Below are 60,948 nucleotides of genomic sequence, written 5' to 3'. Positions count from 1 at the left end.
CAGGCAGGGAAGGCCGGTCCCGCCTTGCCGGGGGCTGCCGGCTGCCGCGGTGCCCGCCGTGCTGGGGGAGGCGGGGAGGAATGCAGGATCGGGCCCGCCGTGATGAGTTCCTGCCCCTCGGCGCCCTGCGCTCCTGGAGACGCTTCGCAGCTTTGTTTCTGCTGCTCTTGGCGCTTAAATAATCAAACTCTGATCAGCTCCCTGAGTGAAAGGAGACAGATCTCCCTGCGCGCTGTGAGCGGCTTGAGCAGGATTGGGAGGGCTGGGAATTTATCTCTGTTTAAATCAGTCTCCCCCACCTCCGAGCCGCGAGGAGATCGTTTATGGAGTTTAGTAAAGTGTAGTAAGAATTACCGGCCCATTAATTGGTTAGCATGGCAGGGGAGAAAGCGGAACGGGGAAACGCCGGCTGGGGAGGTGCTTCTGCACTGCTCAGGTCGGAGCAGGTTCCCGAGCCCGTTTTGCCCGGGATCGAGTGGGACTCTCAGTAGAATAATCCTCGTCCAGGAAATATCTGTTGTTTGATCTTGTAGAGTATGCCTTCGAGCACAATCGAAGATCGAGCATTATCAGGAATTACCATAGCTACGGAATAGCGGGCAAAACAATAAAGCCTGATTGCTGCCTGGCAGAGATTTGGAACGGGCCGTGTTTGGAAGGCAGAGGGCAAAATGTTCCGGATCGTCTGGGTCTGGACACCGGCAAAGGAGATGCTGTCTCTGAACTGCCATCTCTCCGGCCATTGCTTTCAGCTGGGCAGCGAGGCCCAGACACGGGCGCCCGGTTTGCGGGGCATGGGGTGGTTTACGCCAGAGTGCGACTGGAATCGTGGTCGGGATGCCGGGGAAGAGGCGAGCAACCGTCCCCTATACGGGGGGAGCAGCTCGTCTCGGCATGCCGGGGCTTTCCTGAGGGGAGCTGTTGCCAGCGCTCCCGGCCCCGACTGGAAAAGTGCGGGGCGGGAGATTTTTATGTCTCCCTGGTGCTGGCTGTAGGGGAACGGCTGCGGAAAGTGGCGTTGACCGTTTCCAAAAAGTCCCCAGCCCGTCCGTGGGTAGAAGGGTCCGGGCTTCCCTCGTCCTCCTCGTCGGGCTGCACTGCTGAGGGTTTCTCCCGGGACATCCCCGCCCTTTTTGCGCCGGGTCCCGCACGGGTTGAGGCGGCCCGGGGGGGCGCAGGTGCCGGTGCAGGGCGCTGCGCGGGGCTGAGCCGGCGGCCCCGGAGCCCCCCCGGCCGAGCACGGCTTTCCCAGCCCCGCCGCAGGCGCTGACGGCAGCCGCGGGGAGGGAGGATGCGGTGATGGCCAAGGGATCTTCTTGTTTCACCGCGGGCAAGAGCGCGAGAGAGGCGAAGAGCTGGACGGGCTTCGGCAGTCCTTCCTTCCAGGTGGAATAACGCAGACCTAGGGGATCAAGAAAACATCTTTCCCTTTCAAGAAGATTTATCAAGCCATGTTATTTCACGAAAAGAATAAAGCAAAACTAAACCCGCACTAGTTCGAAAAGTAGTCCGCTGCGGAAAGGCTTTTTCTGTTTGTACCAAGAGAGGTCTAGTTTTAACAGGAAATAAAATACCCCGCTTAGGCTGGCCGAAGACTTCTATTTCTGTATGTACGTTGCCGATTTTAGAGCCGGAGGTGAAAGGGACCAACCTCAGGTGTCGGTCCACCACAGAAGTGAGCAAACCCAGCAGCAGCCCCGCTCCCGAATCCGCATCTCCCCACAAGGCCCCTGCGGGTAGAGGGGCGGGGGGCGACTGGTGTGTGCGGAGAGCCCCGGTGCGGTCGGAGCCGGGGAGCACGCCTCGGAGACGGGAGGTGTCAGAAGGGGCAGCGCACTCTCTCCCTCACGGGCATGGGCTGCGTTCACAAATGCCGTCTGAGAGTGGTTTTGTGTGTGCTCATCAGAAACGGCAGATCCTGTGAACCTAGGCGATCTTTAATATCGGCAAAGATAATAAACAAATCTTTCGCTCTTACGTTACACGTAGATTTCCGTAATAAATAGATTTAAGCATCAAAAGAGGGATTTAAAAAGGGTATTCTCTAAAGATAGCTTGTGAAAATTAAAGTAATTTCACTAATAATAAAACCCGATGGGTTTGGTTAAAGAATTTAGAAAGAAAATTAAATTATACTTGGTTACTGTAATAACGAGCTGTTTTAATTTATTTTGTTGTAGCATTTACTCTTTGAATTGTAAAACAGCGTTTCAAGATTGGCGACGCTTGCCGTAACCTTTAGTGCCGCAGGGGAAAGGAAATACCCACGTGTAAATTGTCACCGGGAAGGCAACGGGCTGGCTCTTTCCAGCGGCAGGTAACCGTTCATGGCGTTTTCTTTATCATTTTAGCCGCGGAGGGAGGGTGAGGCGGCCGGGGAGGGTGCGGGTTCGTGCGGTGCGGGGTGTGCGCAGAGCGATGGCCACAGAGGCCGTGTCGGTGCCGCCGTTTTAACAGCGGCCGGGGAAGATGCGCAAGGTCCCGCGGGTCGCGGTGCTTCCCCCGCGTACTCTGCGCCGGGGCGCAGCTCCCAGGAGCCGTCCCACGCGTGCTCGTAGAAGCAACCCACCCCCACTCCCCCCCACCCCCGGTGGTTGTTAATTAGTAGTTTTGAAGGAAGACGGCAGGATCCTTCTTCTTGCGTTTGGTGAGAGCGTCTCCCGCGGGGGATGCGGCGGGGGTCGCCTTTGCCCCGGGTCCCGCCACGTCCCGCGGTGCTCTGCCGCCCGCCACGGGGCTTCCTGCCGGTCCCGCACCGCAGAAATCGTGGCATCCCTCGCTGCCAGGGCCGACCCGCAACCCTCCGTGTCGCCTGGAAGGACCGTCCGGGGATAACGTATGAAATGCCATGGGGGGCTCTCCCGCGGGATGCGCGCTGAGGAGCTGCTGTCCAGAAGGCTGGGGAGGGAAGAGAGAGCCCGGCGCTCCCCAGGTGCAGTGCCAGGTGAATCTCCCAAAAGCAGGTGACTCATAGCGCTGCGATCCTCCCCCGCCCGCCCAGCCGCTTCCTTCCCTCTCACACACGGGCAGGTCGCAGGGACGGGGCTGGGACCGGTCCCACGCCGGCCCCGGTCCCGTTGCAAAGGGTGGCCTCCCCTCCCCTCGCCGGCGGAGCCCTCTGTACCCTGGCACGGCCGGTTCCCTGAGGACAGGGAGCGCCCGCTGCGCGGGGGCGGGGGCCCGGGCAGGCGGCCCGGACCCCGCAGGAGCTCAGGGAGACGCGGGTTCCTCCCTTAGCGGGAGAGGCACCTGGAAAGACGCTTTCCCCTCGCAGGGACGGGGTCCGCCCGCCCCGGGCTGGGTCACTTCCCCCGGCTCCTGCAAGGGCGGAGGCTTCTCCGCGCCGTCCCCAGGGCCCGCGACCCCGCCGCCCTCGGGAGTGCCCACGGACACGCAGGGAGCTGGCGGGGGAAGTCATCCAGCACGTACTTACTGGCCACCTGGATCCCTCTAACAGTCTCGCAAGTCTCTCCTAAAAGCGAAGGGACGTTAGGGTGAGATTTAGTGGCACTTGCACCAGAAGAAGGGTGGGAGTGATGTGTAGGGGAGATATATTCTCCCACAGTAACCTCTCCCCCTCCATCCCCGGCTCCCCTCGCCCCCCCCCCCCCCCCTTCCCCCGCGTGTCTGGTCCGGCTGGGTTCAGCCGAGCGGGCTGTGGGCAGCCCCTCGGCGGAGGTTGTGTGAATGGAGGATCGGCGTGGCTGACTCCTCCTCCCCTGCAAGCGCCTCTATTTGAGCTTTGCAAAGTTGAGGGTGAGCAGGCATCCGAGGTGAGGCGTGCGAGGCGGCCGTGCCCCCCGAGCACGGACAGAGGGACACACGCACCGCCGAGACAGACGCCCAGCCACACGCTCCCCCCACCCCAGCCCTGCCCCTGCGCTGCGAGCGGGTGCGAGCCCGGAGGCGATCCTGGAGAACAACCTTTCCCTGTCGCTGTTGCCGGCTCCCGCAGGGCTGGACCCCGGGAGCTGCGTGGCGGAGCAAACTTCCCCCAAAGGGCTGAGCTCGCCGGCCTGGTGCCTGCAGCCGGAGCCGGCCTCCGGCTTGGCGGGCAGGGGCCAGGTGTCTTGGAACAAGTGCGGCCCGGGGGGAGACTGGCTGCCCGGCGGCAGGCAGAAGGTCTGCGAGCAGATGGGCTCCGATGTCCGAGACCTCAACGCGCTGCTTCCCTCCGTGCCCTCCCTGCCGGGCAACAGCAACTGCACCATGCCGGTGAGCAGCGCGGCGCAGTGGGCTCCCGTCCTGGACTTCCCTCCGGGGGCCTCCTACGGCTCGCTGGGGCCCCACTCCTTCATCAAGCAGGAGCCGAGCTGGAACGGGTCGGACCCCCACGAGGAGCAATACCTGAGCGCCTTCACCGTCCACTTCTCCGGCCAGTTCACCGGCACGGCCGGCGCTTGCCGCTACGGGCCCTTCGGCGCCCCGCCGCCCAGCCAGCCGCCCTCCGGCCAGGCTAGGATGTTCCCCAATGGGCCCTACCTGCCCAACTGCTTGGAGAGCCAGCAAGCGATTCGCAACCAGGGTAAGGGCAGCGCTGCCGGGCGCCCCGGGCTCGGGGTGGGGGGCCGGCCCCCGCAGGGCGCCCGCTGAGCCTCGCCGGGCCGCGCTTGATGTAAACACCGAGCCCAGCCTTTCTCGGCGCAGCAGCCGCGCAGGGTTCGGCGAGCCAGCCCTTCCCTGACTCCTTTCCCTCCCTGTGCGGCAGCCACGGCCCTCCGCGGATTTTTAGGAGCCACGAGTTGCTTGCCCTCCAGCCCCCCTGGGGGCAGCGGGCTGCGGCGGGCGGCTCTGCCACGGGGGATGGAGCCCCCCCCCCCCACCTCCTCCCGCCCACACACCCCGGGCTGGAGCAGCCCCTCGCCTCGCAAAGGTTTGTTCGGGCCGGGGACGGCGCAAATGCTGGAATGGAGATGGGGCCGGTGCCCCGAGACAAATTCCCTCTACAAATCTTGGGGGTAAGGGGGAAACGTACCTCCAGACCTCCTCCTGAACCCGAACCTTAGTCCGCACCTTAGTGTTTTCAAGCCCCTTGTCGAATTAACGTGGGGAGCGCTGAATGCCCCCCAGGCCGGGGTATGCAAACGGGAGCGCCTCGTAGTTTCTTTTCAGCGTCTGCGTGGCCGGGGCCGGCTGCGCTGTATCTCGCTGCGGCCCCCGGTGTTTGCACCGCCCTGAGAAATTCCCGTGGGCTGCTGCACGGCCGGGCGACGGGGCAGCCCCTGCGTGCGCCACCGGGATCATCGTCTAATCGTTTTTCTTCCAGTGGCTGCAGTGTAAACATCTGCTGGTGCAAACGCGAGGAAGAAAGGAGAGGGGGCGAGCGTGCAGAGAGCTTGCCCGAGCCCTTTCGGGTCTTGTTCCCCCCTCCTTCAGCTGGCCCCGTGTTGTTGAGCGCTTACCCCGCACACCCGGCGCCGCGGGAGTCTGGCCGAGGGGGAGCTCGGGCCGTCGCGGCCCCGAGACTCGAGGGAGGGAGGACCGGGAGCGGCGGAGGGTGCGCGGCCCGGCCGGAGCGGGGCCGACTCGCCGGGGTCCCGCCGCTTTTGGCTCGGGTTCGCCCGCACCCAGCCCGCAGCTGGGGCTAGCTGTGCGCCAGGGGGGCAACCACGTACCCGCAGGGAGGGGCTGGGGGCGACCGCCCCGGGAGGAGCCGGGGTGTCCCCGGCTTTCTGGAGGCTGGCGAAGGGAGGCAGGGCGGGAGGCCAGAGCGGAGGCCGAGGCCGGGCGGGCGCTCTCTGTGCTGGCCGCCGAGGGGTGGCCCAAGGCCGGCGAGGTGGCCCAGGGCGACCTTTGCATTGAGGAGAGGCGATGGCGGCGGCGGGGAGGCCGCCGGGCAGTGCCGGCTCGCGGTCCCGGTGCCACCGCTCCGCTGCCTCCGGCCCCCGGCCCCCGCTGTCCGCCCAGAGCCGGGCTCTAACGTCGGAAACCGAGCCCGGCTGGGAAAGACGGGCAGCATCCCTGGAGCTCGGGGGGAGGCTCGGCCGCGCCGGGCCAGCGGCGAGGCCCCGGGGCCACTGCGTGCCCCGCGGGGGCCTCGGGCTCCGACCGGCGGCGAGCGGCCTGCATAAAGCACGCCGGGCAGGGGATTTTTTTTTTTTTTTAAGACATCTGTAAGGATTTTAGACATCGGAGAGGTTTTGTAATCGCTGGGCAGAAATACAGAGGAGAAGGTGGAGGGGAGGGCGAGTGAAATAAACTCGGCCCTAGGTGGGCGAGGGACAAAATAGCTGCGACCCTGCGCCGTCCTGTCGTCTGAGTTTAACCGCCCCGAAGAGAAACGGAGCCTTTAACGCACCAAAACACGGGGGCCTGCACCGGGCTTTGCTCGGTCTGCGGCACCCCAAGCCCTACACACACACACGCACCTGTGGGCACCGGGGGAACCGGCGCATCTCTGCGCCGCCCCGGCCCCGCTGGGGTGGATCGAGGCCCTGCGAGAGCCTGGAGGAAGGCTCCGTCCCCGGGAGCAGGGGCCGTGTCCCGGCTCCCTCCCGTGCTCCGCAGGCCGAGCGGCCTCGCCGCGGGGACGGTCCCTCCGCCCGCGGGGGTGTCCCTTCAGCTCGGGGCTGTATCCTCGCGCGGGCAGCACTGGGGCTTTGCCACGACTATTTTTGGCGACATGCAGAGAGCTCCTTCGGCAAGGAGGAATTCGGCAAAGGGTGTTTTCTTTCTTTTTTTTTATTTTTTTTTTATTGGTGGGTGGATAAAATGTTCTTGCTTTGGCTCTCCTCAAGGTTGAACTCTTTTTTTTTTTTTTAGCTGGTTCCTCCGACCGTGGGAAAGATGCTACCTTGGCTCTGCGGTGACATTACTGCCAAGTCTGGGATGGGGTGGGGGTTAGGGAACTAAGGCTTTGAAACCTCTGCCCAGTTTTCCTCTTCTCCTTCTCCTCTTTCATCCAGCTGGGCTCCTCCAACAACTGGATGCCTCCAGCAGGCCCCGTTATGCAGCAGATGTACAACTTTCAATTATTTTCAGCACATTTTAATCAGGCTTGGCTCTGATAACGCCCTAATTAAAGAGACCTCACTATCGGCAGCTCGGTTCAGAACTCAACTTTCTTATCACATTCCTGAAGCTTTGGGTCAGGCAACACCGGAAAATGTGGCCAAAACCTCGTTCTGCTCCGAGCGGAGTTTTGAAGGTCACCGAAAGTCTGCGCCGGGCCAAAAGTAACGTAGAAAGTGTCAGTGTTTTCTGAAAGTTAAAAAAGAGGCAGAGGGAAATGGGGAAAAGGGAGTTGAAGGTTGAGCCTCTACCCCGAGGGCTAAGGGAGGAGATAAGGAGCGAGAAACAGCTGTGGGATGGGAGCCCGTAAGGTACCGGCCTGTCAACGCTGCTCGCATCGCTGCGAAAGGAGCTTTGCTCCGAGGGCGAGGGGGACGTGAGAGAGATTTGGCAGGGGACAAGCCAGTCCCACTTCCATCCCAGCCCTGCAGTCTCAGGGCCGGCTTAAAATCATCGCAAAGGCGGAGGTTTCAAAGTTCTGGATTTTTTCCCCTCCCCATTGCTCCATTTCTCCCGCGCAACCCCACAGGTTAATTAAGTCCTGTCATGTCGCTGGATCCAGGCTGCCTGCAGAGAAAATAAAATGGAGAAGCATCAACCGGATCTCTTGTTGCCTCTGCATTTTATTCTCTCTGAAACCCCCTGTGATCATCGATCGGCGGTGGTGAAGAGGAGACCTGCACAGCGCCGAGCACCCGGCACCGAAAGAAACTTAGATAGGAGCCTGAAAACAGTCGCGCAGTCCCGAGTGCTCTCTCTCGAGTAACAAAATCACCCTCCGGCCACATGCCACATCCAGACGGGGCCGTGGAGGATGCCCGTGCTGAATAAGCGGGTTCAGAGAGAGATTTGGTTTCTTTTCCCAGCCCGCCTCGGACTTTTTGTTTTGTTTTGGTTTGGTTTTTTGGAAGAGTGACTCTCGGAGGAGCTTGGTTCTCGGGGTAAATGCTGATGAGCCGAGAAGCCTCTGAGATAATATTACTTTGTAATTACTTTTTTAGCTGAAGTTGTTTAGCCAGCTCCAAGTCATTAATGAAAGTTGGTGTCCAAGCACCTGATTTACGATTTCGTGTCGGCCCGGGGTCAGCAGAGGTGGTCTCTTTCCATCTGAATCTGCTCGGTGTAGGAAACAAAATAGGCTGTTTATTATTTTGGAGAGCAATTTTCGCTGAAAGGAGGAGTTTTATTTTTGCATGAAACATTCTGCCTCTTTATTGCAGACTCTTCAGAAAGCTGTTCTTAAAAAAAAAAAAAGAAAAGAAAAAAACGAAAGATTAAAGGGTAACTTCTAAATTGGAAACGGCAGAGGAGTACACTGAGCAGATGGGAATCTTCCTCTTTAATATGAGCAACAATTAATGAAAACATCCTTTTTATTGCCGAAGCCGATCTGTTCTCTTTAAACACGAACGAGACTTCCGACTTTCCGCCCCTCGGAGCGGGCTGCCCGGCTCGCCTCTGCCCGGGCGGGGGGGGTCCCGCGGGGGTCCCACCGCACCGCCCTGCGCCCGCAGCCTCGCCAAGAGCGTGTGATGGGGGGGGCGGGGGGGCAAGGTGGGACGGGGAACGAAGGGGCACAGCCTTGCCGTGTCTTTTTCCCCACCGTGGGCATCAGCACCGGGTTGGTGGGGGGGAATCTATAACAGCGAAGCGTTTCGGCAGCGGGCGGCGGTGCCCTGGGTGCGGGGCGATGGGAGCCGGCGTCCGTGGGCTCCTCTCGCTCGACGCCCGCCCAGGGGGGGCTTCGCGGGGAGCTGGTGGCCGAGGGGGTTCGAGGCTCCTCTTAACCCCGCTGCGGTCTCTTCGGCAGGTTACAGCACCGTGGCCTTCGACGGGACCCCGAGCTACGGCCACACGCCGTCTCACCACGCCGCCCAGTTTACAAACCACTCCTTCAAACACGAGGACCCCATCAGCCAGCAGCCCTCGCTAGGTAATTTCAGCCTCCCGGCCGCGGGGACCCCTCTCAAAGGCCGCTGGCAACCCGGTGTCGCGCCGCTGTGCCCCCCCACTCCCAGGCACAGAGCTAGAGCTGCCCAGACGCTGGAGGAAGGGGCAGCCCCCGCTGCAGCCCAGGGCGGGGGACACACACGGACGGTCGCCGCAGGGCGTAACTCTTTGTGGTTTTCTCCGCAGGAGACCAGCAGTACTCGGTGCCTCCCCCGGTGTACGGCTGTCACACCCCCACCGACAGCTGCACGGGCAGCCAGGCCCTGCTCCTCCGGAACCCCTACAACAGGTACCTCCGCCGGCAGGCGGCTTTGCGCGGGTTGTTGCTCGGACCTGGCCTCTCCCCCGCACGCCGTTCCAACAGCGTTTTCTTTTCTGCGGGGAAACCGATTTTTTTTTTTCCTTTCTCTAAAGAAAAACAAGATTCACACGTTAAACAAACAAACAAACAAAACCCAAAACACAAAAACCAACCAACCAAGCAAAAAACCCAACCCAAAACAAACACAAAAAAACAAAACCAAAAACCCCAACAAAACCAAAAAAGCCGCCGCGTCCTCCGCCCCGGGCCCCGCCGTGTCTCGGAGCTTTCCCGGCCTCCTCGGGGGTGGCGGGGGGTGGCGGGGCTGCTCGGCGCTGGCCGAGTCCCCCCGGCGGGGCTCTGTCGCTGCGCTGCCGGCTGGGGGGAGCCGCGCTCCGGCGGCAGGTGCGGGCCGCCTCCAGGAAGCGGGCTGCCGGGCCTCCTTGGGACCCGCCTGTCCCGGACGGAGCCCGCTGGTGCGAAGGGTTTGGGATTTGCCCAGGTGCGCTCATCCGCTGGCGAGCACGGTTACGGGGAGCGGGCAGGCAATTAAAACTCAGCTCCGGCCAGGGGCTTCGTCGTGCAGCCCAAGAGCCCTTCCCGTGGCTCCCAGGAGCGACGGGGACTGGCCTGCAGGGAGGTTATGAAAACGGGGCAATAAACCTATCGGATTTCCTTGCTGGGAGAAAGGTGCTCCTGGAGCTTTGCTGCAAGCACGAACTCCCTTTGCCAACGGACGGGTCCGTTGCGAGCGCGGCTTCCCGTTTTCGTCGGTCTGGCATTGGGGCTGGGCGTGTCTCTCCCGGTTTTACAACGTGTTTAGCGAGCAAAGAAGTTCCCCAAAATTTATTCTTCAACTTTTTGTGAACTTGGAGCCAGTCCCGTATCTTGGAGTTGCTAAGTAACTCTCGCACACAAAACAATATGCCTCGGCGAAGGAAGCCGCGAGCGGCTCCTCTTGTAGGCCGGTTATATCATCTCTGATTAATCAACACTGGACGTGGGACAACAAAATTCTGTCACTTCCAGAAGCCACTTCGCTAATGAACGTGAGCTGACGTCAAGGGAAGGAGGGAATGAGGTAATGAAGGAAGGAAAGAAGCCTATCCAGAGAGATTAGCTTGCAGAATAATTGGCGGGGCGAACTCCTGCGCTCAAGTGACAGAGATTGCTCGCCTCGCAGGGAAATCTATAAATACGGTCGTAGGGAGGCTTGGACAGGGCAGCCCCGAGACGCCGCGGGGCAGCCGCCGCTCTCCCCGCCCACCCCCCACCCCGGGCCTCCGGGTTCGCCCTCGCCGTCCCCTGCCCGGCTCCGGTGTCGGGGCTCCCGGCGGCGGCGGCGGCACTAGCACCGCGGGCGCTCCCCCCCTGTTTGTACGTTTAGTGGAGCGAGGCCGGTCCTGGGAGGTGTGATCCCGATAGGAAACCCGCTGCTTGTGCGGGAGCTCTCTCCTCCATGTGCCGCTCCCGAGGAAGCGTCGGGAAGGGGGTGGGCGCAGCCTGGCATCGCCCTAACGCCGCCACCTCCCGCCCAGCGCTCCGGGACACGGACCTGGGCAGCTACGGGGCCGATTCCTTCCCAATCTTAGCCTTGATCCTACTCTACCCCCCCGGGAATTTTACTGCTTACTTCGGTAGGATAAGGATTTAAGCCCTTAAACCTCACACAAGCCAATACTGGTGTGTGTGTGTGGGGTGAGTCAGGGCAGAGCTTGTGGAGGGCAGCTCCAGTTGCGCAAAGCCTGCGCCAGCATCCAAGCCCCAGCAGGTGGGTGAGCTCGGTACGGCCTCCCCTCGTCCCTCCTGCACGTGTTCAAAAGCATCTGGAAAAAAAAACCAAAACAAACCACACGGTTTTCCTGCGACACAACTGTTCTTCCTAGAAAGTGTTGTCAAGAAAGTGGGTGACTAGTTACCGTGCAAAAACGGGCGTGACTCATTAGCCACATTTCCAACGGCCTGAAAACCGACAGCACTGCCTTAGCCAATATTCATACTGATCTCGCAGAACCTTTATTATTATATTAAGGTGTTTTTTTTTAAGACCACGTTTATTCCGTACCTCCTTCGCGAAGATTTACTTTGCTTTTCGCAGTTCGGGTCAAGTTTGCCAGCTCTTTTTTGACAACTGGAGCGCCGGGACGGGCAGGGATGGGGCGATGAGGCTGCCCGCGGCCGTGCCCCTGCGTGCTGCGCGCCTCCCTGCGCGCCCAGTGAGCGCTGCGCGCAGCGAGCGCGCAGGGGACGGTGCTCACCCCCGGCCTGGCGGGGTTCGTGGTGTCTGTCGCTCCTCACACCGGCAAAAGCGGTTGGGAAGGCAGCAGCTTGAAAGAAATGGTTAAAAGATCGTAATTCTTATAGTGGAAGCAAAAGTATCTCTAAAATCTCTCGCCTCGGTAACTACTTACTCTCTGTTTATAGCGCAGCCCGCTCCCCTGCCAAGGAGCGCTGCGCCTGTTGTTGATGGCTGGACATGGATGACAAACCCGCACAGATTGCAAGTGTGCATTAGATGACTAGCATTTGTGGGTCCATTAAAATGGTGATGTGAACTTTTCTACCTCGCGCTGTTTAATGTAGTAAACATGCTCGATGTTGAAAATTTACTGTGAGTCACACTTACAAAGACTTTAAAAGTGGAGGAGTCTCGGTTCAGATTATAGCTCTTTCTGTGCAGAGGTCAAGAACTCGGTAATACTGCAATGCAGGCCAAAACAAACTCTATATGATCTACTACTGGTTTCCTTTTAAGTTCCCTTTTTGCTCAGCGTTGACTTCCTTTTATTCCACTCCAACTTACATTAATCCCCGTTGTAGAAATGTTCCCCCCCCTCTTTCCTCTCCTTTCTCTTTAAAAGTACCTCCGTAATGAAAATAAGTTATTTTTAGTGTCTTCTTCGTGGCCGTTCGGAGGGCCAAGGATTCAGATTGGAATCAGTGCAAGCATATCCCCGGAGACCCCGCTTTCCTTCTATCATTCAGACCTCGTCCAATGCCGAGATTTTGAGAGGAGCTGTTAATTCCATGAGATCACCTCACGGTACTCTCAATAATAAACCATGGCGAGGCGAAAATGGAGTTAGGGATGTCCTGTTCTCTGTCACACGTCAGATGCGAGGTGTTTAACCCTGCATCGATGCCCGGTGGCCCCCGGGCAAACGGCGACCGGCGCGGCCGTTCCTGCCTCCGGGCTTGCCGGGGCTCGGAGCCCGCGGTGCCCGCCCGCCTCCCGCCCCGGGGCCGCTTTCACACGATTTAGCCAAAGTTTGGGCAATCCCGGGTTTTTCGAGGTGTAAACCTCGCAGCGTCGTGGGCTCAGCGTCGCCAGAGAAAAGAAATTTCTCCCCTTGGCCACTGCCGGCAGCAGAGATCACACAGCCCCCCCTCTGCAGCCTTGCGCGGGGTCGGAGCCGGGATGGCGTGGGGCCGGAGCCCGGGCTGGAGCCGGGAGCCGAGCCGGGCTGGCGTCGGGGGCCGACCCGGCCGCCTGCTCCCCTCGTCACTCGTTACCCCGGCTCCTGCCCCACCGCAACCGCAGCGGGAGGGCGGGGGGGGGGGGGGCGAAGGCTGCGGGTCTCTGCTGGGGCCGCCCCGAGCCAGAGGGACCGGCTGCGGCAGAGCGGTGTCCGGCAGAAAGAGCGGAGTTTCTGTCGCCCTCTTCCTCCGAGGGCTTCACAGGCCGGCCAGCCTGCCCGAGAGCCACCCCGGGCTCCCTCCAAAGGCTGGAGCCAGCTCGGGCTCCGCCGTTAAGCTGCTGTCGGAGCCGCAAAGGCGGGAGCGAAGGGCGGCGGTATATCGGGGAGGGCGGGAGGGAGCTTTAGACGGGGAGGCGAAGACCTCGCCGCCGGACACCGGGCTGGTTTCGGAGCGGTTTGTTGTGGACACTGTCACCCAAAGGCGGCAGGCAATACAGTGGCTGCGAGCTAGTGACAAGATGAATAAGTGTATTGCTTTATGAAAAAGCAAAGGAGGGGGAAAAGTGGATATTGTGGGGGAGGCTCTTATAAATGAACTGTCAAGCGAAAGAAAGTTAAAGGGAAATCTCCTGCTGTAAATGCATCGGGCGGGCACTTCTAATAAAAATCAGGGTCCTGGAGGAATTAATTACAGCAGCATTACAGGAAGAATTCGTGGAATTGCAAAACGTAGTTGGCACAGACCAGCACGGACTGCTATTGCAAATGGGGAAACTGCAGGAGAGTTTAACAATTCCTGAGCTGATATGCAGGACATTGTAGTAGCATAATAGCACTTCAGACACACTAATGAATAATAGTGTCCAGTGATACTGACAAATGATATTACACATACTTCGAGATTGAAGTCACTTAATTTGTTTTTATATGCAAAAGCTTCCCACTGGAATCTGACTTTTTTAGGTCGCTTCTACCTGCGACGAAGGAGAAAAAAAAAAAAAAAAAAAAAGGAAAAAAACCCGACCTCTCTTCTAATAAGAGGATGATATAAATTCGCCGCGTAAGTCCAGCGAATTTAGGTGTAATTAATCAACAGGGAGCCTTGCGTTTATTGTGAGCGACATCAATCACAGAGTTCGTCTGAAAGGCCTGGGGGCTCCCGCTTCGTTTCCCCCCCCGGGGCGAGTTCCTTTCGCTGGCGGGGGGGGGCGGCGGGGCGAGTCGCTCCGCGGGGCTTAAAGCCCCGCGGAGCGACTCGCCCCGCCGCCCCCCCCCCCGGCAACTCCGCCCGCCGCCGTTTACCGGCGGCCGCCCTCGCTCCCCGCGTTTCCCACTTTAAACTGGAAAGAGATGGTCGGGAAACTTCGTCCGTGCTGGTTTGGGCGGTGCAGCGTCGGGGAAAGAGCGTATTCCGGCGGCGGAGCTTCGTTTATCGCTCAGCCACTCCATTTTTCTCCCGCTTGTCAAGCCCCCTCTATGCAGCAACATCCATCACGAGTCGCGATAGCCGCTTCGCTCCATTAGCCACGTGGTCTCTCACACTCCCGCTTAAAACAGTTAACAGATTTGCCTTTTTTTTTTCTTTTTTTTTTTTTTTTTCCAAACAAATAACCCCCTTCTTTAGCCCGCCAGGCTGCCGATATTCGTTTCATTCGTTTCAAAGCGTCAATATCGGATATTACTTTTCTGTAAGGAAAAAAGTTTCACGTCTCCGCTTCCAGCTATTTGCAAATTGACAGGCTTGCAGATTAAAAGAGGCTTTTCAACCCACACCCGTTCTTTTCATTTATTTCCTTTTCCCTCTGTTTTTTTTTTAATCATAATACATCGATAAAATGGATTATATAAAATAAATTCACTTTCTACTGTTATATATTTAAAAACAATAACAAAGAAAATGTTGCTGTCTTGACGTATCGATTTTAATTTGATCGCAGTAATTTTAGCTCTAATTTTATGTATTTTCACAACAGCGACAATTTATACCAAATGACCTCACAGCTTGAATGCATGACATGGAATCAAATGAACTTGGGATCCACGCTGAAGGGGTAAGGCGCTTTATTCTTTTCCAATCTTTTGCCCTCGCGTAGCCGTGTTACCGAAGTACCTTTCCGTTGGGTTTGACAACTCGAATCCGGTCACTACCACGAAAAACAACTGCTTTGGTCCGACAGTGGCTCATCGTCCGGTTAAAGCTTACCGTGTTTATAAAAATACTTTTAATAAGGTAAATTAAGTGTGAGGGTGCTGGCTGGTTCAGGTTTATTAAGTTAAGCAGCAGGGATTTAAAAGGCGAAGCTCGCCGGGGGCGGGCTGCAGCCGCCCCGCTCTGCCCCGTCCCGGTCCCCGTCCCGGTCCCCGTCCCGGTCCCCGTCCCGGTGCCGGGGGGGCAGCTGCGTCCCCTCCGCACTCTCCTCCTCGAGCTGTCGCCCCTTCCTACCATCCCTCTTCCCTTTCCCTCCCTTCGCCAGGCCCTACGTCCTGTGTCCCGGCCCTGCCGCCTCCCGGCTTCCTTCCTCCCGGCCATTGTCGCCCTCCCACCTGCCGGGAAGAGGCTCCGGCCCGCCTCCCCCGCGGGGCTTCCTGCCGCTGGGCGGGCAGGAAGGCCCCGAGGCGCCGCGGGGCCCCGCCGGGGTGGCGACCGCGGCGGGGGGGGGACACTACAGCGGTCCCGGCCCCCGGTCCGGGCGAGCATCTCCTCCGCCGGGCCTACCCCTGCCGGCGGCCGGGCTCCCGCCCTGCCGGGGCCGGCCCGGGGGTGAGGGCGGGATGGCGGGGGAGGAAGAGGAGAAGGAGCGAGCGAGGCGGTGCGAAGCTCTGGGTGCCGGTGCCCGCTGCCTCCGGTGGTCCTGCTGCGGGTGGGTTGTCCTCTGAGGCACCCAGGGGGGCATGAGGTAGGAGCAAGACCCGCTGGGTTGGTGGACCGCCACAACTTCACCTTGCTTCATCTACGATCACTACCATGAGCAAAAGAGCCACCTTTTGGTCTTAGCCAAGCCAAAGCCAAAGATTGCCTGCTCTGCTCTTGAGTAGATGATTGGCCATGAAAACTACATATCACAACTACCTTGGTAGGTATCGTCAACTTGCTTTGAGATGTCCTCACTGTCCAAGCGTGTGCGAACAGCCTCAAGTGAACAACAGGGGAAATCTAGAAAAGCCTGCATAGGACTATGCTTTCGTGTGGTTGTCCTAAAATGTGAAAACCTTGTTCAAGATGGACTTTGTGTACAGTGCTGTAGTGTGATAAAGGAAAAAAAATACTATGGGTCTGCTCCTAGCTCATTCACAAATGGTGTTTGAAGATTAGAGGGAGAAGATAGTAGCGTAGTAAACTATCTAATCAGAATGAACTAGAGAATTGAGCCTAGAGAGATCTGTGAAGGAACTCTCTTGTGGTTGAGAAGATCCCCAAATCCTACAACTGTGTACAGTTCAGTGTCTTCGCTGCCAATCTTCTCTTTTTAAAGGTTATTTCCTACTTTTTTTCCAAAAGTGTTTTTGATTTCCTCTTTAAGCTGTACCCTTTAAAGATCAGTCATTGCAATATTAGACACTGTTTTGTCTCTTCTGAAGAAAATATCCTGCAAAATGGAGAAACACATCAACCTTGACTGAGGTCCAAGTTATTAAAGCAAGGAAGAGGTTATTCTTTGGGGAATTCAGCGAAGAAAAAAAAAAAAAAGACACAATAGAAATATTAAAGGAGTACTGAACAAAATAAATGGCTTCTTACTTGTCCAGGAGTCAGACTGTTAGCAGTGTAAAGTATGTGACCTAGGATGCATGAAAGGGGGGGAAAAAAAGAAATCAAGATGAATGATCTATGGTAAAACAAAGCTGAAAGTTTTGGTATAGGCCAAGATTGTAGAATCTGTGGAAAATCAGTGCTAGACATAGCCTCATCACTGGTAATATGAGCCAAAATAGTTATCTGTCTTTTCTGGCTGAGAGTTACAATACACAGTACCTCCAATCTCAGTTGCCACGAACATAAGGTATTCTTCCCAAGATTTACATCTTTAAAATATATGAACTGTTCATAAGTGATTCCCAGGCGTTTAGTATTTCAGATGCTTTTCTCAATCTTGTAGTTGTAATTTAAGAATTTTTGGAATCGGTCTTCCTGTTGAAATATGGAGCTTCTAGATTCTGTCCAACGATGACAGTCCTTGTTTAGCTCCTTGCCCTGAGTTCTCCCCAGCACTTCTTCCTGGCTTCGGTAAGACTTTTGCATATTATAAGAAGGAAGAAAACATTGCCAGTAAGTTCTGCAAATAGTTAGAGAACTCTACAATTATGTAAAACTTATGGGTCATACACTTTACACTTGACAGTAGACCAGTTCAGTAGCTTGTTTTCTGGGGTTCATGTTCAGCATAAGTTTAATGGAATGAAATGAAGCTGTTGCCGTGCATTTCAGGTAGAGTTAGTGAGCAGCTTCTATGCTTAAGTTATCTAGAGGTCCATCTGAGAGCATTCTAGTTTTAGCTGTTTACATTCTTGCCAGTATTTGACCGATCAGCTCCAGAATCCCTCACTCCAGATTAAAAGTTTGAAATTTGGCAAGGAATACTGTCAGGTGGCCAAAGCCGTGTCCTTTTCAGTCGTCGTGAAAATCATTCCCGTTGAGTTGCAGGCTTATGAACAGTCCTGTTCGTCTGCGATCAGAGGCAAGAGCCAGGCATCTGAACCATCGAATGATTTTATCTGCTCAGAGCCTGCTTCAGCCTATGGCTTTCAAGCCTCAGAAGACTTTTTTTTCCTGGATGTTTTTTCCTCCCTGGATAATTTAATGCTGGTTATTGGAACTGAGGGCAAGAAGTCTCTTTGTGTGTTTTAGTCTTTGAGTGCTTTCAGTAGGTGTAAGCGTTAGGAAACTGCAGAAGGGATGGCCTGAGTGTCAAGCAGAGGGGGGCAGTAGAAGGTGTGGAATAGAGTTCCTGACCAGCCATTGCTAAGTTGTGGAGAGAGACACAGGTGGTGAACAGGGCGTTGTCTTCTGGCAGAGGACAAGAACGTGATAGACTGGCAGGGGAAGGGGAGAGAGGTGTAAACGGGGAAGCAGACAGAAAAGACTGCAGCCAGGCTACTCCAGAACATGGAGCAGGTCCTAAAAGTTGAGTTCTAGATGTTTCTATCTGCTGGCAAACCAAAAGGAAGTCTGACAGCCCCAAATAAGCTTCTCTCTGCAAGTTGTTGTCCCTGGAGAAGATGACAACCCACTACTGCTACCACATAGTCCAAGTGGCTTGAATCTGTGTTGTAGATTCTCACTTAGGTTCTGTGTGACAAAGACTTAGCTCAAGTTGTGCTTGTAACTCGGGAAGAACAGTCCACATTTGGAGTCTCGCGAGCTAGTGCATTGCTTATGTGTTGCCTGTTTGTCCGGGGACTTGTCTGTCACCTTCTGAACTTTGGGTAGACAAGAGGGAGGGCTGGCTTCTCTGTGAGAGCTGTCACACAGAACAGCAGCTTCCAGCATCTGAAAGGAAAACTTCATGGTTAAGGCAGTGAACATCACCGTGGGACTGGATTTTATCTCTTCAGACTGTTTGCTGGTGGTTTGTTGCTCTTTTGTGGTATTTTGTTTAGAGCAGCTGAGATCAGATTTACACTGTTGCGGGAAAGTCAGCGGGTGCTTTGCTTATCGCCCTGAGAACTCAGGTCCCGGATGTCTTAAAATGGATGTCCCACATTAGTGGACACCTTTCCCTTCAGTTTCTGCCCTTAATATTGTTGTGTTGCTTTCTTATTTGTCCAGTGTGGAAAATGCTGCTTCCCTTCGTAGTGTCGTAGAGGTAGACCTCATGACTGTAAACTCCTCCTTGATATTTTGATGAATTCTGAATAAGAGAGATGTGGAAATAACTTACACCAAGCAGGAAATGATATGGTACGGTGGGCAAGAAGCGTAGCCACATACCCAACAGCAAGACTTAACAGAAATATTGCGTAGTTGTCTCTTCACCTGCTTGAGTAAAAAGTTTGGATCCTTATTTCCAACAGTCATCTGAGCATATAACCAGACAAAATTTGGGTTTTTTTTCCCTTTTAGTTTTGCTTGGGTGCTAAATAGTCATCATGTTCCATAGAAATTTGTATTTATTGCTGTTTGCTCAGGCTCACTGGAAGGAAAATTAGGTATGATCTCTGTAGAACACTGATAAAACTGCATCCAAAACAAGACAGTGGAAATTTATTTTGTCTAGGAGTGAATTGTAAAGGTTTTTCTGTTTAGCTTTGGTGGTATTGCTAGCAAAATTTGGAGGTTCAAAGCTCCCTCCTTGGGTTCAGTTCTGCAATCAACATGAATTGGAAATGGCCAATGACCCGTTGTCTCTAATACTGCATTTCCCCTTTCCCACTGATAGCTGAGGGTCTCCTTTTGAAGGGCAGTCTTGGGTGAAATCCTGATTCCACTCAGGTCAATGGTAAAAAAACCCAAACCAAAGACGCTTGAAGTCAGAGAGAGTAGGGTCCCCCGAAAATCCAGGGCCTTCCTTTCATCAACCAGCTGGTTTTCTCATTGAAGGTGGCAGAAGGGCTGTAAGCTGTGAAGTCACATTTTTTTAATATTCCTTTGCCTTGGAAACCACAGATAAAAATGCAGCTTTATACTCCACCCTCCGTAATAGTATTAGACAAAAAACAGGCCGAAACATGATCTTCTATATAACTAATCAGAATCCTTTCGCTGTCTCCATACATATTTTTCCCAGGGTGCTAGGATGGTAAATATTTTAGCAGAGGGAATTAACTCTACTTCTCTTCCTTTATGTTCTGTTATCAACGGGACTAGCCCACACCCTCACTTTGCCTCATTTTTGGCTCCGTTTCTAAACCCTAAAATTCCTGTTCCTGCATTGAAACACAATTAAATTGAGGCTTAATGTGGTGCCTGTTTTATGTAATCTTGCTTTCTGGCTTTTTTTATTCTTCCAAGTCTGAATCTCATGAATCAATGTGTATTCACGTTTCATCTGAAATTTTCTAACTCTCCTCTGTATGCCCTAAAGCTTCCCTTTTTTGGTTTATGAAATAATAATAAAAAGCTTAACTCTTCAGATTAAGATGTAACTGCTTTATACATTAGACAGACAATTTCAGTTTAACAAAGTAAAAATGGTGTGTGAGAGAAATTGCAGCTTGATTATTTTTTAAAATATTCAGATTAGAATGTCATCTTTTATGAGGTTTTTTATAACCACTTAGATTGATACAACTCTCTAAAGCTGCTCTGTTTTTCATCACACATTCTCATCTGTAAAACCTTCATTTTTAGTAATCTTTGTACAATCTGTACAACTTCGAGATTAATCATTTTAAAAGAGCTACTCTCCGAGTGTTAAGGATTTGCTGGGCTAATGGTAAATGCAAGCGCTTCTAAATGCTCCACGACACATAGCGCTTGCTTAGTGTTTTACGTTGCGTCAGTATCAGCCTTTGTTTCCCAGTTATCTGGAGTTACATTTTATGGCTGTGTTGCCAGGTCTGTTTCTGGCTGCCTAGAACCAGAGAACAAAATATACGGAGTCCTTTTTTTCACCAACTAACTCGAATTCTAAGTATTTACAGTCCATTTCTGCCTTTGTGCAGTTCCCATTGTAGTTAAAGGGAGCTGTATATTTACGAGTAAAGGCAGAACTAGGCTGCGAGGCCAAATCCTTCAGTCCTTGCTCGAACAAAAATTTCTGCTGGATCCTGGCGGGCCAGTTGGTCTGCGTCTTGCTTAGTTTTGACTCCTTTTAGGACTTCTGGAGGGACCAGATCTAGGCGGGATCCTAACTAGAGCTCTTGGCCTTACTGGGGATTTTTTCCCCCCCTTCTTTGCTTAATTCAGCCCTTCACCCCCTGTTTTATCCCCCCTGACCTTAGCTGAATTTCTCCCGGGGGCTGCTCAGCCCTTGGAGCGGGGCAGGCAGAGCTGTGGAGCTGTGTCCGTGCTCTCGGTCGTGCTCCGCGTGTGCTCGCAGCAGGGCGGCCGGCGGCTCCGTTGGCAGTTCTCCAGCTTGCGGTGGTGTTGCCTGAGCAGCCTGTCCTGCTGGGAGTGAACAGGGGGGGCCTGGTCCCAGAAGCCTGGCTCTCCCGAAGTATCAGTGTTCATCTACCCTGGATTATCACTGTTCATCTGAACAGAGCACTGTAATCTCTAATGAGTCTAATAATAACATATTATTAGTGGATCTGGGGTGTAGAGTGTACACGTTGCAAGGCTTTGGTGGAGATCTAGGCTGCTATCTAGTCACAGAATCACAGAATCTTCATGGTTGGAAAGGACCCTTAAGATCATCGAGTCCAACCAAACAACCTTCAATCTCTGCCCTTCAGAGCATGCCCTGAAGTGCCACATCTAGACGTTTCTTAAACACCTCTAGGGATGGTGACTCAACCCCCTCGCTGGGCAGGCTGTTCCAGTGCCCTGAGACTCTATCAGGATAATTTTTCATGAGTATACTTATAGATTCAGTGTCCTAAGCATATCAGGCATTTTCTCTTTGGCTACTTAAACATAGAGGGCCTGACTAGAAAAGATGAAGGTTGAGGAATCTCCTATCCACTTAAGATTTCCATTTAATTAATGTACTGCAGGTACAAATTAATCAGTTACTTGTATTGCTTATGTATGTAGCATTGCATCTGATCATTATCTCTTGGATGCAATAAAGCAGGTGTTTGAGTTTCAGTAACGTATTTAGGAGATTTATATCGGTTCTTCTATCGGTGCTTTTATTTTAGTATATAAATTGCAGCAATATGAAACAAGCCAACTGTGCAAACTGTGGTATCCATTTCGTGGCACACATCATGGATACACTGAGTAAAGAGGCTGGAAGAAGAAAAAAAAGAGTATTTCACAATGAGGTTACCATGGGTGCAGAGTGAAGGTTGACGTTCAAGAGAGCAGCAGTGTAGGGGCGGTTGGTAAAAACTCCTCCTTCAGTGTTCCACTTTCTCTGCTGACTGGAAAGAACATTCACCTGTTCATTTCTGTCTCCCTGAAGGTCAGATTATTCCATAGCACTTCATAGTGAATAAATAGTATTTTGAACAGGAACTCTCACGCGATCCATTTTGCTGTCATCATCCCTATGACCACGCTGAGTACCAGCCAATGTTGATGGAAATGTGCCCAAAGTAAAACGGGAACTAGGGTTCCTGATTATTAAAGCGTCTCTCCTAGGGAGCTGGTTAAGTAGATGGCTATTCGTTACTTAGTATATTACGAGTCAAAAAGTCTCGGAAAACAGGTTTTAATCTTCAAGGCTTTGCATTGGAAGTATAACTGGAAATAATGGGAGGAAATATTAAAAAGCCTGAACGTTGAGGAAGGCTTCCCAACTGTGCAGTAAAAATTGGGATGGAAATCATCTGGAGGATACCTGCCATTCGTAGAGTCATTCCTTAGGGCACAAACAGGGTCTTTGTTCTGCTGCTTATTCCTGGGAGGAATTATTTCAGAACTGACTGGTCTTTACAAAACCAGGTTATCACCGAAAGATGGAAACCATGTGAATTTGGAGGGAAAGTTGGGCTGTGTTTTATGGTACAAGCTTTTACTATGTATTCCTCTTCCTCCTCCTAAAGTTTCTGTCAGTTCTGTCCTGGGAATTCTTATCTAACTTTGTGTCTCTTGTTTATTGTAATGCGTAAGGTTGCTAGTGCGGGTGTGAATACGAGGTTACACGGATACTCAGGGTGACTAATGCTGAAGTTCACGTCTACCCTTGATTTGCTGCTACGTTACAGTTCAGAAATAGCTTCTACTGCAGAACTTATTCCTTATAAATGGTAGTTCTCATTTGATTTCTATTCTAAAATGCAGTGTTTAATTTGTGGTCAGCATGGGTATCACCAGGGGTTGGGTGCTTTTGCTGCCTTTAAATAGAGAGGGAAACGCAATGCTGGTGGGGAACCTGAATTGAGCAAAAGGTAATTTGTTACTTGTATTAGGGAACAAAAGGCCGCATCCGGGCCCTGAGCAGAGAGGAGACCCTAGTTAGTTACACATGGTACTTGTCTAGAGACGAGTTTAATTCATTTAAATCAGATAATGGTATCTTCCTTTACCTATTATTGCCGATACTACTACAGAACAGAGATACTTTCTTGCCACCACCCTATAACTTATTTCATTACGATCACCAGTTTGCCACTTAAAATTGAAATAAACAGAACATACCTTCCTGAAAGGTGTAGCCTTTGATTTGAACAGCTGGGTGGAGCCAGGATTTTAAACAGCAAAGGAATGGATCAAAAGGAACACGTCTGCCAGGTGGCATCCCGCAAGCCGCTATGGGGACGAATAATGAGGAATGCAACCCACGCTGCTGTACGAGCTGCTCACAAACACTGCTCCCCTCCTCTTTAGCGAGGTTCACAAACCGTTTAGACATCTCCCGCGTTGCAGTTCCACTGGCTGTTCTGCAAATCACTTAAGAGGTTTAAAACTTCCTTGTAATTCTACTCTGCACATGAACTTTGAGTGAAGAGAGAGGAAGGACCAGTGAAATGAGAGTCTGGGCCTCAGGGACCCCTTCAAATTGCTATTGCAAGCATTTGGCAAAGACTGGGATAACATCCTATGTATCCATCTTTGTCCCTAGCTCCGTGCCCTTGGGATTTGTTCTGGGCTTTCTGATTTCTAGCGCAGCGTAAAACATGAACACTTACCCTTGCCGGTGTATATTAATATATGTGGCAATGTACACACTGATGTAACATAATCATTTAAAAACAAAACCTAAAATTTAGTTACATAATTTTTGACATTAAGAAGGTTGCAAATGGGAAACACAGCAATGTTCCTAACAGTCTGGACAGGAGAACACAGGATTTTGAAGAATATAATTAGATAAAACATATGGTTGTGACACCCCCAAAACACAAGAAAGGTTACAAATTTTTAAAATTATTGTGATGATGCTGCATGAGAGATCTTGAAAATTTATACCTTGTGGGGATAGACTGCTTTTTAAATTTTACTTTATTTTTATAAAGGGTTAATTTGTAGCGCATCCTGCAAGCTGATATGTGGGATAAATAGTTTGGACACTGATTTGTAATCTCTGTTTATGAGGACACGACTGCTATTCTTATAAATGTCATCACTTTCTTGGTAGTATCTGGTAATATCTGAGTCATGAGGTGCTGACAAAAATCCACTGCCCTTAATGTGAAACTTGAGGCATTTTGCTCATTCCAAAAGATATTAGCAATAGGCAGCCCCACATTTAACTGATAAATAACGTGTACATGTGCACATGACACAGTTATGCTGCTATGTGGATTTTTTCCTCTTACCTAAAATCTTTGTGGAAATACATCAGAGTTCAAATCATGACTTTTTTTTTTTTTTTTTTACTGGGCTGTCTTAATGGATCCTAATAGATGTATGTACGGAGTCAGTGCATTGTGCCAGCGGGAGCAGATCCATACGAAGGCAGAGCAGGCTTCCTTTGGTGAATTTCATTTGAACTTGGATATACTGGCTATAAAAGCAAACTCTGCGTATGTTATCACCGACTTAAGAAATGAAACCTCTCACGTGGAGCTGAGTACTGAAAAATATTTCATGTTTCCATTATTCCCCTCTTTATTTACAGCCATACAGCAGGATATGAAAATGAGAACCACAGCGCTCCCATGTTATACAGCTGTGGGGCCCAGTACAGAATACACACCCATGGAGTTTTTAGAGGCATACAAGTGAGTATAGTAGAACATTCTTCATAGGGAAGTAAAACTGCTGCCCATTTATAATGTTCGGAAGTAAAACTGCTGCCCATTTATAATGTTCATTTACTACTTCACTGGTATTTATAAACCCATCCTTGATTTGCGGTTTCCCTGTGTTATCGAGAAATGCTTCGCATAAGGGTCCAGACTTCACTGAAGCCATCGAAGTATGATGTAAGATTTCTTTCTGACACAGTCATTTAAAATGGTTTATTTCGAGGCAATATGCCTTACCAGCTTCTCAGGGTGGTCCAAAATATACAATCCAGTTTCCAAGTTCTAGCTCCAATCACTTTGACCGTGTGAAGCTTCTGTAGTTACATTGGACTACGTCTCATAACTACATATAAGAAAGTGTTAGATGACATTTTTGCTTTTATGGATTTCTGAAACTTTACTAATTCAAACATCCTTCCTTAAAACAAAATATAATAAGTGATTGTTTCCTAATGACTAAGTAATCAGTGAATATTTGGAAGGAACTTAACATTCATGGGAGTTAATTTCCTCCCTTTCTAAAACAGTCATATCATCAATAAATACCACTGTAAAAGATACACCTTCTTAAAACTGATGGCAAAGTCATTAGCTAGTATCTGCCTCTTCTGTGTTGCTCCATGTTGTCAACATACATCAAGGTTTTAGATAGCATCTTTTCTCCTTTTCTGTATAGTTTAACAAGTCATTTTTCAGCGGCAAGCTCTCAGAAATAGGCTCATGAGCCGGCTTTTCTGGAGTGAATAAAAGTAAGCAGTTGACATTCTTTAAGGAAGTTAATTATCCCAGAAGGAGAAGATCATCTTTGATGGAACATTGTGACAGTGGCCAAAATGCATTAAGGCTGAACTATTCACCAGCTCCACCTAGATGGACTTTCTTGTTTTGTTTTTTACCAATTTGTATTAACGCAATACATTAATTTCCCTCTCCTTGAACTTCACATGAGTATTTAAAATAAAGAGTAAACGCTACTCTGGCTCATGCTCTTCTCTCTTACACGGGTATAAGCCTAAAACTATTTTATATGCCATTGAGTGTTCTTCCAGATTGTGTGATTATACGTGAAGCCGGAGTATGGCCCATTTAATGTTGCATATAAATATTGGTGAGAGAACTTAATAAGTAGAGTTCACTGTATTTCACCTTCAAATAATTTTAATACTCTGCAAAGAACCGATTAAGGTATACTAAGGTTGTACTTCATTGATGTAGAATGAAATAAAATTGCCTGTTTGCAGTATAATATATTTAAGTATCTCTTTGTTCCTGGAGAAGTGCCTCTGATTGTTTGTCTTTGAGTATGTTCAGTAAAAGCTTGAGAACATACACAATTGCATTAGCAAGTCTCTGTCATTGCAGGATGTCCGACGGGTGCCAGGAGTAGCTCCAACTATTGTCCGGTCAGCAAGTGAGACGAATGAAAAACGTCCCTTCATGTGCGCGTACCCCGGCTGTAACAAGCGATACTTTAAGTTGTCCCACTTACAGATGCACAGCAGAAAGCACACTGGTAAGTGTCAACATGGATCGGTGTAAATCACGTTACAGCACCGGACAGCAAAGAGGGCAGGGTGATTTTAAAATAGCATAAGGTGCAAGAAATGATCTGCCAGGTCAGGGGCAGCGAGAATCTGTCAGATGAGTATGTATGTGCTCTGTCATCTGGGCAATCCCTCTTTGGATGCAGAAGACACTCTGAATCTAGTGAAGAAAAACACAGAGCAGCGCTGACAGCAAGTAGATCATCTCCCTCCTTCTCTTACTGTTACAGAGCATCATTCATGGCTGTGAATCTTCTTTTTTCCTTTTTTTTAGTTTTAATTGGGAGCGTCAAAGCTCACTCCAAATCCGAACTGTTTGTTAACTATTAAGAAGTTTCCTCTGCAAGAGGAACCTTGACATTTAGCATCCTCTTGTCCTCCTGTGTACGCCTTTTCTGGTTGGGGGTGGAGACAGGGATTGGCAAATGAGCTTCCTTGCTATGGGATCTTTCCATGAGGAATTGAGCCTGAAGCCAGTCATTTGTAGACTAAAATGTTCAGGCAATGTAAGTTACATCTCATGGAAAATCAAATGCCCTGTTGCACGCTGCCAAAGAGTAAACAGAATTATTTCCCCTATAGGGGAGATATATACTGTTGGAAATGCAAAACTGTGATATACCTTTAGATATGCTCCTTATGCATTTTTTTGATTGCCTATCATATTTTTATTTAGACAGTTCTTCTGTGCTAATCTAGAAATCCGTGGATAAAATCTGTAGATATGGATGTTCAGTTAGCCCTTAATATGCCAGAAGGTCAAAGTGATGAAGCAGACAACAGGAAGGCTATCCGTACTGCAGTGACCTAGCAGATTGTCTGACATCTCATAAAAAATAGTTGCAAACTTGTCCTTTTAGAGGCCACGTGGTTAATTGTGTAAAATACTTATAGGTGAGAAATCAACATTATGAAGCATTTATAATTTCTGAATGGGCAAGTCACAAAATATTTAGATAGACATCTTCAGTGTTGCTCAGATTACACATTCAAGATAATTTAGATTGTAACTGAAATTTAGCCTTTAGAGATTAAGGTCTACAGAAATGCTATTCTATTTTCTGTAAATAAATTGGAAACAAAAAAATTTGGAGATCTTTTGCGGTCCATTAATTGCAGTATTTTTCTCAAGTATGCCTAAACAGTTCTGAATTTTTCTCATAATCACTATTTCTTTCATTCCTAAATTTATTTACTCTGTATTTTAACAGTCATAATTTTTTTGTTCTGGTCCTGTATTTTATTTCATTTAGTTGCTTGGCTTTTGCAATACTATATCTGGATGCATCACAAGGACTTCTGCTTACATCCTTTTTTTTTTTCCTTATCTGGAGAACATTTTCAGAGTTATACCACCTATAATCTAGGCATGTAGAGTGACAAAAACCCCAAAAGACGTAGAGGATGGACTATGGCCATCTAGCGTCCCTAGAGAGTCTTCTCCCATTGCCTTTGAGGTCATAGATGGCCCTCCTTTGGTTTGTTCTATAATGGAACAGGGTAAAGAAAATCATTGCTATGAAGAACGTGTGCGTCTTGTTGATAACAGCTACGACAGCTACAGTTCACACTTCTGTGCACCTTCTTTCTTTTCTCCACCTGCTTGTTTTTATATGTTAGAGGATATCTTAAGGGGACAGTATGACTCAAGCGAGGCTGTTGGTTTATGTTGATAATTATGTCTCATAAGCTCTCTCGCCATCTTTCTGTTTGTAACCCAATGAACTCCAAAAGCCCGTGCTGGAGTTGTTCTCTACTAGGTACAGAAATTGGGCTTGGTGGAATTAGCATATTAAACAGAAAGTCGCTGGAAAACATGACATCTAATATTCTTATTAAACAAAGGGATGTGTCTGTTCTTCTGCTTCAATGTTTTGATGGGGAGGGATCCTGACGAGCCAGTGTAAAGTCAGGAGAGCAGTCAGATATCAGCTCAAGTGGAAGATAGTTTGGTTGTGTTTGGTATATCTCTCTACAGCCAACATAAAATGTTACTAGTCCTCCTGTAAGGTGGTTCTGGATTCACTCATGGGTTTGAAGCTCTTCCACCTTTCTTCATGTAGTGGTAGGTCAACGTTTTTGATTATGAACACGTGATTTGAAAACAAGCTGTTACATATATCTAATATAACAACAGCAGATGGTATCTTTGCAGAATAACGTTGGCACTTGATTATCTTTTCTTTCTATAATAGACACTTACAGAGGACTGGCCCATCAGATCTTCCATTCTTCACCGGTTGCAGTATTGCAAAATCAAGCAGGGTCCTGAAACACAAAGTTGGATTCTGTAATCAGTTTCTACCAATGTTTCAACATAGCCTTAGTTGAAAATATGTTGACATTTTGTACCCTCCAAGACTGCTTATCCATTGTTAACAATGCCTTTATTGAAACATGTACAGCCAAAAAAGCTTTTTTCTTATCTTGGTGTATTTTGCTGCAGTAGAAAGGCCTCTGAAAGGAAATAAAAAAATACTTATAACTTTTCAACTGTACAGCAAATAATGTGAGTTGTCATCCTGTGGCAGACTTCAGAGACTTCTTTGCAGAAACAGACTGATGTCTAGACTTCCATAAATTTCATTTATGATAAAAACATCAGCATTCTTGCCAGAGACCCTTTGGGTTCAGTGCCACACATTGGAAAAACTGGATTTATCCTAATGGAAAGCTGAGCATCTTTTTAGAGAAAATATTATCTGCCTGTTTGCCAGGGATATTCTTCAGCCTAAATATGCTCAACTGCAGGTATGAGCTTCTAAGGAAGTATGAGAATCTGTAAATGATGAAGGTCGTCCTTTAGGTGGTAGGGGACTCAGGCCTCGGTGGTGAATTGCTGAGGCGCTGGGGATGTAAGGGATGCAGTCTAATAATGATTTTCATGCTTATCGTCTAACAATGATTGCTTTGCTTTGACAAAAGCAAATCTCCTTTTACTATGACATGTCACCATGCTGCTAAATGCTTTACAGTCATTAGTGCAGTTCATCATTACAACGCCTTAGAAAGACAGAGCTGTGTCCTCTATGTACAGAGATGATAAATTGATAAATGGGTGTAATTGTGCCTGAGCACAGGCACAGGTTCCCCTCTTAAGAGCCCAGTGTGGTAACTTCTAGGATAGCACTCTTTCATCAATGTTGCTTTGAAATACTGGCCTTCATACTTAAGCCGTGGAATAGCATTCTGCAGAATCCTGTGGGAGCTGAAAGCTTACGTGGGTTCAAGAAACAACTGGACAAATTCATGGAAAGAAACTCCACTGATGAGTGTTAAATAGAAAGCCACCTTTGGCTTAGAAAGTTGCTAACTCATCAACTGCTGGATACTAGGAACTAGGAGGGTGCGCAGGGGAGGTACTGCTGCACCCTTGCTATCTTCTGCTCTCCTGCAGGCATCTTCTGTGCGCCGCGGTGGGAGACTGCTGGGCTGGGTGGGCCTTTGGCCTCACCCAGCATGGGCTGCTTTCACACTTTTATTTCTATGGCATAAAATAACAATACTTATGTAATTAAAATACAAGATTAGTTTCAAAACAGTCATGACATCTCACACCTGAACTCCAGTGTGACGATGACAGGAGCTGTTTGTTACTTATAAAGGCCCCCCACTAAATAAACACACACACACATTTTATCTAAGATTGCTAAAGCAAATTATATTGAATAGAAATATATTAGCAAGGTAAAGTTGTGATTATGGGGTTGTGGTCATTTGATTAAGTGGATATACAAGAACAGGGGTTTAAATTGGTGAAGGGAGGGTAGACAAGCCTTCAGATTCTCATTCAGACTTGCAGGCTCTGGTTTCAAAAAATAGCTTCCTCTCATGTTTTCTTGTTAGCGATGAGCTTTTGCTCTTGCAGCACTCTTTAATTAAATACAAAGATTATAAATATTTTGTGCAACTGCTATGGCAGTAGGAATTTCTGTTTTCCCTTGCGTCTGGGCAAATGAATTTGCCTCAGAGAAAATGTGCCCGTGCTTCCTCTAGGTTAGCTATTTTTTAGCAAATAGGTTTATTGTATTAGAAGCATTTGTTGCGATATGTGCAAAGGCTGATTCATACTTGTTCTGCGATTGTTGAGCTTTAGTTTTTCTAAATATTTTCCTAAATATTAAAGAACTACTACCTATCTTTCTCATCTCTCATCTTGGCTATTTCATTATGCACCAAGTTTAGCCTTTCTTTTGTGTGCCCTCTTCCAGTAATGAAATGTAAAAGCCTCCAAGTCGCAGGTGGAAGCACCGGTGAAGCTTCACCTTCAACTCCTGTTTTGTTTTGAAATTGTATGTGATCACCTAGGAACTTGGCAGCATTATGGGGTATTTTTGATACATTAAGAGACTTTAGCCTTTTACTGGAGAGACTTTAATAGGCCTGGGGAAACTAGACACTGCTCTAACCCCTCTCGGTACAGTGATTTAATGAGGTACTAACAGACTTTTTCTAATCTGGGACATTTCTGTCCTCCTGTTCTGATGAACCTTATGGGAGTAAACAGGTATGTGACAGTTGGCGTCGGCAGCCATTTTCCTTGGCACTAGCTGATGTGGAAGTAAAGGGAAATTAGGATTTCTGTCCAAATATTGTGCCTCTTTTTGTTAGTTTGCTTTTTGTTTTCTACGCAGTGACATCATATCTCTGTGTAAGCATCTTGGATTGATTCCCTTAATATATGCATTGGTTAAATTTGTCCTTAATTTAATCAAGATTATATTTCAAAGTATTTAAAGAAATACTTTCATGTGCATGCCATCAGACCCGCTATACTGTTTTATTCAAATACCTCCTTAACCATCTTCTGCGTTTATATTGCAATTAGCAGACAATCATCCTGTCACTGCATTCTGCTCTGCTGACATTCCCCCTCTTAAATCTGCCAAAGGGCTGAATTCCTTGGAAGTAAGTGGTTTCTGAAAAGCAGGCACCCCCCAGGGAGTCCTTGCGGTCAAAGTGTACGGAACTATTTCAAACACCTGTGGCAACTTTAATCCCTGATGCTAATAAATTAAGCACAGCAGACATGGAAATTGTCCACACCTACGTTTGAGAATCAGTAAACTCCTTTGGGTGACTGTCACAGGAAGTTAGCTTGTTCTTGCAGATTTAGTTGCTTTCGGTAAATTTTGATTGTAGCCACACCAGTATGAATTTGGAATGCTCTTCTTAATATGCTACTTATACAGAGCTACCTAGATCAGAATGCTTCTGCTTTAAACTCAACTTGTTTGCACTGGTATCTCAAAATACCAGTGCAACCAGAATACATTTCCTCAGCATAATGAAATCAGAAATGCAGACACTTGCAATGAAGATCTATGAAAGTCATACGTGTTTAAAAATATACTTAGAGAAATCAAACTCACCACCTACTTCAGCTGATGTTTTTCTTTAGGTCCTTCCTACTGGACCTTTGTTTTACATCTCAGCTTTCCACCGCAGACAAAGCAGGTCCCAGCTGGTCTCGTGTGCACCTTCCAGATAAAACCCAGGATTCTCACAGCTTTGCAGTGAGAGATGTTTCATTACTTCTTGTGCTGAGGCCTCTGCGCAGGGCTGTGGCACTGTAAACAGATTTTATGTAGGTATAAATGTAATTATATCTGAGGCTCTTGCAGTATTCCAGTGTTGTGCAAAGCGACCTTAGATGAGATGCAAATCAGATCTGAAAGATCATACAGCTCCTCCTGTAACAGCATAAAAATTAGGGTTTTTTGTGGCAGCCAAATTTCACCAACTCTGGTATGCTACATGCCAGCAGTGTTTCCCTCCTTCCTCAAGATCCTCGATTGCTGCATTTCTTTTTGCATGTTTATGCGGTTGGTGAATTCCTCTGTGTTGAAAACCATGTTCATTTGAGAAGCTTGTAGGGATTTCATTTTTTCTAAAAGTCAGAATCTCACATTTCAAGAAAACCCATCCTGAGGACTTCTGCTGAACTGTATGGGAGGTGGAGGAAGAGTTTATATTTACATGAGGCTTTGCAATAATTCATAGGCTTGCCTGCGGGAGGTGTGCACCTACACCAGAAATTCTATTTAACGGTGCTTTGTGGAAGAAACATAATTTGTGTTTTGGGGAAGAACATATTTTTCTGTGCTTGAATTTTGCTCTTTGCTTTCCTTTAATCCATTAGTATGGTTAAAATTACCACCTACATGGATGTCATTGATTTCGGTTTTTGCTTCAAATCCAATTTAGAGCAAACTACAAGTTGTTCCTGTGTACAAATGATATATTACTGAAACAGGTGGAAAGGGCTTAATATGGTTTTTTTGATAAATATAAAACAAGACATTTCTGTTCTTTTCCAAGAGAAGACAATAAAAAATTTTCATGCGATCTGAAATTTTTTGTAGCTTTAACCTAATGGTCTATTTTTTTTTAGAATGAGCAGATTCAAAATCAGTGTCAATGCAGCAGAATTATGCCAGCCTTTCCCTACTGATTCCAATGCAGTGATATGGTTTTATAGCAAATGAGCCCTGGTGTACCACTGGACTGCTCTGGACAGGAGAGAAGCCTTTTAGTGTAACATGTTTCATATTCTGGTTGACGTGTTCCCTCATTTAGCTGCATTTTCTGATAAACTGTTTGTCTTTTGCAGGGGAAAAACCTTATCAGTGTGACTTTAAGGACTGTGAACGGAGATTTTCTCGTTCAGACCAACTCAAACGGCACCAAAGACGGCACACAGGTTTGTTGACCACACATCTCTGGTCATTAGAGTTCGTCTTTATATGTGAATTGCAATCCATAAAGTATAATTCTACTTTTCTGATGTTGTGTCTGCTTATACGTGCTACCTGTAGTACCCAGTTCTTGAAGGCAGCTTTAGGAGAGGACTGTAGCTGGTTTTTTTATTGGCATTTCAGCACTACTATTGTTGTACCATATCTGTACCGGACCGTGTTGTATGGTCCGTTGAGAAGTGGAGCATAGTTCAACAAAACACTTAAGCTTGGATTTGAGCCTTTTGTGAATCTAGACTAGAGAAGGATTCTAGGAGCAGCAAGGAGAGAAACGTCACAGATCTGGCTGGCTGGATTGCACAAATAGCCTGGGAAGGGTATAGCAGTTCACACGCAGCAGAGAGGGCAGCAGCAGTCATGAACGGGTCTGCGTCCTAACTAGACTTGTGAATCTTTCTCAGCGAATCATTTACTGGGTGAAATGTTCCAAGACAGCCAAAACTACTTGTGAGTTCAGTCTAAATTCAGCATGTTGTTTTTTGTGCATACACCATTTTCTGGAAATGTCAAGACACCCCATTTCAGGAGTTCTCGGAGGTCTAGATTAGATTGACAGGGGAGACAGCTGCCCTTCCCGAAGTCACAGAAGAGGAGACAGTGATGACTCCAGCCTCCTGTCTGGGAGTGGAACCACGAGGGCACTCTGCATGGAACATGGGAAAGAGCTTCAAGTACTTCTCTGACTGAGTCACAGCAAGAAAGTGCATTTGGGTCCCCTGTCTCTCAGGGAGCAGCCTGACAATTGGTTTATTTACTGTCCTGTGGTGGATTTCTGCCTACTACTTTTCTTGCTAAAAATGTTCGATCCCACTTAAGCAGTGTTATTGAGACATGTAGGAAGTGTCTCTGAAAGGTGGAGGGATGATACATTTTTAGCAACTGCATGCTAGAGCATATCTGTGTTAAGCAGTCCCCAAGACTTACGTGTAGTGTGTAAAGTAACTAGTAGAAGTGTAAAGTAAGTTAAGCCTATTGGGAGTATATATAAATATACCTCTGCACCTCTATTCTCCTTATGTCCTCTTTGCTCATACATGATGCCAAGAGTGCCAAGCCACAGGACCAGAATTAAGAAAGTCTGCAGATCCTCCTTAGTCCAACAGTGTAAGTGGGCGTTTATGAGGGTTCTGTTTGGATGCTTCAGACCCAGACATCGGAAGCGGAGGTTGCAAAGGGACTTTCTGTAATGTGTAGGCATGAAGCTGGGAGGAACAGTTACAGTAACTAGTACAAAAAAAATCCTTTTGAAAATTCAGAAATAGCTGATTCACCCTTCCAAAAGGGTTGGGATATAAAAATAGATGACTTTTGTCTTTTCAGGTGTGAAGCCCTTCCAGTGTAAAACCTGTCAGAGAAAGTTCTCCAGATCTGATCATCTGAAGACTCATACCAGGACTCATACAGGTAAAACAAGTGCGTAAACTTTTCTTCACATTTATATTTCATTATTTTTTAAGTCTAAATCAATGTTGTTGTAAATTACATGATTAGAAAGTCTCTTAACCAGCAGTTAAATATTCAAAACAACAGAAGGAATTTCAGAGTGTGCTGATTTTTCAGTGTGACTACATTCCCCAAGTGCCACAGTCACTTTTCACAAAGGGCTTTAGGTGATTTTGGAAACTACGTTTTCTTTCTTCATGTTTAAAGAAATTTCAGCTGGGCAAAATATATTTTGTCAGCTCTTGTGAAATGAACATCATGGTCTCAGCCCACAAACATCAAGTTGATCTACTGCCTTTACTGAAAAAACCCTGCAAGATAGAAATTTTAATTCTAGCTTCAGCCGAAGGTCTGTAATCTAAAGTATTCATGCCTACTCATGCTTCTCCTAAGTGTCAGTTGAGCCTAATGCAGGATAGCAGGGCAAAGCTCTTGCTGTTGCTGCTTGTACTGTAATCTCTCTTGAAGATAAAAGGAGTGCCTTTTGCAAACTCACACAGACAGACACGAAAGTAAAAGCTTACTCAAATATTCAAGGACCTTTTTGTAGAAACCGTAGTATTTCATATAAATACAGGGGGAAAAATAGGAGGCCATTTTAGTCTACTCTGCCTTCACGTAAATGTAAACACCATTAAGGACCAACTGCGGCAACCTCTGTATTTTAGTTTTAAGTTTTAGAATTATTCCTATGAACTGACATTTTCTGTTCCCTTCCACAATGCATGCAATATTTTTACCAAGTGATTGTTTACCGAGCACGTTGGCATGTTATTAGATGTCACAGTGTTTTCTGTACTGGCGTTAACCTTTTAAATTTAGTCTCTGTACAGATGGACAAGGAGCCTGAAAATCTTTTTCTCCCTGCTAAGGATTCTTTTTTCTCTTCTGGACCCTAAAAACACATATTTAAGACTATATAAGAAAAAAAGAGATATTTTAATAAAGGAAATAATTCACCTGAGAACAATGGCATTTTCTGTGGTACCGGCCAAATAAATGCTTCAAGTAATGGCCATCTCTGCACTTGCAATCTGCAAATGCTAAAGGCCATGGCTGCGTTCCTGGGTTCTCCCCATAGTCTCATGCTGAGCTGCAGGGCCTGGGTCTGTCTGCATTCGCATGAAGAAAGGTATTTTCTTAATTGGCAAGAGGTAACATTCTGGTAGAGACAAAACGGCAAGTGGTTGTCACATGTCAGCAAGTCAGGATAAACTACATTCCCCATTTCATTGCTAACTGATCTGCCAATTCAAGACTTTCACGACTCCAGCAATTTTTTATCCCAGATTAGCTAAATCAGTGAAGAGCTTGCTCTCTTTTTTCTAGTGAAACTCATCTCCCGGTTCTAGTTCTTCCTTGCTCCACGTGATCCAAGGCCTCACTGTGCTCATTGCCGAGAGAAGCCTCACTGGAGCACTGATAACCTCATAGCACAGACCTTTGCGTGGGCTACTGGCCTGCCACTGGCTCAGGTCCTGTGCGAGCTCTGCAGCCCAGCTGTGTGCTGCTGGGATGATGCTCCTGTCGGTGGTTTTGGATGTGTCATGCTCTTTGACTGTAAAATCCACATATCCTGAGTGGTGGGTGGGGATTTTTCATCTCCATCTTGCCCTGTAGCTTCATTCCTCTTTCTTTCCTTTCCCCCTAAATTTTGCAACAAAACACCTAGCTCAAGTTAACTTGCTCCCTGTTAAATCTTGATGAAGCGAAGCAAAGTGACTTCTGTCTAATTCCATCCTAATTTTAAGTCAACTGCCAAACTATTTGTTAAGCTACAAATTCAGAGGTTTTTGTCTCCACAAGCAATTTTACTGTTATGGCAATCTTTGCTGTAGAAAGCAAAAAAAAAAAATCAAAGGAAAACTTCACATTTCTATATACATTTTTAGCAATGGAAATGTGATTTCTCATATCTGTACAGTGAAGCTGTACAAAGTAATTTGTGCCCAGCACAGGACTAATAGAGATTGCTGCCCCCTGTTGCAAGAGGACAAACAGAATTGTTTGTGAAACAGCAAAACTGTGAAAAACTGGCCAGTAAAAGATAACTCGCATCAGTTCACAAGATGGTTTTGCTAATGCTGCTGAGATTTTCAGCTGAGATCACAATCTGTGATTTTTATCAGTAGCTCTGACCAGATTAGTTTTGTCCCATGCTGTTTTATGCACTCATGTGAGAGAGTTGATGCTTTTGCCAGCATATATGTTAAGTGGATAAAGTAGATTTTAACCACAGCACCACCCCCCTTAAATATATTGTACGGGATTTTTCAAACAGAAATACACATTTATGCCAATCCCAGATCCCCTTTTGCCTGAATTTAGATGTTTGCGAAGTGTACAAAGTGTGAGGCAAAGAAGAGGAGATGTCTGGGTGAGCTTGTACCACCCCAGCGTGTCTTGAATTGGAGAGTACGAGGTGTGTAGACAGTACTGAAAAGCCCAGCACCAGAGCTGAACGTACTTTAAAATAGTGCATTTATTTTTGGGGAAAAAAAGGGAAATGCAATTCTAAAAGAAACGTAAGTCACCAGGCACTGCTCTGAGCTAATGAAAGCATTCCATCAGCATTCCAGCGGCATCAGAAACACAGCCTGAAATTCCACTTAAACATTGTAGAAAATCGAGAGACCAGATTGAACTGTAAAAAGGTGATGGCATTTCTTGTTAAAATTGAATGTGCTTTGCTTGGGGTCATTTTTAGTGAATATTATGCTTATGGGAATGTTAGAAAAATACTGAGTATTTTGAGCCTTTAAGATCTCCCGTAGATGTGAATCTACTTTATTTAGACAGTAGTGGGAAACTTTCAGTCTGGCTCAGCAGACTTCATGCTGAACTCTGTTGCTTCTACCATGTGCACTTACACTCACCAGTTTCAAAGAGCTTCAGCCAAAACTCATTGAACTGGCTGGAAAAACTCTCCCTGACTTGAGGTCAAGCTCTAAATAGTCACTGACAATTTTCACAGTGACTAACAGTATGTCTGCACCACAGCCCAAGGTGTGACTGAAGCTTGTGCGAATGCCAGAGTGACTTTTAAACTAGTTCGTTCGAGAGCTGAGAGCAGCACAGACATGGCAACACGGTGTTCAGTAAGGGCCTGTCTTCAGGAGAGAACCACTGCAAAGTGTTCTACGTCATCGGAAAAGGCTGCTGTTAAACATCAGCTGCGGGCGATGTAAGAAAGCAGCGAGTGCTGATGTGAGCAGGAATTGAGGGCGCTCCCGCACCCTCTCCGGACAGCCCGGGATGCCTTTCCTCCCGACAGGGGCTCTGCCTGGCTCCTCACAACCCTGCAGAAAGAAAACAAATAGCAGTGTCTCAGGCGAGCTGTATGCCCAGTTAATAACAGGGTGTTTTGTTAACAGGTGAAAAGCCTTTCAGTTGCCGGTGGCCCAGCTGTCAAAAAAAATTTGCCAGGTCTGATGAATTAGTTCGTCACCACAACATGCACCAGAGGAACATGACTAAACTGCAGTTGGCCCTTTAGACAGTTCAAACAAGTGAATAAACCAGATGGGACATTATGAGCTACTGCAAACTTTATCAGCCATCTTCGATCACCTCTGTCAGAAAGCTGCGGCTGTCTTCGTATCCCATTTGACACAAGTTAACTAAACCGTAGGATTCTGCTCAGCCTTGTCTTCCATTTGGACTTACACAAGTTCCTATTCAATAAGTTCAAAAGATTTTTATTTGTAATTCTGTAAAAAAGTAAGCAAGATTGCCACAGTTTCAAGATCGTTATAAGCTATGCTTACCTTCCATCTGTGTCTCCAGTTTTCTGGTTTTATTTTCACCTGGACTTTTCTAGGTACACATTGTTGTACCTTTTAAAGTCCTGCAGTGGGTAGGGTGATTCCTCCCTGTTGAAGGTAAGCTTTACGCTTACTGCATCTGTGCACATGCTGCGGTTTCCAAATGCTAGTACAGCATCCTCACAAAATGAGACACAACAATCACTGAAGATACTTTTGGTAAACTTTGTACTTGTACTGCCACAGGGCAAGCTTTTAAAGTTCGAAGCTCTGCTTTTGAATTTCACAAGTCAAACCTTTTTTTAAAGAACGTATTTCTAGAGCAGTTAAAGATAGATGAACCAGAGCCTCTCTGTACAGAAAACAAGAATCTTACCATTAAGTTAACTTGTTTTTTTAAATAATCACATAATTGATCCCCTAAAACTGTTTTGTTTGTCAAATAACTCTCTCCTTTTCTCTCTCACTTTTTAATGTATTGTTTTAAATTTATTCTATCATGAGATGCATAGATCTCCTTTACACAAAACTAATTCCAATCATTGTAGACATTTGGGATTTGTTTACAATGTAAAGCCACACTGGTTATGTGGCTAGCAAGCTGTATAAACTTAAAACTGAACTTTTAATGGGGCTGGTCCAGGTTCTCCATTAATAGATTACTCTTAAGATAAGTAACTTAAAAAGACTCTTTGTCAAGTATATGTGAAAAAGACATTATTAGTGTAAGGAAATATATTGTTTCAGGGTTTTGGGAGGAGGGGTTTATTATTTACTTTTAATTGCTTGAAATTGTGTGTATATATATATCTGATAATGTATTGCTCTTAGACATCTAAAATTAGAAAGTGTATAAATATTAGATGCATCACTGTTCTGATGTTGTTGCTGTTACAAACTATTGATAACACTAAGAATGTAACCTGCATTTTTCACTGAGCTTTCAATTAAAGCCCATTCAAAGAGAAACAAATGAGAGTCCAACAGATGTCTTGTTTCATGTCTGGTATTAAATTTCAAATGCCCTGTCCAATAGTATCCATTTTTTTTTTTGTATATAAAGGTACCACCAGCACTGATGACCACTAGTTAACCTGTCCAGGTCTTGACCACAATTTATCCATCTCACTTGGGAATCATACTGGCAGCAGCAAACAGTGTCAAGTTTCATATTGTGCTATAAAACAGTTGCTTCCATCGTTCGTCTTCTTACCAAACTATTCCTTTTCTTTCGACCTGTAAGATTTGTATAAGAACGTTTTAGAAGAGGAAAATTCAGTGTATAAATAGCAGCACTGGCCTTCTGTAGAACTGCGCTGAAGCCATAAGCACAGATAACTTCTTAGATTAGGATGTCACAGACTGACTTTTAAGTAAAAGTTAACTTAGAGTTGGGGTGGCTTAAATCAGTTCAGCAGGTTGAAAAAGACAGTCTTTCTTAGATGATGAAGTGTGAAAATGAAGATAAAAAAATATTACTGTTTCTTTGTCATACTGCCTACTTTTCTTTGGAAGTAAGTACAGCCTGCCTCAGCGCCCTTTGACCTTGCAAAATATTTGTATCTCTTTAGCAAAAATCTTTAATGTATCTTGCCAAGCTTTTTTCACTAATGTACACAATGGAGTTCTATGATGGGTTGAGCTTTCTCTCTTAAAGTGCAGCTGCATCGTCAAGAAAACTCAACAGTTAATTCTTCAAGTCCTCTTTTTCGCATGGGTATTGCATCACTGTTAATTACTGTTGGGGTACTGTGACTCATTTGTATCAGTCAACTTTATCTTTTGCTGCCAAAAGACAGCATCTCTCTGGAGAAACTCATAACAAGTGTGGCAAACATCAAATATTTGGAGCGAATGGTGTACATAAAACTGTACAGAATTAAAAAATAAAGCAACTCCTCCTGCTTCCTTGAGAGAAAAGTTCAGTCGCAATAACAACGTCCTCTGATTTACCCAGCAGCCTTCTGCAACTACAAAACAATCTGTTTTTCAGTCTGCACCCAAAATTGAGAGCTGCCACGAGTGTTTATACTAAAAGCCAAAAAAAGAAAAATCAGCCTCCAGTTGTGCCTGCATTAGTCAAACATAAATAAAACTCTCTTTTGTGAAATACAACCAAAACTCCACTGCAGCACAGGCCAGACTTCCAGTGACCTGTAAATAACGACAGCCATGCTTTTGCTGCCTAGTGAATTGTGTGCCAAATAATAATGGTAGATGGCTACAGAGCCTGAAGCCTGGGTTGATGAGTGACAGAGCATGTCCTTTTGGTTTTGCTGTTGCCACTTTTTCAATGAAAGTACTTATTGCTACTCTGACGGTTGGTGATCATTATGTTCCCCAGCCCGCCGAGTACAGTGAAGACAATGGTAAACGTTTACAAGATTATTTTTATTCCTAGTTATTTTACAGTCTTTGTCATGAGAGGCATTTTATGTCTCTCCCTTTCATTTCCCTGTGTTCAGGATTCTATCAGCAAGGTAAGCCACCTTTATTGAAGTGCTTTACTACATGAATTTCTCAGAAGCAGCCCCCAGATGCTGGTTCCTGCAGCGTGCAATTCCTCATTTTGTGGCAAGCAGAAACTGCTCAGCAGGCCGAGTTTCTGTGAGCTTGACCTCCGTATGAAGGATGAGGGGGCTGCACTCTATTATATCTTACAAGTATCCTTAGCTCTCTGGAAAATTTTCAATCCCACGATTAATTGAGCAAATCTTTTATGCCTCTGCCCTCTCTTAAACTGAAAGTAGTGACCGATGCTATTTCGGCTGATGGTTAATGTCTTGCTGTGATTGGCACACTATTCCTGTAGCTCCCATAGCCCCTCAGAATGGAGAATGTTAATTATATAGATAACACTTCTACTTTTTTCTTGTCACTTCATGATGTGCAAGACGTTTTGGGCAGGAAAGGGAATGTGATCTCTTCTCTTTCTGATGGTGCCAGCTGGGACTCAAGGGTCCACTTGCACCAATTTTTTCAAGGTAGGTGAATCCAACAAAGTGTCCCTTCTGCTTTAGGAAAACATGAGGGCTAATTGTAACCTGAATTGTAACCACATGATCTGCTTCTGGTGCATGTCATATTCTTTAAGGGTATGGACTGTGCTGACCGAAGAGGAGGTACGAAGGTGTTATCTTGCTGCATTTAGGCAGCCACCCTGAAGGCCGTCCATCCTTCAGACATGTGCTGATTCCTGTAAGGGGAGGGGGGACTTGCAAAGAAGTTACTCTTTGCTTCTCTTTCCGTAGTGGGTTAGACGAGTTGTTCATTTTAGAAGCCACTGCAACCAGGCCCATCTGTTTCAGGATGTCAGTAGGAGTCATTTCACTGCTCCACCAACCAACCTTACAGCAACTGGCAACAGTTCCTGAAGATGCAGGTAGATGTCTTAAACCAGTGTTTCTTCCTCCTTCCCTGTCCCCAGACAGACTTTTCCTGTCATCAATGTGACCCAGCAGCAAATCCAATATGGTAAGCGAGCTGTTCCCAGCACCTTGTCCAAAAGTCCAGCAAGGCTCTGAAGTGGATGGAGGGGCTCTGAGAAGGTGCTTGCAGGCCCACACCTCAGAGGTGGGTACACAAAGGCAACCAGCAGGCAGAGGTGTGCTGCCAGAAGACGTGAAGAAGTTCTATTGCTCAGTCCTGCTTGTGCCGTCCCCCTGGGGCAAGTACGTGCAGGGAGAATCACTCAGCTTTTCAGCTGGGGAGCTCTTCCTTGCTTGGGCAAAATCCTCCTCCCTCCTTCCTCCTCTCCAATTAACAAAAAAGTAATTAAAGGCAGTGTATGCAGTTCAGAAAGGCACTAATGGACAAGAAAACCCAGCTGCAGTATTTGTGAAGATCCAATAAAAAAATCATTAGGATTCTTTTAGTTATTGGAAGTCCTGATGACACAAAGGAGCCTAATGAAACAGAAGATCTGGTCATAAGAGCGATGAGTTAAAAAAAGCCCAAACCAAAATCCCAACCCCACTGACACCATTCTAAAAATTAGACAATTAAGAGTAAAACCAGGAATGTAGCCAGAACTATTCCACCTCAAATAATAAACACAAGGATAAGTTGCCAAGTGAGGTCAAAGAAGCAAATGGTAAAGTGAGTTTAAGAGACAGCTAGACACTTTTATGGGGAGAGAGGGGATTGAAGGATACAGTGACAAAACCGGGGGTAGAGTTGAGATAAACCCAGAGGACAGTGGTGGGCCAATAGCCTCGGAGAGTGCTCTGAGCCCCACTTGCTCAGTAGAGGAGCAGAGTGGCTCTTGGCGGCTGGGGGAGACTCACCAGGGCTGTCGGCAGCATCCTTTGAGGGACGAAGGGAAACTGCCAGAACAGTTTGAAAGGAAGATGAGCCTGTCAGACAGAAATAGGTGTGCTCTCCATGCACTGGTCCTAAGCGCTGCCCTTGGCTTCACTAGTGAGATGCCCTGACAGACTTGCTGATAAACATTTTTTTGAAGAACTTCTACTCAAGCAGCTTGTCTTCTTGCAAGCTACCAATGCAAAGCACAGAAAGAGACACCAAAAGAAAAACCACAAATGAAAAAAAAATTTTTTTTTTCATTTTTCATGAAAGACTACTTGTAATATAGGAAAAAACAGGGTTGGTTAGAATATGATTCAAATGAGACAAAGACAAAATATACAAAGGTTATGCTCTTCTCTGTTTGTACGAAGGTTTGCATACTTTCCTGTTGTCAGCACAGCCTGTGTCAATTCCCATAAAAAAAGCTGGCAGAACTTCTGCGACTTCAAATAGCAGCATGATGTAGCCTAGTTTAAAGTGCTCAGTTTGGCCATGTCTGTGCTGACGAGCAGATGTGGCTCCACCAGCACAGTAAGGTTCTAAAATGATCGCGGTGGGGGAACTAAGGCCAGCATGGCCACAGAAAGTAAGCCAGAGCATCAAATAAATAAAGTACAGTTTTCTATATAGATTGTAATCCAAACAGAAATGTCAGTTTATGCTGTTAAAAGTGTTAGCTTTGAGACCTCAAAGGGCTCTGAGCAGCGAGGATGATCTGTTCTAGAAGACATGCATAACGTGGGCAGATCTTGTGCTAGGTGAGTAGCAAGAAGACTCTGCCCCAAAGAGGTTGCAAGCCACAGATAAGGCTTTAAAAGACAAGTGCTTAAAGGCACTGAAAATCTTGAATGAGAAAGTATAGTCCCAGGCAGGGCTTTTCTATTCCTGGTGCCTGAATGCCTATCCCATAGGTATAAATATAATTTAATAGCATCACTTTTTTATGTGAAACAGGCTAGTTATGTTCTGATGAACTCTGGCAGAACCAAGATCTTAATCTGCAAAAATAAGCTGAGCAGTCATGGAAAGACCTGGCTCGTCATCCTGGCTTGAATTACTAGATAAATCTAATATAAAACTAGTCGCCCTTCCCTGGCATCAAAAAAGCCCCTTTGGTGCAAGGGGGATTATAAAAACACACAGGGCACGGAGACACTTTAGTATGGAGGCGCAGGAGAGAAATACAACTGTATTTATTCTCAGGCTGTTTCTTTTTATGGCTCATTCTCATCTGAGTCATGCCCCAGAACTCCCATTCATTTGAATGAAATGTTGAAAAACATAACTACAAAAAAAAAAGTAACCTCACTGCCCGGAAAAAATCCTGCCCCAGAGTTTCTTGGGAAATGGCATGTCCTGGTACATGTGCTCTACTCATAGAATAATCACATCTGCTTAATGTTTCCTCCAAGGAAAGTCTCTGACATTTTTAGCCGTGTCGCTGAGTTTTTTAGGTTAAGTTATCGGTCTAGCTGCACAGTAAAGGTACATTGTAAAGGCAAATAAAGAAGTTTTTATCTGCTGTATGGCAAGCGCTCCAGCCCAACAAAGGCCTGTATTTAAAGCAGGAGAGCTATTTCACTCTCAGCCACTAGACGGCTCAGCCTGGAGGGTTTACTCGCGTTACTCACCACGGTTCTGAGAAGGCGACGCAGGCAAGCCCCCTGCTGCAGCTGGAGGAATTTCCTAACTTGCAACAGAAAGTTACAGGACTTACAAAGCAGCAGTCAGAGCTGAAGACTATAATGTAATACAGCTCAGAATGTAGTTCAGTAGCCTGAGTACTGTATTGTGCTGTTATTGTAATTACAGCATTTTTCCAAGTGGGTCTGGGTAGCTACTCAGAATTAGAGAGTTCTAAAAATCTGGTTGCCTGGAGCGTTCTTCAAAGGCCAAGCTCTGACTGTCCTTGAGGCTGCCTAGGACGGTGCTTCATGCTCCGAAGAGAGGTGAGCTGTAAATCACTCACTGCTGGTTACATCAGAAGTGTGGAGCTGCATGTTTCTGTTATTAGAAGGAAGAATTAATAGCCAATCAAAGAAAGGAAAGGACACATGGCAGCAGGATTTGAATTGCCTGCACTGGGTATTGCCCTGGTGAAAGTCCACTGGACCATCTGCAATATAAATCTCTAATTAGTTTTTGCACTGTTGTGGAATGAATGAAACCCTCTGGTGACTGAACTACTTCCTCACCCCGCTCTGAGCTACGGGACTTCAGCGTGGCTTGCTACGGGCTTCCCCTTTGTGAAGCCAGGCTGGGAGGATGAACTGCAGTTTGCGATTCTGAAGGTCATCACACAGGACAAACAACCTCACAACAGTCTAATATTTCTAAGCTGTATAAATTCCTAGTGTCTGCTGCAGGCAGGATCCAAACACTTGTGTCAATTCTGTACCATGCCCCAGACTGCCAAAAAACATTAATATAAGCATATTTATCTGGGCTGCAGTGTGTTACAAGAATTCATTAGGACAATATGTGATACGGTGCTGAAACAGAAGGCTGGGTTTCTCTGGCCAGAGATGAGGAAGTCTAGTCCCTGCTGAACTTTTACTACTGATAAGGACAATGTCTGCTGGCAGCATTCATTTTTTACTAGGCCATCTGCATCTAGTCAAGGATAACTTGACTTTCTGAAAAAGCCATTCATCAGAATCAACCCTGTACAACTTTCTCTTGATGAGTAAAGCAACACAAAGAAAGACCAAGATGGTTAATAAACTTCTTTGGGAGCAAAAGGTCAATGCTGGTGTAAACAAAGCAGTGTCATAGTACTATACAGAAGCATTGAAGTTTCCTGCATGTTTATATGGCTGATGCCCCATTTCTTTTTTATCAGTGTTTGTTATCATTTATTTTGCTCTGCTTTAGCTGATCTATAAATCTTTATAACAGTGTTCTTTATTTTCTTAATTTTGTCATCTCTCTTACCGCCTTTTATCACCTGTTTGTGTCCAGTATGTTTGCTACTCTCTGCTGCTTGATGGCTGCCCACGATTAGTTTTTTTAACCCTTTAGTTCTCATCTACCACACGCAGGTCTAATAGTTAAGTCTTTCAGAATCTCACTTTTTGTCTAAAGCTGAATCAAACACTGAAGACATTTCTGTTGTCTCCTTAACAAATCATTAACTATGAAAGGCAAAAAATGAAGAAGTGCACTGATGGGGAAATATTCCCACCCCAAGTGCCAGAGCCTTGCTTTTAGCTACACAACACAGACAGACAGGGCAGTAGCCGTGTACTTTTCACTCCAGGCCTTTACCGTTGTACTTCAGATCCAAACTGGAGAGTCCTACGCTTGCACCGTGCGAGGAGGTAACAGGTTGCTCTTCCTCCCCTCCCAGTCTTTGGCTTTCGTGCTTTGTGGCTGCACATACAGAGAACGCAGCCACTAGAAGCTGGACCGAAGTCCCCAGGCTCCCTTCACATCAATCAATGATCATCCAGCCAAACATTTTGTTATGAGCTTGGGCTAAATTAACGACAGTCAGCTAACAGGAGAATATTCCATATCCACAATGACAAACATGAAGCAGCTGATACCTTGGTAATGTTATGTGGTTGTTCAGTGATACTTGCTTTAGAGCCACAACATTTAAAACCTGATAGATAGATAGGTGATGTTTGCCTAGAGAATAAATGTTTTCTTGAGCATTTCAGAGAGCGCTAAAATTCTTCATTAAAGAATGTCAAAGAAAAAAAAGAAAGTGAATTTTTCTTAGTGAAGAGCCTCTAGAGTTCACCTTTTTTCCTTTGATGTGCTATTTTGTTCCATGTAATCAGATTACAAAAAGTTTTGCATACTCTGGATATCCAAATCATATAAAAAAATTGATTGACCCAAACCAATTTTGGGGGGATGGCTTCAGCAAAACATATACTGCTCTTTTTAAAGGTTTATATCTTGAAACCTTTTGTTTAATAGAGACTTACGCAATGTAATTTCTAATGGCACTGGAGTATTTATTGTAACTGGGTACTATAGGGAACCAAAAAACACTAAAGACTCTGAATTTCACAATTGACTATGAATTTTGAGACCAGCCAGTTAAAACATTAATCTCCCTTGTTAATAAATGTAATATAATGTAGTGTACTTCTGATAGTATGAGCCTCTGCTGAATCTGCAATCTTAGACTCTTACTTAGAAAAGCCCCACGTTCCTGAAGTTAATATGAGTAAGACTTCTACTTGCCTAAAAACTGCTGGATTAGATTCAAAACCCACTGATTCTTCCAAATTTAGTATCCCAGTTATTCCACATGAGCATCCAGTTAGAGGATGTTCTGTCACATTGATGTCCAGACTACAGGAAGGTCTATGTACTGGGTTATATTCTGTATATCATGTGGTTCAGCTGGATTCTAGTACCTCCAATATGCAATTCTGCATGTATTGCTGTAAGATTTGGATATTATTTAAGTAGAATAAAATTTCAGGTGACAAAGAAATCTAGAGCAGAGTTGGGTTTGTTTTTGTTTTTTGGGTTTTTTTTGGTTTCTTTTCTTTTTTTTAGCTTCCCGTCTCTGCATGGAATGAGTATTTAATGTTAGAAGATAGGGGTGAGCTAATCTTGACACCCAGTTGAAATCCTGGCCCAAAACATTAACTCACTTTAGGAGCAGTGTAGTGACTAGTCATGAAATGTATACCATTGTTTTCAGTCAGGGGAGATTTTGTCATTGTGTGTTGTTTAACTTGGCCATTTTCTGGAAATAGCTTAGTACATTCCTGGCTCTTTTTGCAAAGATCCGTCTTTAATGGCAGGGTTGTTGTTTTACATTTTAACTGTTTTAATTCAGACATATAATAAACTCTGAAAAAAAATCCTAAGTAACCCAGCTAGATTTTTCAATTGTACTTTTAAACCAAAGATTATTGTGATTGAATTTTTTAATTCTTCTGTTTGATATCAGTGCATTTTGAATTCTGACCTTTTCTGAAAACATTAGTAACTGGTGAAAACAATTTTGCCTTCTAGTGGAAACTCTGGATTTCTGTGCACTGTGCAGATTGCTTCAGCTGACTGGCATGAAATCTGATTTGCATTAATCAGCCACAGGCAAGGGCAAAATGAAATGACTGTGATGCATGAGAGAAGGATTTTAGAGTATTTACAAAATTATGCTTCTGAGCAGCATGGAAAAGCAATGGCTAGCGTAGGGCATGTTCTGTCTGATTCATGAAGTGAATCACCCTAATCCAACCTGGTTGTCAGAAGAATTCGGGCTGCGTTCCTTGAGCAAGAGGCCCTTCAGCTGTGATTTGACAAAGAACATAGGGTGTGATACTGAGGGAGAATTTGCCAGAGTGAATACAAATGAAAACATTCCAGCTTCAGCAGGTGTTTGTGGCCCAGCCCCAAACACCTACCTAACCAACCATCAGCCCAAACGAGGAGCAGTCCCTCGGAGGAGCAGTTCCAAAGGACTTGGCCATCTCTGCACGCTGTTGCCCGTGGCAGTTGTTACCTTTGACTAAACAGTGACTAAAACTTCCTCTCCTGTCTGTTGTAGCCTGCAGTTGGGTGTGAATTAAGCATCTCGAGGATTCTGCAAAAGGTATCGTTGAGGGTGTAATTTTCGCTTGCATGAGCGAGCTATTGAAATCAGAGTTTGAGGCCTCCTTGTGCGAGATGGGCTGCAGAAATGTTATGCCTGTGAAATGGCTGGGACTCTCTTGAGCTTTTCTGCTCAAAAACCAGAAGATGGTTAATTTAGACTTGAAGTTTTCCACCATATCCCAGTGCTAAATCCTGCCAATATTTATACCACAGGTATAAGTACCTGTCTGGCTAAACTGTTCCTTGAGAACTTTTTCAACCATACTTGGTTTCATTTCTACACTTTACTTACTTAGAGTCTGCACCAGCCATGGAGTTGGTAACAAGTGGTGGATAAAGAGTGTTTTAAAGATACAGACTGTAATCATGCAGTGCTGAAATTACATATACTTTTATTTCCAGCTGAGCTCTGTGAACACTTAACATAGCTAAACATTGTGATGATTGTTTATTGCATATGATATTGCATGTGGTGCTGCTCAGGGTAACTGTACAAGGAAAAATATCACTGCTATGTCACTATAAGGAGATACTAATTTCCTCCATAACATTAATTCATCTTGGTTTCTTGTGTGGAGTTAATGCATTGTCATTATATTGATGTGGCTTTGAACTCTGAATCATTGCAGTATAAAGCACATTGCTAAGTTAATTAAGAACATGAACTGATTTTTCAGATGGGCAGCGAAACTTAGGTATCTGTCCCAAATTTCAATTTCATTGGGATGAATTTATATTTAATGTTTTGTGTCTTTTTTGTGGAAATAAAATGCTGAAAACTGCTATGCCAAGTTGAACAAAATATTTCTCTCAAACCCCAAACGGAATGTTTTATTTCAGTATCTTGTGAGAAAAGCAAAGGGATAGATCTGTTCTTGTACTCAGCACTATGGAATGAGAACACTTGGGCTGCAGAAAATGCAAGTTCAATTTTCTCCTTTGTCCGATTTAATTCCAGTGAATCACTCTCATAACAAGCAAGTACAACATGGAGATTTCCATCAGGCAAGAAAATCACATTTTTATCTGCAGATTCAGGAATGCTGGTTTTTTTCATTACACCAGATAAATCAGAAAAACTGACACTGGTGGTGCTGGAAAAGCTTGGTCAACAATTACGTACTACAGACCTAGCGGGCACTGAATCTCTCAGGTAACAAGACTGCACACACTCATGGTATCATTAGTGAATTATACCTTAAATCACTTAGTTTTAATTTACTAGTTGAAGTCTCAGTCAGAAAAAAGATGAACAAAAATTGCTGCTCTTAGTAGTACGCCTGAAATGAGGCTTTTAGTCTGTGCTGAGTTCTTCACAGCTGGTTTTCAACACAATGAAAACTCCATAACTGAAGAACTATAGAAGTAGCCGGATCACCTCTCCACCTATATCTGTTGTTAAGAAACTACCTCCATGTTCTAAGTATGAAAGGTGTAAAATTTACACCCATGGAACAGTAACATTTCACATTTCAGACATCTACTGTTTCCTACAATAAACTAACAAAAATAGATTGTGGTAAAACATGGATACGTGATACAATGGGAAAAAATCTCTACTAAGGAAAACTTTGGATAGGGGTCACAAACTTGAGGGAAGTGCTTATCTCCTTTATTTGTTTCCATTATGTAACAAGCAGTGCAAAATAGCATTCCAGTATCTCACTGTGCCTTCATTTTTTCAAAATAGGGCTGAGAGATGTGCGTATATGTCAGTTCTCTTCAGGAAACATATTTTCCTTGTGTGGGAAATACATTGCTTAATGTATATTAACATTTTAATAAAAGCATAACTAGGTGATGATCTGAAAGGCTGTTTCCCCTTACAGACTAAAAAAAAGCCACGGAAGCAAACAATTTTTGTAAACAGCATCTCTCACTGCACTCTGCTCTGGTAATTTATAAAGGCTCACAGTCATCATTATTTCAAAAGATTAATTCTGTTTAAATAGTCAATTGAGCAGAACAAGACGTTAGTGGGATAGTTAGCTATGTGTCACAATATACTAGATAAAGGATTATGCCCCACTTAAGAATTAATAACATTTTAAACCTCTACATAAACTATTTTTTTTATCAATAAACATGTCTCTGACAGAGGGCCAGATGCACTCACAGGTCTTAATTGTTCAATCCAGTGACTAATCCCCACTTGATCAAGATTTTACTGACTTAGCAGCTGTCTGGAGAGTGACAAATTTATGATTCAATTGCAATTTCATCTTAAACTTGAAACTGCATGATCATTTGTGGGAATTAGCTACCTGATAAGATAACGAGGGTGGAAGAAGTGCACATAATTCTGTTCAGCAGAATCGGAGTGTTGCAGTACTCTTTAGGATGCATTGGAAAGACACAAATGGCCATTAAGGGATTAGCCCATCACTGATTGAGTGGCTGCACAGAGTTGAGGTTTACTAAATCACTGGAGCGGTAGGTCATTATCCTTGGATACAGGAGACAGTTGAATCTGTGTCCAAATGCATGAGTAGTAAATTGGAGTGAACAGAGTGTGCCAAAAAAGAAAAATAAAAAAAAGCTGAACCCTTGTTCTTCAAGTGTTCAAATTTCCAGGTCATACACCAAGTTTTTTTCTTTCTTGGCATAAAAAATATTTTTTCACTGCCTTTAGTATCAGCATATTCTTGTCTGTGTAATCTCTTTTGAGTGTATTGCTTCCCCTCAATGCTATCAAATTTGTGCTTAGCTAACAAATGCTGAAACTTAGATAACATTTTAGAAACTGATTAGGAAAGCAATGTTAGCAGTTTCCCTCTCCAGTTTTGATGGCTTGTGCACAGTTACTACAAAATACATAATTAAAATAAATGACTTTTCCTCATTTGGGTCTTGTAATGATAACTTTTTGGTAAGTCTCTTTTCTTCAATTGTTATGTGTGCTATTGAACTGAATCAATAGTGTTCTGTAATAGGTTTGTTTGACAAGAGTTATGACAGAAGTAATGCTTTAGTTTAAAAGAAATACAAATTCAGTTGTTTTTTCTTAAGAGAGAAATCATAAATTGCTGCAGGAATAATACAACACTTCTACCTTCCTTGAACATGTGTTGATGCAGCTGATGAGTAAAATTAACCACCGAGCAATTCCACTTCAGGGCTCTGTAACAGTATGTCTAAAGACTATTTGGCAATTCAAATTAATAGCTTAAATATGTCAAATTTTGGAACTTTTGCTGTGCTGGCTATGGCCTTTGGCTAGCCTGAATAAGCCCAAGATCCCTTGGGGCTACTTCTCTGTGAATTGAACTTAATGATCTCTTTTCCCAAGGTATGGATGCATCTAATGTTGTTCAATTTATCTCAGTCTAGAGGGGCACATAACTTTAGAGGGGCTCGTTTCCTGAAGCATAGTGCATTTCACTAGGAATTTGTGAGCTAGTAGATTGGAAAATTCACCTTCAGAGAAACCTGGTTAATTTTCATCATGCAGTGAGCAATTTTTACTTCCTAACACAACAACAAAATATGCAGTACAGAGCAGAGATGGAGCTGGAAGCCAAAGTTCAATATTGTACTCACCTGTAAGTAAATGTTTTTAACATAATTGTACTTCACTGAGATTAACAGAGAAGGAAGGAGAATGTGTCGAGCAATAAAGGTCTTAGACCAGGTAAGCTTTTGTAATACCAAACAAATGTCCCATTTTGCCCAGCACTCATCAGGTGGTATCAGGAATGTTGTGTTATTTCCCAGTTCTTTTGCCCTCTGCCAGTCCCAGTCTAAACGTTGAAAAACTACTGAGGTGCCTGGATTTTTGGGAGCATGCTAATACCTGAAACAGAAAGTAGAATAATTGGGCCAGTCAAACTCTGACTATAGTGGGAACAGCAACAAGATAAAGCAGGGGCTAGAATAAGTTCGAAGAAAATAAATTAAAAGGAAAAATAAATATGAAAAAAATTAAAAGCACAGAGGAAACGACTGTTTTCTAGATTTGGACGTAACTCTGATGGCAAGCCTGAAGGTTTAAATTAGCTGAAAAGCATTATCCACATTTTCAATGTTGAAATCCTTGGCCAGCTCTACTTTCTAAGATTCAACTGATGTCCAGAAGATTTGGACAAGTACATGGTGAGTAGGACTGGGAGAACAAACGAAGAGGAAGGAAAGTGCAAGAAGAAAATCAATCTGCCAAATTAGACAGAGCAAAGGAACAGGAAGCAAAACAGGAAATAACCTAATAAAATATAGAGGAAAACAAATAATTTCCAGTGCCCCAACAATTTCCTCTCACAAAAAGTATTGGCAGTATAAAGCAAATTACAGGCACATTTCTGTCTGGCTATGGAAATTAAGGTATTTAGGGACAACATATGGCCTTTTTTCCTTCCCACAAAATGCAGATAACTGTATCAGGCATGAATCTGAAAGTCCCACAGGTGAAGATGAGAGCACAAATATGACCCAAACAATGCATTTGGAGAAAGAACTGGATGGTTAATGGAGGTGAACTTTTTGAGGTGCGGTCATGGAAATCGCTACCCATTTTGATTAGTTCTGCCTCAGGGATTGGCGTCACGGGGAATATAGGAAACCTGAGGGAATGGGGGTAACCCCTCTATGCCACAACGTCCTGCATTTCAGGAGATCTCCTGGACAGCCGGACACGGGCTCCTTGGGACTAGAGCAAAGAAGGGGACATGTAAACTAGTTGTTTTATGCACTTCCTAGGTACTGATGTCCACCATGATCTGTACCTAATCGTAGCAAAGAGACTCTTACTCCCTCTCCTCTGATGGGTGGGCTCTCAAAGACAGTGTTTATTTAGGAACAACGCCATAGCACCAGACGCCCAGTGCCACCAGGATATTGCAACAGTTTCCTATAAAGATACCTTACTGAGAAGAGCAAATCCTCCCCCGTTTGCAGGACGTTTGGCAAATAAGTAATGAATCTATTTTCAAGTGTTATCCTCATTCTGTAGTGTTTACAGTTTTTGCACTCTGGAGAGTGTGATTTTAAAGAGGCTCAGAGCTTACTTCAGCTTATTAAAGTAAATATTGTAGCATTAGTTATTTGCCAAAACCAACAGAAATATAATTAACTTGAGTAACTCCTTACTGAGCAACCACATACATGATTTACTTATTTCACTGTGTTTAAACTGATCTTCCATGGAAGCAGAAAGCATATTCAGCCCAGCTCAGCCGCATGAAGGTTAAAGTGTGTATTTTAAATGAACTAGTAATTCTTATGAAGGATTCCACAGGTGAATGAAAACACAGTGATAATGGTGTGATTTATTTATGTATGTTTCATCCTCTGTAAAAGTACTATAGGATATAGAAGAAAACAAATTAATCACAATTAAAGTGAATCCAGACTATGGAATGCACTTTATAGCATCATAATCTTCAAAAAATACACATGCATTTTCAGCTTTGAATTTATCATTGATTTAAGTGGAATAAAATTACTATCTTTCACAGTACTAAAAATATAAGAGAGCTGCTTTTTTGTTTACATCATTTCTAGCTTTAGAATGACAAAATGAACCAGGGCGTACCATGCTACGATTTCACCCGTTGACACAAATGAAAAGGATAGAACAGACATAATACATCTGGTTTACGACTTTTAATTGCCTTTGTGACCCAGTTCATACCAAATCCTCTCAAGGCAAAGTCTCTTTCTTTGTATGCATCATGGGGCTAAATTTCTATCTGAGATATGTTGCTTAAAAAAACATCGCCATGTTAAAAAGTAACAATATTTCTTGCTCACATAAATCTTTAGTACTTGCAGGTGACCTGAGAAAGTGAGAAGTGGAGAGTTCAGTTGTCTGGTGAACGAGTATGTTAAACTTTCCAAATAAAAGCTAATCCTAAAGCACCAGATTCCTTCGGCAATTAATCACTATACTGTTGTTTATTAGGAAGACACGCCTGGAATTTTTTAGTAACTCAGGTAACCTTTCATGGTTTGATGGATACAGAAGATAATTGTGTCTACAGTGATTTAATGAGGCTCTCTGATGTAATATAGTAGTCTGTGACTACTGAGTTGGTATCTGTCCTGGGAACAGGGAAGGGATATTAGAGGAGGGCATGTGTACAGAAACACACTGTTATAAAAACAATCTATTGCTAATCAGTCACAAGAAATATTTTCTATGTCATGTAGCAAGCCAGAACGGGCTGCTGGGATAACAGCTCTGAACTTTACTACTAGACTGGAAATCCTGTGGCAATGTTGTGTAGCTTCAACACAGGAGATTTTATTGAAAGAAGAAATGAGCAACGTGCTCAGTACAATATCTCATGGGCACACAATACTTTGGCTTTTTGAAATCTGAGTATTGGCACTTTTTAAAGCGATGGAAGTATGGACCCTAAAAATCTTTGCTGTAATCAGGAGGTGAATCACTACATATGCTGTGGAGCTGGCATCAGATGATGATGATGGTTATTTCTGAAACTTCTGAAATGTAAACAGTATCTTCCTTGATTGTAACCATCCTCTCTATGGGCCAGGCATTAGATCTCTCCTTCACACACAGCACAGATGGGATTTATCTGTGCACTGTATCCAGCAGTGCCAGTTTCCTAACAACAGTGTCACTCACTACTGCTCAGGGTATTAGAACATTAAATGTAATTTAACAAAACCTTACTGTCTCCTTGAGGCAGCCTCTTTAAAATTAATTCTTAACTTCCAGTTTTGTAATGTCTACATTCGGGTAACTACTGTTTCTTAGTCAACTGTTCCAGTCTAGCCTGATTTTCAAAAATGGCGATGTAAAATTGCTTATTCAAGGAACGTGTTCTTTCAGTTGTATCTAGCAACTTTATTTCTAAACACCGTATTTCCTTTGGTTTTATTTATTTATTTTTTAAATTTTATTCCTACAACAGTTAACCCTGAGAAGACTGGATATCATTCTTTCTTGTGCTGCATGACAATAAGTATTCAGTAGGTTCCAACTGTATGATCTATAAGAAAACATTCCCATTCAGAAAACTGTTGAATGTGTGTGTAGTCTACACATGGCTTAGAAATGATGGATTTGCTGAAGTGCATTCCTGAATTAGAACCGGAGAGGTTGAAATGAAGGTGGTGAGCTCTCACAGATGTACCTGAACAATTACTGTCTGCGATAGTGTGAAAAGCATGAAAAGTCACTCTTGTAAATATTACGATCTAACTGAGCTTGGAAAGCTGGCAGTAGAGAAAGATGAGGTTCCTGTTTGCAAACTGGGCACTTTTGGACATGGAACAAGAGGCAGACAGCATAAGAATCCAAAATGGTTTATGTGTGCCCAATTTATCTGTGGTAACTAGAAACTTTGAATGCTTCCATCTTCAAGTAGCCAAGTGGGGGCACATTGAAAATGTATTGTTTTCTAAAAGGAATATGTATTTTCTGAAACTGCTCCTCTGTCCTCTGAAAATTTACGGCCTTTTCAAAGTATTTCGTATTGTGGAACCAAAATCAAGGTTCCCAAAATCACGAACAGCATTAGGAACTTTGGAGAAATCAGCATTTACAGAGGAAGTACATTTCAGATTATTTACACATGCTCTGAATTACTTTACTTTAACAACGTTTTCACTGGTAGTTTATTCAGAAAATACAGTATTTATAAATGTTTAGGATATATATTCAGAAGTGAAAGCTTAAACAGTCTGCAAAGATCCAAAAATTCACAGTGCTAGTGAATCCAAGAAATGGGACACACATCAAAGTATCCATATTTTAGAGAGAGCAAGGAGCACTAAACCCGCTGGGGTTTATGAATTCTGCAGATTCCTCAGCTTCTCAGCCTTTGCAAAACATCTGTCCCCACTTGCAAAGGCACTATCTGCCAGTGCTTTCTCAGCTTTGTCATTTTAGAGCATCCCTAAAGCCAAGAATACCAGTTCCAGATCTCAGTAAGTTAAGAATAAGTCTAAGTATTTTGTAGAGAAAAAACATCTGCAAAAATAATCTGGTCTGAGAGCAAAACTGACCAAAACACTGTGTCACAAACTGAAAAAGAGACTAAAACCTTAAATGAGATATATCCTACTGAATATATGACAGCATAACAACTGCTGTCCATGGCATTTTCTGTGAAATAAAGGAGAATTTCAAGTTAAGGATTTGAAAAATTTGCAAGAATTCCTGGTATGATTTTTTGATACTCCAGCACTGACAGTTAATATCATTATATATTAAAAAAAATGTCATTCCTATCTATCTTTCTCTTGTCTCGTTTATATGTTTATAGATTTTCAATATAGATTTTCAATGCTAAAGTAAGATTTTTATTTTGATTTCAAACAAACATGAATTTATCCTGCAAGACGCTGGACACCATCCATTTCCATTCATTATTTCCCAGAATTGCTTGGAACCTACTGAGTTTTGCTGCTGTCTTGTGGGAATAAAGTCTTTGCAGGTAAGAACATGACCTTGGGATCTACTGCTGGTGTCTCTTATATAAGCAGCAATACATGCTGAAGGTACAGAGGTACTTCCAAGAAATGCTCATTACTTTGTAGTTACAACCTGTACAACCTCTTTGCCCTATGCCAGGATTTTTTCTGAGAACTTCTCTGCATATGAGAAGTCTCTACTCACATGCATACAGGTGTCATGGCTCAGAAGATCTCACTGAGTGTGCATCCAGGCTGGTGCCGATATTAGGCCAGCAGGCGTTAACATACAGGGCAGCGTTCCTCACACTGTGGATAATGAAAATGACAGTCAATCATCACCATACTCCTGTAAGGTATGCATTGTAATTTCTATTTTACAGAGGAAAGCCAACCTAAGTCAAGAGTCTGAGTAAGTGAAGCTTCTCTCTTTCCATGTAAACTGTGCAAGTGTTACAGTAGTTGGGAACTTGGCAACGATGGATGAACTATTTGTACACAGGTCACCTTCCATGTCTTCTCCGACGTACTGTTATGTGACAAAATGGTTTATATCTTAATTCATGAAATTTATTTTTTACTGTAAAACAAATGATAATGAGTAGCTCTTTAAACTAATGTTTTATTTCCAGTGAGTCAAAGTTTTGGCATTAGTTTCATGGAAAAAACATTAATCTTCACAATTGAAATAGAGAGCTGTTGACTAAATATGACCTGACAAAATTCATTTTCAAAACTGTTCACAGATCTTTCTCATCAAATTTTCAGCAATTCATATTTTGTTATTGACTGTTAAGGACTAATAATTATGCTTTCTATTCAGGTTCAGTTACTGTGTCATTTGAAACATTCACTTCCAGAACCAAGGAGAAAGGCATGTTTAAATATCTACTGAGATGTCTGCGTATGTGTAAGGAACTGTCGGGTGTAATAGGAACAAACATTTGTTACTTACATTTAACCTTTGGTTAACTAATAATGTTGTGAGTTGTAGTTCATAGGAGGAAGAAATGTTTGTTCCCAGCTGTGTAATACAGACAAGCCTTGAGGGCTGTTGTGAACTTCTTTGAATTATTTTTTCTCCTCTGTCCTGCTGGGAAATGTACAGAAATTGATACAAGACCCTGCTATCATTCATGTGGCAGCAGACTAGGAATGACTGCTAGAATGTCCGGGACATGCTTTATGTTTAGCACTGACAATCTAAGCAAGACAAATATGATTTATGGGACAATAGTTCAGATGGGAATGAATGTAGATGTCTTGGTGAAAATATCAGCATAAGTAGGCTATGTGAAGGAAGTAGGTTTTAAGGAAGGATCTAAAGGAGATTTGGCATGTGGCAGATGGGAAGTTATTCAAACTCTAAGAGGCAACATGGAAAAAGAAGTGAAGCTGAGAGTGGGATTAAAATATAAAAGGAACAGTAGGACGAGAGGGGCACCGGAGAAGTCTGCTGTTCCTTTCCACATATAACTAACCAAATACATCTTCATAGCCTGAAAAGGTGACTAATGAACTTCTGGTGAATTTTGGTTTATCTCCATAAATAATAATTAATAACATTTCAGGAAATGTCATCAAGTCTTTCAAACCATATATTGGTTTTCAATCCAAATATCAAGATATTTCTCCTTAGTAAATAAAAAATCTACAGTTTGAAAAGACTCAAAAATAATTATTTTTATTACTGTAGCACTTTTGTGCAAGAGGCTCTCCTTGCTCTTAAGCGTTTATTGGCCTCTTCAACAAAGAATGGACAAAGGGAAATATTACTAACACATCTGTTACAGAAGAAAGAGACCTGCCAAGATCAAGTTATTTGTGCAAGGACATGAAGGAAGCTAAAATGGTGGTCAAACTGAGACTCAGTATGTGAACCAGCAATGCTTCAGTCAAGTTATAATTGTAGCACCAGGTTCCTACCAGAGAGGCATCATTCATATTCATTCCTGTTTTGAATAATGGACTCAGTATACTCACATTATACACCTTAGGAGTGTCCCAGATCACTTTTGAAGGCTAAATGTATATTTGCAGTCTGCTCCATTGCCGGGTCTGTAAGAAACTTAACGTAGTTTCACAAATATCTCTAGTAGATTTTTCTTCAACTTTCTTTCCTTAGCTTAAAAACCATGTACAGCTTCACCTGGCCCTTTCTAACTAACACTGTCCCCAGTTCTTCTTCTCTGCCTTGTTTTGCGGGCGATACAAGCCTTATCAATCTATTTGTTTGCTGCTTCTCCAGTTAATTTTGTAGGGTGTGCCATGCTGAGCAGAAAGTGAGGAATCCCTTCCTTGAGCTGACCCCTGTTGTCCAGCCCCTCTCCCTTCCCAAGCTCTCCTTCTCCAACTTATCAACTAATGATGATTGTTAGGCCAAGATGGACATGGGGGGAAATCATATGTATGTAATGAAAAAAGGAAAGAAGTTAACATCATTTGTACCTAAGAGATTAGTTACGCAGCTACCACCCTTTTTGTGGTTATTTCCTCTTCTTGAGAGAGCGCTAAAAACCAAATGACAGAGGTAAAGAACATAAAGAAATGAATAAATTTAACATCCATGTAGATAAAATCAGAGATGGAAACATAAAGAATGTAAAAACTGAATTCTACCACAACTCTAGAATAAAGGCTGCCAGAATCCACAGCAGGGTAAGCGTGCCAGGATTTACATCCCACAGCAGCACACGTTGGTTCGATTTATTCTATTACTTAAATAACTCGGTAAGGAATCTTCTGGTTTGGTGTTAGTGTAGCCATAAAGTCTTTCTCTGCACTATTCTGAGAATGAACTTTAATCCATATCTTATCTTCTGCTTGAAAATGAACATCCTTTCTATTCTTATCATGTTTCTGCTTTTTTTGAATTTTTGAGCGTCAGCCATGTTCTTCTTGGCAGTTGCATGAAGTTGTTCCTGCTCGGCTATTTGTTGTGCTGAGTTACCTTTGAAATTCATCGCTCTTCTTATGACTACACTCCAGAGGCCCTTTTAATAGCCTGCCCAGGGCTAATGACTCCATGAAAGCTGGGCTTGCTCTGATAAACTCTCTGCTTTCTCATTAGATTGTACAAATCCTTCACTGTGATACAACATAGTTTATAGAGAAGAAGACCTCAGATAATCATGTACTACAGATTGGCCTTGTGGGGGACACGAACGGCTACAGGGGACAGCATGGAGACTATCTACCTTTTTATCACCTAGGCTAGATAAAACTATTGTCTTTTCATAGGCGCATCAGGGATGTCAGCACCATTGTATGAACTGGCTTCAGCAAACAGCTAGTGTTGCAGTATAACATACGGGGTACTGTGTCATAAAAGTGTATTATGAACGGTTTGGAACACGCTTATTTTATTTATCTGTCAGTCCATCACACTGACAATGCATGTATTTAGAACAAATAATCCTTTAAAATAAAAAGGCAGTCCTTCATATTATAGCATTTTCCTGATGTAAGGAGGTGAAATGCAAGGCCTAAAAAGACTGCCTTATTCCTTAAAATGCAGACTCAGAGGTTAAGACCTTTTCCCTACCCTCAACCATTTCTCAGCCCTCTCTGGCAGCGGTGCCTGCGCTCCCCCTCCTGCCTTGGGCCCCAGCTCCATACCCATTGGGGAATGATGGTTTTTCTGAACAAAATGTGGGGTCTTCCTCAGGAAAATGTTGAGAAACAACCTGTGGGCAATGGAGAAGCCGTGCCACAGGTGGAGGTACAGCCACAGCCTGGGAACACCCGGCTGGCTGAGCCTCCTTGCCTGGGGATGTCTCCTGAGGGGAAAATGGCTGCCCAGAGGCCTGCCCACGCCTTGCCGCCACCACCACAGTCCCCAGAACTTTTCCCTGTCCTTGGGGAAAGGTGTGTGTTTGTGTTGGGCAGTGAGCACACAGAATCGTTAGAAAAGAAAATAAATTCCAAAGGAAACATCTTTTTTCTTTAAAAAAAAAAAAAAAAAGCTGGATAGATTTCCTTGCTTACTGGTAGAAAGCGCAGTTCTTGGCAAGCTGGGCCCTGTCAAGGCTTTACTTGGAACTTCCAACAGATACTTTGGTTAAAAACCCTTAAATCTTTCCTTCGGTTAACAACAGTGTGCAGCAAGAAAAAAGAAAAAGGACAATGTGGATTTAAATAAGAAAAGTTTTTCTTCCAGATGAAAATCTTCATGTAACCTACAGAAGTAAGGAATACAGTTTACGTTCACTTTATTCTGAGGGAAGACTGTGACTAATTGGCCTATCTGTAATGTTTTTGGAGTGATTCCACTATAAATACGCTCTTTATAATTAAACTAACTAGTTGATTTATTGGACCTGCTGTTCAGATTCTGCTGCACTGAAGGGATTTTCTTGCATTTCTTTTAACAATGATCACGATTTTCTCAGGTGGTGAAACTTAGCTTCAGCAATTCTAGGGAGATAAAAGTTGCTTTGCAGGTGTTTCAGAGTTTTAAAGTTTGACTCAGGTGATAATCCTTTCAAGTTATGAAACAGCTTATACAAGTGATTGTAAGAATTAAAAAGGTGTGTGTTTTGTTTTTTTTTTAAATTATTTATTGTATACTATCTGAGTGTGAAGCTTTAGTATTTTAGTGGCTTTCTAAATGCCGATGGATGGTTTATGGTGTAGCGAGCAGTATGAACTTAGTGAAGTTCTCACAGGCTTCTGTGGAATTTGGGTGGGGTTTTGTGCATGTGAGTTTCTTTTATAAAGTTATCTGAAAAGTGTAATAAGTACTAGTTAGAGTAATTGCTGGAT

The 60,948-nt window shown here is 44.9% G+C and overlaps 1 protein-coding gene across 4 annotated transcripts; it reads left to right on the top strand.

Annotated features, from left to right (window-relative positions):
* Positions 1–2,824: 2,824 nt before the first annotated feature.
* On the top strand, positions 2,825–38,876 carry WT1 (WT1 transcription factor). Of its 4 annotated transcripts, none has more exons than XM_063332937.1 (9): positions 2,825–2,944; positions 8,822–8,944; positions 9,148–9,250; positions 14,655–14,732; positions 24,291–24,393; positions 25,783–25,933; positions 32,578–32,667; positions 34,043–34,135; positions 37,166–37,530. In XM_063332937.1, the coding sequence occupies exons 1-9, from the start codon at positions 2,839–2,841 to the stop codon at positions 37,351–37,353; spliced, it is 1,035 nt and encodes a 344-aa protein (XP_063189007.1). In that variant the 5' UTR covers positions 2,825–2,838; the 3' UTR covers positions 37,354–37,530. The 4 variants fall into 4 exon arrangements, with proteins under 4 accessions (XP_063189007.1, XP_063189009.1, XP_063189008.1 ...); XM_063332939.1 differs by lacking the exons at positions 2,825–2,944; positions 37,166–37,530 and adding exons at positions 3,780–4,525; positions 37,540–38,876 and having other exon boundaries at positions 34,043–34,126; XM_063332938.1 differs by lacking the exons at positions 2,825–2,944; positions 37,166–37,530 and adding exons at positions 3,780–4,525; positions 37,540–38,876.
* Positions 38,877–60,948: the final 22,072 nt, after the last annotated feature.

This window comes from Chroicocephalus ridibundus, chromosome 4, assembly GCF_963924245.1.
Source record: "Chroicocephalus ridibundus chromosome 4, bChrRid1.1, whole genome shotgun sequence".
Taxonomy (NCBI): domain Eukaryota; kingdom Metazoa; phylum Chordata; class Aves; order Charadriiformes; family Laridae; genus Chroicocephalus; species Chroicocephalus ridibundus.
This window is presented reverse-complemented; position numbering and strand designations above follow the sequence as displayed.

Excerpts from the sequence above, each read along its gene's own strand:
- WT1 (XM_063332935.1), top strand. The coding sequence starts at position 4,135 with ATGGGCTCCGATGTCCGAGACCTCAACGCGCTGCTTCCCTCCGTGCCC. Across the intron at positions 4,526-8,821 it reads GCAAGCGATTCGCAACCAGG|GTTACAGCACCGTGGCCTTC; the intron begins GTAAGGGCAGCG and ends TCTCTTCGGCAG. Across the intron at positions 14,733-24,290 it reads TTGGGATCCACGCTGAAGGG|CCATACAGCAGGATATGAAA; the intron begins GTAAGGCGCTTT and ends CTTTATTTACAG.